This window comes from Aythya marila (genome assembly GCF_965140915.1).
Source record: "Aythya marila genome assembly, chromosome: Z".
NCBI lineage: Eukaryota > Metazoa > Chordata > Aves > Anseriformes > Anatidae > Aythya > Aythya marila.
This window is the reverse complement of record NC_139080.1, coordinates 39,452,256-39,519,816: the sequence shown is the minus strand read 5'-3', so window position 1 is coordinate 39,519,816 and position 67,561 is coordinate 39,452,256. Positions and strand designations below refer to the sequence as shown.

The window sequence follows — 67,561 nt, the reverse complement described above, 5'->3', positions numbered from 1 at the left end:
ATTTTTTTTTTTGGGGGTGGGGGGGGGAGAAATGTATGCCTCATTAGACTTCCAAATTTAAGCTTTTATTTATTACCTTCTCCCTTCCAACCCTTCTCTGTCCTGTGTCCCTCCCTCCCCGTTCCCCCCAAACTTTTCCCAGTCCCCAAAGGGATCCTATTTTATTTGATATATTTACAATGCCTTGTGAAGTACTATACAAATATATTCAGGCTGTCTTAATATCTGCCTTGGAAGGCCTGCAGCTCTACAATTAAGTTTCTCAATACAGACTGCATATCAGCTTAATGACAGAGATTGCTGACTGGTACAACAAAAGGCCTGAGATGTAAATGGCTCCTGTATGTCTCATTGGTGCTAATCCTGGAGATCATTAATCACATCTTAAAGGGAAATATTAGTGATTACTCCTGATTGGTTCCAGCAGGGGAAGGGGAGGAATAAATAAATAAATAAATAAATAAATAAATAATATGGCTGATATTTGGCTATCACTATTTGAAAGTACCATATTCCAACCCAGAATTGTAGTGGAGCAGTACCTTGTGATCTGAAATTGCTTGCCTGGAGAATGTGGCTGCCTTCTCCCTTCAACAGGATTTCACTTCCACCTTGATATACGTGATGTCTCTTGCACTCACCAAATTTTCCACTGTTTCCTCAATGAGAAGAAAAAAAAAAAAGCTACTTGAAACTTCACAGGAAGCCCATTTCTTTCTTTGGACTACTTCTGAGCTACAAACTGAATTACAGATGTATTTAAGATCTGAACAGTACAGTCATATGAAGGCCATTATTACTTCAGGGCCAAGTAATAAAAGGACCCTGGGGGGGGAAAAAAAAAAAAAAAAAAAAAAGGACAATGAAGGGGGTTTGCACAGGAATTGTAAGGAACAGCAGCTTAGGAGAAACTTCTTCATGGCTTAAGGCTCTTCTTAATATTTAGATAATGCTAGAATAGAAAAACATCTCAGTATGGACCTGGTAAATTTAAAGCATGAGAGGGCTACATTTAACGTTTGATTAACACTTAGTGATATGTTTGATACTTCAGTTGTAGTATTGAAATCTCTTCTAGATTACAAATATCCTAAAGTCAGAGAAGTCTCGGGATCACTGAGGCCAAAGCTGTGATCTTCCCTGCCGTGTAACCTAATACAACTCATCAGTTACGACCTCAGGCACCCGTCCTTGACCTCCAGGCCCCTAGAATGCAGAATGTCAGAAACGGTTGTGCAAGTAGGAACACATAAAGAGAAGTGCAAACTCAAGTGCATCTACTGGTGGAGTCAACTTCCATGCCTCTTTCATCAGCTTGAAGTTTCATTGTTTGCCTTTAAGACTCTAGACTCTCTATTCTCTCCAGAACACTATAGTTACACCAGAATCTATTTAGTTTTTCAAATAAGTATTTTTAGTGTGTGTTGCAGCTGGAGCTTAACAATATAACTTGAACATCCTTTGAAAGTTCAAAACCCAAGAGGTAAATCAGAAGTACTAGATTTGGAATAGTTTGTCTTGAGGGAGAGGGATAAACTCAGGACTTTTTGTGGTTCAACATATGTTTTTGATATACCGGATAGGGTTGGGCTTGAATTCACTAGCTCTTCCTTGTTGAAAAGGCCCATAAACATCCTCAGGGAAACAGATCTCTTATAAAACTTTACAGAATGCATTCTGTTGGAACTAAATTCCAGACATTATCTACACTCAGATCTATAGAAAACATTTTAAAAAAAAAGTCTAATTGATAATATCATTTCTATTTCACAATACAGCATTGTCTTCCTATCAATCTGCTTGCATCCTCTCACAAACAGTATAATCATTAAAGACTACTTAAAAGGTAGCAGATAGCTAACAGGATACAGACACTTTTATCTTTGAGTTGACTTCAACTGCTTCTCCAGCATCTGAAAAGAATGATGGATTTGTGTTTATAAAGTGAGTTAAAAACAAAGTGCAGAGGAATTGCTTGATGCCAGCATGGGGAAGCATACCGAAGATTGGCAATTTTCTTGTTCCAATACTATGAAAACCACTGTCTGTCTTGTAACAGTTACTGAGTTCATATTCTCAGCAGAAGGGTCAAGCTCAGGAAGATTTAACACAAATTTTGGGATTTACCAGTTCTGGTCCTCAAGTCATTAAAAGGGACAGTTAATATTGCTGATGAAGGCTGTCCAGAAAACACGTAAAATGAAGAGAAGTCAGGAAAAGGAAGAAAAAAAAAAAAAAAAGTCAGCCACACTGACCTAGGAGTACATACTTGAAACATAAGTATAAATTCATATAAAGAGAGTAGTATCATTTGCCAATTTTCCTGCTAGCATAGATAGATGTTCATATATTCCTACAGCATTCAAAGCCAGAGCCTTCCCATTGAACAGTATCAGCTAGACTATCTGTAATAAAGTTTTTTCATCCTAGCATGTTTAATGTATTAATATCTAGCAAGTAGGGCATATGTCAACAAAGGGCAAAACCAAAATTAGAATGCTTTTAACTGTAATCTCATCTAAAAATAACTTTAATAAATTCATTGTTTTAGCATGTTTGTATCTCACTGTCAATGTTTGCTGTTCATTAGTGCACAGAATTGCTGCTTCTAGGCATAATAAAATGTGTATCAGTAAAAAAATAAATGTAAACATTATTAAACAGAAATGAAGAAGTATTATTTAAACAATTCTCTGTCTGCTTACAGCTGTTACCTACCCATATCCTTTGTTATATGAATTTCCACAGGAAAGCACATGGAAAGATAACATAACGAAGGCAGGTGTTTTCAGACATACACTTCTCAAGAAAACACAGTATGATTTACCATTGAAGGTTTGAATTTCCCATTAATATGTTACATTAAACACATTAGAAATTTAAAACACAACACATGTAAACAAAGTTACCCTTGAAGCAGTTAAGTCTAATCTTATCTGGGCAACTGGAGCTTGATTGCAGGTCTGGTTCAAAGGGCTTACAAAACCCACTTTGATTTACAGCTCCTACTTTGTGAAGACTCTTCTAAGAATATAAAAGACCCAAAACAGATTAAAATTCTCAATGTCTTCAGCAAATACTTTCAGGTCTAATTAGTTGTAGCAAGACTGGAAACTTCAAAATCATGGCAACTGCCTTCAGAACAGTTTGTCTATGTTTTTGGAAAACTGTAATTTTGGTCCTTCTAGCTAATAAAAACAAAATAAGAACCTAGAAAATTCAAATATGGTCAGACTGAATGACCACATTATTTGTTTTTCTATTGTACTAAAAAGCTATATTAGGATCAGCTCCTGTGCAGGACTGCAAACACCCAGATTCCATTGCCATGAAGCACCAAGACAGCTCTGTACCTTGTGATATCACCAAGGCCACCAGAAATGTCAACAATAACTTTGCAGGGACCTCATTATAGAGCTTAAAACATTTTGTTACAGTGCTCTCCAAAGGTGTCCAAAGTAGTGGGGGAAGAGGTACATGCACGCTAGGGGGTGTGCAAGACAGTTCACTGTGGTATAGGAAGAATATGTTTTTGTACCATTAATAAATAAAACTAAATTTAAAATTGTGCATACACCATCTTCATTAGTCTTTTTAACTTGTGTCTATTTTTATAATGTACATAACATTCTAGTACAGCTGTGCATTTATGTAATTCATAGATTAATAGATACATGTATCAGGGGTGCCTGCTCAAAATGAAATGTTTTAGAGGTGCATGATCTAAGATGCTTGGAGACCACTGGTCTACTCATAGTACAGTAATGGTAACAATGAAAAAAAAAAGGAGGACTTGCTGTCATTAAAACTATTTTTTTTATTATTTTTTTTAAATCAGAATCAAGTACTCTCCCAAGGACATGTGACAATGCACAAGAACTGGGGGAAAAAAAAGTAGTAAATCTGTAGTGTTTATTCCCCTCCTCTCTTTTCTGCTGCTTTTTATTTTTCCATTTTCCTACTTCATCTCTGTTTACAGTTATATCTGGCACTTTTCTGTCCTGTACATTTTCCCTCCTATTTGGACTAGTTCAATCTAAAAAACCATTTTGTTATAAAAACATAGCTCATACGTCCTTTTGTCTTTTTATTTCCTTTCTATCATTTTGTCTAGTTCCGCCACACTTCGTATTCCCAACATCTCCCCTTTTTCTGTCTCATTCCCCTCTTTTCTTTCCCCTCCTTTTTTTCCCCATCCTTTGTTCCCCTCCTTTACCTAACCTCAAACCCCCTTTATCTTACTTGCAGAGCCATCGTTGGGCCTTCCCATTGTCCATTTCCCTCAACCTTAACCTTTTTTTTTTTCCCCGCTGGGACCTTACATTTTCCACATCCTCTCTTTCCTGTTATTTTCTTTTCCCATGACAGGAGGGAAGAGAAATACTTGGGAGTAGAGACATGCCTTTGTGGTGTTCTGTTTCCTCTAGCCTTCCGGCTACCCTTTCTCTTGGCAGCAAACCTTTTCCAGCCAGAGTAGCAATAGCTGACCACATGCTGCAGCAAGTCCCTTCCTGCCTGAGGTCCTCTGCACCACCAAAATATGCAATGCAGCATGCCACCAGTGAAGCCTTATCCACTCCTGGCAGCAGGTTGGGAGGTTTCTGGGAGGATGCCCTGGCTCGTGAAGCACTGAGACCAGCATGGGAACAGGCAAAGAGGACGAAGCAGGCAAAAAGAGGGAGCAAGTAACAATATGTGGTGAGAAACCAGGTATGTACCTGTGAGCTGCAGCTGAAGAACAAGACAATTCAAAGAAAGGCTTTCTATACTCACAGGTGGCAATTACATGCCAGGACGTATTATTTCAATTATAGTGTTACAGCAGGATTCATAACAATTAGCAGTCTGGCAACATGCAACTTAGTGGTCAAAAGTCACAGCATCTTGAAATCTGAAGTTATTCATGTAGTTGCTTCACCACTGCTGCCATTTTCAAAAAGACGTTACTCCAGGTGTTTCTACATACGAAATGTCATAAGAAATTATCAGCTATAATGCAATGTAAGCAATAAAATATTGATGTACATACTGAGGGAAAGATATATATATATATACACACATATACTTCTTAGAATAAATAAAGTTAAAATAAAGGGTTACTATATGAACTATATTTACACACACCTTTGGCTAAAAGATATCAAATTGCTACAGTATACACCAGATAACTTCACTATAAAATTAAAGATGAATATTTAAATTCAGCCTCAAAATATATGCAGACACATGGCTTTACTGCTTTAAAAAAGTGTTAAAAAAATCTAAGTGTTTTTTGAAGATAACCATTTCCTTTTTTGACGTTTCCTTCCTTTTTTTTTTTCTGAATTATTATACTGTAGAAACAGTATCAGCATTCTGTGTTACTTATTTTTCCTAATAACAACTAAAAATAAGTAAAAATGTCTATAGAAGTATTGATCTATATACACAATCGGTACTAAATGCTGTAGTTTATAAAGTTTGGCTCTTCTCTATCAGTTTATTTGAAAGTATGTGGCCACATATTCAATAACACAGTTTCTTTTTACAGTTCCCCTTACTGCTTCTCATACAGAACACAGCAGAGAATAACTACAGTGATTAAGGAGGCAGAGCACTTGTCTTACAAATAAAAATGGAGAGAAAGCTGCTGACAGGCAGTAAGATGGCTAAGATGATGGCAGAGTTGTTTACTAAATCCTGCAAACTAGAAATGAAGGACACTGAAACTTGTAAGACAGGGATTTAAACAGAGAAAATAAAGTAGTATTATTTTTTATTATTGTTATTATTTTACTGTACAGTGAGCATTGAAATTCTTGGATTTGTTTTCAATGAACAACAGCAGCAACAACTTTAAAAGGGGCATAAACATTCACAGACAAAACATAAGTAGATATTAAAAGACGCAAGTTTGAATGTACCCTTTAACATTTCTTGTTTGATAATTTAAGGTCTGCATGGCCTGCCTTCCTAAATAACATCTGTGACTATCACTATTGGAGACAGAATACTGGGACAGATGGACAACCGATCTGACTCACTACCGCATTTCTTATATTTTTAGAGAACTTACTGCAAGGAAGCATTTACAGTATATTAGCTGCTACTCTGCATTTTCAGACCCACACAGAAGCATGATACAATTAAAGGAAAGAAGGATGAGCAATCCTGCATTTATGGTAGGTAAGATCACAGGGTATTGCAGAACAACCAACAAAAGAAATCAATACATTTGTTTAAGGTAAAACATATTATGCACCTATGTCCTGACGCTTTACATGCAGTCTATGTAGTGCAAGAAGTTGCAATAATATAAAACTAAAGACCCCTGTGTTTCATGGAAGCCCCCATGAAGGGTGGATCAGCTCCCATCATCATAACTAAAATTGTTTCTTTAGTTAGATCTACATACTATATAACAGGGAAAACAAAACAAAAACAACTCTTTGAAACATAAAAGAAAAGCACAGAAAAGAAGTGCAGACTGTTAAATCATTTACTGTGAATAAGAATCAAATCCTTGGCTGCCATAAACATTCATGACTGACTCCAGTAAAACTGCACATATATAACACACGTATTTCTAACTTAGATTGTTCTATGAACTGACATTGACTTATGGAAACATGTAATTTCCTTATATTTTACCAAACACTTAAATAAACACACTGCACCTTGTAGTGTGTACATGCACTATACGCTAAAGTGGTTCCTGGTTACTACTTATTCCAATTATTTAGCCTACAGTTGAATTACAGTTCAGTAATGGTGTTACAGTTCAGATAGAAGAACAAAAGTACTATTAAACACATACATTCTCATAGATGGCCACATCCTCACAAACAACACACAGAAAAAGAAGACGACTCAGTCCAGAAGTTGTTGATCACTGACGAAGCAATAATAGGAAACAAGTCTGCATTTGGTTCATTTATGTAGTTGTACAAACAAGGGAGTTCATACAACAGCATAAAAGGAATTAACATGATTTTTAAAAATTTTATTCTTCGTCTATCCTTCTGTTCTGATTCCAAGTTCTGTGTTACATCATTAAAGCGGCCACAAAATCTCTGACAGGTAGCGGCTTTTATTCAAACTTGTTGCTAACTAAATATGTTACCACAACACAAGAAGAAATCTAGTAAGAAAACCACGCAATACTCTGCCTTCCTCTGTACAGCATGATACAAAAGAGTTGTCCATATACCATATAAAGGAGTAAACCGTATATTTAGCACTACCCACGTGCTGCCTTGTGTAGCAGAACGTTCTGAAAAACACAATGCCTCTTGTCAGCACTTAGGTTACATTGCTCATTTTTTTTCCTGGAAGTGCTTCTAATAAATGAAAACATGCCCATTAACAAAACATAATAGCATCATCTGGGAGGCCATTTCAGACCAGCGACCTCAGCAGAAAGCAGCATGGATCCTATTCTGAACAGTGCAGCATCTACCAAATGGGCCACAGGAACTCAATCAAGAACTGGGGCTAACTCACTGAGCACTGCATGTGCCTCCAAATCAGTAATCTGAAAAAGCTTCTGGTGGTGTGCATCCACATTCTCTTGCTCTCTCTGGGATGGCTTACAATTTCTTCACATTTAAAGCATATTTGGATTGTATGATCTTCAAAAGCAGATGACTTGCCCAACCAAGAAAAATGCTTTAAAAAGAGAGCTGAGAAAGACTTGTATTACTGTTGCATGCCTTTGAGGTACCACAAGAGTTATTAACCAAATTATACTAATCTTTTTATTTGTAATAAAATTTTAATACTGTTATAGCTTAAAACTCATTTGGATCATTGGCACAGCTTTTTCAGAACAGTATAGTAAATCCACCATTTATCTGACTCCAGATGAAAACTTAGGGCAAAAATGTTTGTGGCTTCATGGTTTTGGAAGAAAAAAAAAAAAAAATTCAACGTTGTTCCCAATAGGAGAGCCTGATTCCACGCTCATATGAATATGACCTATGCTCTTGTAGGACAAAGGGCACTGCGACCTACCTAACATAATATGCACAGCTTCCAGCACTATAGGAAGACAAATTGATGATCAGATTCTTAATAATCTCTTCAGTATCTTCTCTTCTGTGCTGATGGTTAAAAAACTTGCACTTTCAGTTCTAGCATAGTCCTTTTTGTGTGTCTGTGTATGCATACATATATTTACATGTGCGTACATAGACACCTGCATTATATTGGGTAATATTAAGGAACTTGAAATAGAAGTCTGAAAGCCAAAGATAAAATATTCAATTCTAAATAGCTCACAGTAGTCTTAGAACTCCCACAACTTTCAGTAAGAAAGAAACATTTGGAAACGGGACGCTGTAAAAATCATATAACCATTTGTATGATACCTAACTTACCAACCACAAAACCTCTTCTAGCCAGCAAAATCTTTTTGATGTTTTCTAATTATTTTGAAATAGATTATTAGGTTAAAATACCATGCTAACACCTCTAGAGAAAACCTGATGCTGAATACTTTTTAAGGTTGACGCCTTTCTCCCTGGCAAAGAAATAAATTTTTACACTACGTGGATTTTTACACCATCAATTTTTTAAAGCATTTTCATTGACAATTTATCAGAAATATTTTAGAATTTTACATCCTTCAACAGAAAGAAAGAGCAAAAAATCTTACCTGAAAACTGAAGACAAAAAATAGAGTGGATAATTTATCATCATCTTACAATGGTATTTCTTCAGAGGGAAACACTGTTTCTTTACAATTAATATTGTCTCAATGCAAACCTGTTCTACATGTCAAGAAGTCCTTTCATGCTGGAATGTCACTCTGATGCTATGTCAGCTCAATAGGTCTTCAGGATAACTTTTGATGAAGTGTCAAATATCCATACTATTTAAATGAAGAGCAAGCCTGATTCAGCTGGTAGCTCAAAGTTGCATGTGTTTTTTCCTCACCTCCAATGAGAACACAGATTTTTCACTTGCATCTTACAAACACTATTCAAGTGGATTAAACCAAACTTTACTAACCAATTTTATTTAAAAAACACTATCCCTGTTTGGGCTTATCTACTGCTTGCTAAACACAAAGGTCATAAGGGAACAGTTGTGGCAGCAATATTCCCACCTGAGAAGGTCCAGGACCTCTTTCAAAGGCAAAGACATTTGCCTTTTTCAGGATTGCCTGTTTATACTTTTCAACCTTCCTTTAGCAGTAGAGTAGCAATACAAGCTCTGATAACACTATCAATAGTACAAATTCTGGTATTAGAATCAGTCCCAACAGCAGCATATCAACCACCAGCAGCATATCAATCTCAGGATAAAAAAAAATACAGGGGCACTTCCTGTAGCAGTCTTCGATGCTTTTCTGCTGCTGAAAGTTGAAACATTTTAAGTGGGAGGCAGTCAATAAACATAATTCCTATCATCCTTATCATTCGAGTCTCTGATTCTGAGCTGGTGTACAATGATGTACAAATATGTATAGTGCCAATTATCTAAAGGATTTCCATACCATACTTCACAAAATCACAGCACAACTGAGGCTGAAAGATCTTGAGATTACCTAGTCCAACCCACATAGCTCAGAGAAGGGTCAACTTCAGCAGGTTGCCCTGAGCTGTGTTCCATAAACTGAGCTGAGAGTATCCCTAAAGATGGAAACTCCCCATCTTCTATTCGCAGCACTCCAGATGTCTCACCCCACACCCAGTAGAGAGGAAGGTTCACCTCTCTAAAACTGCTGGCAAGTCTCCTCCTAATGCAGCCCAGAGTGCTGATGGCCTTCTTTGCTGTGATAGTGCATTGCTGGCTCACAGTCAGCTTGTCCACCCCAAAGTCCTCCTCTGAAGAACTGCTTTCAAGGAGATCAGCCCCCTAGTTATGCAGGTTGCATTTTCCTCCTCTGATTCTCAAACACTACTTACCTTACTTCTTAATTAGTTTTGTCACTTTACCTTCTACTACCAACGCATACCATACACTGAGAAAAAAATGAATGTTCTGTAGTGAGGTACTGAGTAGCTAGCTCTGTAGCACAGTAACATTCAATTAAAAGAGCCCAATTTTTCATGTTCTTAAAAAAAGTAAATTAACTTGGAGATCCATTAGTAAGAATAGCTAACGGAACGTACACTTAGAGCATTTTGCTGCCACATGAGAACAGTAAACAGAAGTGAGATCATGGCGTTATTTCTTAAAATCTGTGGATGGGAGTGAGATAGCGTAGGCTCAAAACATGCCCCAAAAGACCACACCTTTAGTGAGTAATCATAATTTATAGAAATGGAGTTTTTTTAAAAGGTGATTTGCCAGGTTTACAGAACTAAGAAGAATTTGCTGTCAAATATCTGGCTAAACAAATAAAAAAAGACCACATGGTTCACAATGCTCTTTTCATTTTCCGTAAAATAAAGACATTGTGCTATTAATGAATGCTGAATCAACTCTTATGTACCATGAGACAATTGCTTTTATAACAAAACAACAGCTTATTGTCAATCTCACCAAAATGATGGTTTAAAGGCAAGACAACTGCCATGTCAACTGTTTTCCTCCAAGCTGCAACAGCTCAGAGTTGCTTTACATCAGTCACATGTTTGTTGTCATAATATAACTCTCAACACAAGCTAGGCTGTGCATAAAAGCTATTTTAATTCCTTCAGTAAACAACTCATCTGAAAAATCTAGGTGTAAAATACAAATTGGAACAAACTGGCAGTAATTAACAATGCATAAGTGGTCCCAAGAGACCAGAAGCTTTACTCACCACTGTAATCTGGCACAGCTGCATCTACTGAAGACAACACAGTGCTAGTCAGGCCTTTTGTTCAGCCTCAGCAAAACAGAAACAAGAGCAGCAAAGTGGCTAGGCCACCTATTCTGTCCTTTCAATTAGAGGGTGCCATAATATTTCTCAGCAGTCAGATCTTGTGATGACACTTGATCATTTGCCTGCAATCTGTAGTACTACCAGCCACTCTGTATCAGCATTCAGAGTTCTCCAATCTTTATTTGTGTGTACTTCTGAAAGAAGCTCTGTAGACACACTTTAGAATTAAAGCATTCAAACACTTAAGGGAAAGTATTTCGATCTAAATCACAGATAGTGTCTAAACAGCAGTAAGAAAATAAACTGTATATAAAGTATGATGTAATAGAGCTGATTTACATAACTATTTAAGAGCATTTCCAACTCAATATTGGATTGGGGTGAAAATCTACTCTAACATATCTGAGTACTAGTTTGAAGTTCAGAACATACTGATTCCTATTTGATCAGAAAGGCAAACAAAAGATAGCCGAGAACAAGCTTAAGTTGGTTTATATTCAAGACAGCACAAGAGAAGACACTGGAGATTTCAAAATTAAACTTAAATTCATTATAGAATAATGAATATGAAGAAGTCTGCACCAAGAAAGCTGTATGTTGAGCAGCTGACAGCAGAAAATAAGACAATGCACAGGAATAGGAAGGTGATCAGAACAGTAGATGATGATAAAAAATGTGCCAATATTATTAACAGTGGATTACTGTTTTACTTCTCAGATTTCTTGGAGTAAAGTGGAGATACTTATTTTATCACCAGCAACTATTGCTATTTCTTTAAAAAAAAAAAAAAAAAAAAAAAGAAATGAAGAACAGCAAGTGTGTGGAATATTGTTTACTGTTAATCAACAAAACCGAACCAAAGTTTTCACAATACTTGATGCTACATTTAATTATACAATAGTCTCAATCACAAAACAAGTAGAACAATTAAACTACATAAGGCCTTAAAATTAGAAGCACAGTGTGTATCGTCAGAATATTACTTTGTTTACAAATAGGCTACATGGCATTATTTTTTCATAGTTTTATTCAAGCAAAATGCATTCAAGGGAAAGGCAACTTACAGTTTATTTTACTACGAATTAATAGAAAAATGTCAACATTCTCTTCTTGTCCCTCCTCCCATCCTGTCCAGGACCAATTAGTAAGATTTCCATACAATACCCAAACAAAAAAAATATTACACTAAACATCCAAAAGTAAGTCTGAACAGACTATTCCAAAGTTGCAAATTATTTATTACAAAGTTGGATAAACTTCCAGGTTCTTTCTATTGAAATATTGCATCTCTAACCAATCAGCGTTTAAAACTACATTGCCCACAAAGCTTTCTAGGTTCTAAAAGCCTTAATGGTTTCAAAGTAGTACTTAGTGGCCTCAGTAGAAATCACGTGAATGACATTTATGTTGTTACAATGGTAACTTGTGATATTATTTTGGCAAGATTAGGACTGCTGAGAAGACGCATGGACAAATTTGTCCTTTTCAGGTTAAAAAAAAAAAAAAAAAAAGCACACAAAGAAAACAAAACAACTAAAATTTAACTAACCACAAAAGATATGAAATATATGCAAAAAGATTTTGATCTCTTTGAGAAGTATATGCAAAGAGATTTTGATCCCCTCCCTCCATAATATGGCACAGGTCATTTCCAGTGACTGTTTGTTCTTATTACGTACATGAGTAATTGCTCAAATTTCATGGCTATTGCATTTTTACAGGACAACTGCTTAGAAGTCTGGTTTTTAATTTACACCTGTGCAATAGAATAAGTCACAGTACGTTTTGAGATGTTTGAAAAGTATTTATAAACTTGTTTTTAATATGCTAAAGCATTTGGCAACACTTTTACAGCATTTGATTTTATATAATTAAAATTTCATACAGTACTCCTTGTGATTTTTTTGTACATCTGAAAAGAAAAACCTCACACAAAGTAATATGAACTGCCAAGCTTGACTGTATGATCGTGTAATTCCAGTTTATAATACTGGCATTAAAACCTTCATTAATTATGTTGACAAATCATTACCTGTGCATTTAATGAAGGCAACCAACACGATTTGAAAACACAACCTTCAGGTTTTATGTTATATATGTATCAAGGCGTGCAGTTCTGCAGTGAAATTAAAAAGCATGTAAATATACAAAGAAAATTACAAGTTCACCAGTTCCTGTGACACAAACTGTTTTAATCTTTCAAGGTACTGTCCATAGAGCTCCACATCGTTATGTCCCGCTCCTTCTACCCACAGTGGTTCTACAGGTCTCTGGCAACGTTCAAATAATGCTAGGCCATGTGAAAAGTCAATTACTTCATCTTCAGTCCCATGGATAATTAACACAGGAGACGTTATTTTAGAAATTTTGTCAATGCTGTAAGAAAAAGATTATATCTATGAACATAATCAGTTTTATTAAATCTTCAAGGACCAGAGACTCATATTCACTTTTTAATTACACATTGTAGTTTTGACTATTTAATGTTAAAGCTTTTTAAATTATCAGAAAATTAAAACTTATCAACACCCTGGAACACTTACATTAGCACAGGTAAAACTATGTCCTAGGAAGGAAAAATACTTGTGAAAACTATTACGATTGAAGAAAAGAGTAATCCATCTGAAAGTGGTATTCACTGACTTTTTAACATCAATAAAAGGTAGTCATTGAACTGATGAAAATACCACTTCAGAATTTTTCAATAAAAAGCATGCTTGCCAGAACAGAAAGAATTTTGGCTTCTAATGTTTAAATATGTGGGGAAAAAGTCTCAAGTTAAATGTTCAAAATTCAAGGTATTCCTTGAGCCAAGTATACCAGTCCATAATGGTCAACTAATGGCACAGTTCTGAAATAAACGACAGGAATTTTCTTCAGTTAAGGTCTACTTATTTTTTCCTGTATTTACTAATTATTGAAATACATGCAAAAGACTTTAGAGTAAGATTAACAACTCACTAGAAGAGAACTGCTTGTTAGTATTAGTGGTATTAGGAGTTACATACACAGGAAAACTAATCACTTCTTTTACAGATACCTGCTGCAATGATTGGAGATGAGAAAAACCTAGAAGACAAAGTTCTAGAAACACCTTCAAATCAAACATTTCTTATTATTGTTATTCACTCTGATTATTATTTTTTAAGCCTTTGAAAGAAAATTCTGAGAATGTCATAATACCTGTTTCCCTAGTATAAAACTTCTGTAATAGAAAAAAAACACATGCAGAAAAAAAAAAAAAATCTAACTACTTACTTTGGGAATGCATCAAAGCAATATGTCTTCTTTGTATCAGGAAAAGCTACTCGCATTCCTGAAGTCAGTGGAGAATGAAGAATTACAGCAGCACTTTCATACCTAGCAGCAAGATCCACAGATGGTACTGTTCCTATACTTTGGCCATATATGATCACATTTTCAGGGCGGATTCCGTACCTAAAAGACCAAAAGTATTAACAAAAATGGCATATAGAACGAAATAGCCAAAAACAATTACACAAATAAGCAAACAAACCATTGCTGTACACTACTTTCCTAAAAAGGATGAAACAGGTGCTAGTAGAAGAACAAGGAAGTACATTTTTGAACATTTCTGACCTTAAAAGACTTACTTTGCATTTAAAGCACATTTTTCGCCTTATGAATGCAGTTGCAAATTGTATGCTAGCTGAGTACCTTTATTGCTAGCTCCAGTCAAGCTACAACAGAAAACTGATTACAGCCATATTTATTCTATATCTTCAAGTAGATGACAGTCAAACCTGCAAAAATGTGTTGGGCTTTATCTGCTAAAAACTGCAAGCTAGTAAGAGTACTCAGCAATTTCATAGGAAATACATGACCATACAGACAACGGCCAAAATATTATACATTCTCTGTAACAGCTGAGATACTTTTCTCATCACAGTTTGACAGGCAGGTTAGCCAAAGGAAATACCTAAGCTAACTCACAATTAATACAATTCAACAAGCACTACAAAGTTAAAGTCAGGCTCCCCTCCTAGTAAGATGAAAACCTTTACTTCTTCTGTAAATGAGGTTGACCAAAGAGTTGTACAACATCTGGTTAGCACCCAGAAGTATGCACCAGGATACAAAGATGGTTTGATTGCCAAGTAACACCATGGTACTGGAAAGGTCTATAAGCAGATGGTTGTGCTGGCAAGGAAAGCATCCAAGGCAGAAATGAACTACTTATACATTGATACATAACAGCAGAGTCCTTTTAGTACAGATTCAGACTGGAGAAGAGTGTCTATCTAGATACCTTTGTTTAAATTTACTTAGGAAGATACTGAACTGCATTAAAAAAATGTAAAATAATCAAACATTGTTCTCACATATTATCAGAAGCCTGTTCAGCTGATTTACACTAGTCTAACAACATTATGGAATAGCATACAGTAAGTTATCTGCCAACTGACAAAATTCCTAAAAGGACTGACAACCTGTTGTTTTCAGTTAAAGTTAAGGAAGGTGCAACCATTACCTCGTCTACAATAAATGTATGCATCTTTTCTGCCAAAGCCAGGAGAGCTGTATCAGACAAGAAGACATACCTACAGAATTCTCAAACTGGTTTACTTGCATACACCCAGAAGAGAGAAAAATTGAAGTAAAGAAAAAATTCCAATATTTTATAAATATGGACATCTGGATAGTAACTATGCAGTACTACATAAAAAAGGTCTACAAGTCTCAAACCCACGAATATTAGAGAAAAAAGATGTTTCTCACACGTACCACAATATTCAAATTACCAAGAAAAAAAATCTGCTAGTACTTTTCAATAAGCCAGAAAACAAGCTCTGTATGTTACATCTGCAATACAGTCTGTTATGTATTACTACAGGCGGTAACACACTGACTTATAAACAGATAATCTAGAAAGATCAAGAAAAACAAGATTATATCTAAGCAACAATGTAAAAATCATTAGCACCCCAAAACTCATTAGGCACTCCACTAGTTTTCTAAGTTAAGGCTAAAACCCTCTCTACTCACAACTTAAAATTTAAATAAATAAAAGAATAGTTAGTGTTCTGCAAGAACAAAACATAAAAATTGTAAAAGTATCATCACAAACATCCATTGACTCAACCTATACCATGACTACTTAATTTGCTGATTACCCTAGGAACTCTTTCTAGGGAACACTGCTAATGATTAAGAGTTCTAAAACACTAAGACTCAATCGTCAGTCTGACATCAACAGCAAACCATCTGCTCAAAAAAGTTCTTGGAGCACACTAAAAATTCAGTCTGATTAATGAAGACTTTCTTAGAATTCCAACACATGCTACAAAACAACGAATTAATGCTTTGAAACCTAAACAAGATGCAGCTCTCACTATTTCTTTATCTCTTCTGATAACACCTGGGAACTGTTAAAACAGCTCTAATTCATCACTTTTGTGCACTCTGAAAATACAGTATTTCATACTGTATTTCAGCTCATACAATCAGAACTCAAATACATCGTTAGTATGTATGCAATCATGCATTGCAGCATTAGTATGACATTGAGTGTGTGATGACAGTTCTTAAAAAAAACCCTGCAAGTGATCACACATTTCCTCAAATACCAAATTTTAGAATATGAAGACCACTGCACAGAATTTTAAAGCAAAACGTAAAAGTACATTTTGAAGAATATATTCTCCAATGTCTTTATTCTTCCCTCTATTTTTACCTAACCTTAGGCTGAAGGATATAGATCCAAACAGTATCTACAAGAAGTAATCCATGAATAGGTTTACTTTAATGTAAACGCAATAAATGCTTTCTCCACCACAGCCAGACTGCCTTCACAGCACCCCTCAGAAACTATTTGTTTCACAGTCTGGAAACAAAGCCAGTGAAACCTATCATGGTAGAGGTAGTTCAAAGTTTTCAGACTTATGAATATTCCGAATGTAAATATAAATAAATAAATACATAATACAAATAATATGATAAATAATATAATAAAAATTGCAATGATACATATATTCAAAATAATCATATTTTGAATATAAACTTGTTTTTGATTACTAATTTAACTATTCCTAATTCAATAATTCTATGAGTACAATGAATTATGAATTGAAAGCTTTGCCTGGTTTCCCAAACTAGGAAATGTCAGATCAAGAAAAAGCGACAGTAGTGCTTCTCTTACACAGTGCCTAACAATTACCATTCATCCTTAGGAAGGGCAAAGTAATAGGCTGTAAACACCTGTTCAGGTGCCAAGAGCTCAAAGACATGCTGTGAAAGCTGTTGGCATCTTTGGAAGATTTTACATTGGTCAGATTAATCGTGACTCAAATCAATAACACTACTGATTGTTCACGTAATCTTAGAAAAATTCTGCCAGAACAGTCAGACCTTCAGTGTTTTGCTGTTGGCAGTGATATAGGGATTTTTAGCCATGATCACCTGAATGGTCCTTGGAACAAAAACCTGAAAGTAGCTGTGCCCAGATGCACATTCTCAGAGAAAGCAGTATTCGTCAGGGACAATTTACTCTAGACTGAATCTGGCATAGAATTTAGACATTTTCAGCAGTTTAAAGGCTGCCTATAACATTTTTCTCTTTCCCACAGTAACTGAAATTTCAATTCTTTTCAACATCTGATTTATCCTTTCTTTATGTTTACGCACCTAAGGGTTCCCTGCATGGAAAACATGTAAATACTGCTCTTCAAGTTAATGTAAAATGAAAAAGTAAACATACCTCTGCTGACAAAAGCTTGCTAGCATTCACACAGAGTCTAAGTACTCAAACTTCTGTGCACTCACCACATTAAAGGTACAGGTTAACGTCACTACTAAACTAAGATACTGCCAAAGAAGACAGTACCATTTTCCTATTTGTATCTTCAGCCACGTAGTGTGCCCACTGGGCTTCACCAGCTGATTTAGGAAACAATCCCTGAGTAGAGGACAGCTACTTTTTGGCTCCTTTGTGCCAACTGTCTTTAGGGTCAGACAAGAAGTGATATGACACAGGAGGGGTAGAAGGAAGAATGCCACCATAACTGCACCATCACACCACTCCCAAGTACTAGAACCCAAGCTGACACAGGGCCACTGATAAAGCCTGTGATTTCTCCTGGGAGCCTACATATGCTGATCAGATATTGATGGGGTCTTGTAATAGAGGCAACTCTGAACATTCCTTCCTGATCTTTTCACCTTCTGGCAGGGAAAGAAGAACTAGTGTTCTTCTCTTGTACTAAAATATTTAGTACAAGAGAAAGCACAAATATTTCTTTTTCCTCCTTTGTGACTACTTTCACAATGTGCTGTAGCAGAAACTCCTTTTCCATTCCCTTTACATTTTTGTCTCTGTAAATAAGACCTTTTCTACTTCTTAAGCAACAAGCCATATTACACTTACTATTTTCCTTTTATTGAATATAAATATTACCATTACATGCGAACAGCAAAAGTCACACCTGGCTGTAGTGATTTTTTGTATGTGTATTTATTTTTGTGTGTGTGTGTTTTTGTTATTAGTTTGTTTCGTTTTTGTTTTTAAGACTTTAGTTGCCTTTAACAATCCGAACCCAGCTGAAATTACCATAGTATGGTTTGTGGGCCCTCAGAGTGCCTGCCATTTTGCATCTGATACATCTGATGGAGACAGAAAGCAGTTTATCTTATTACCTCAAACTATTTATCTAGATAAACAAACTGTTTATCTGGAAGACTTGCTCCCTTTACAGTATAAAATAAGGTGTCACTACAATCTCCCTTAAAAGGGTAGATCTTCGATAGTATCTCTCAGATTCATACTACTAAAGAGGTGCAATAGATGCTCTAAAGAAGCTACTGTTGTGGAGCTATTGCAACACACAGTTTTAACCAACTAACAGAAGTGCTTGGGGCACAGGGAATAAAGAGGAACATCCTGAGGGAGTTTTAAATGCACATTTCAGAACCTTTTGTCATCATTCATATAACACATGAAATTACAGCTGCAAATTGTAGAACATGAAGGATAAACATCTTCCACACCTTTAACTATCACATGAATTTCATTCATGGCGTGGAATGTTGCTTATAGTTCTTCCTCAACTCAGGTGCACCCTTCTGTGTATACAACATGCAACACTGTCAGAAAGGAAGAAGGTATGTTTTAAGAGGGGCACATCCACTAACCATGCATGTAGTAATCAACAAGCCACAAATCCTTTGCCTCTTCCATGATGGTTTGGACTTTCTTAAACCTTACAATGCTGCTAGTACATTTGTTTTATTGGCAAGATTTCTTTTCACAATAAGTTAAGGCTACATTTCCCTACCAATTTAAATAAAAACTCAATCTCTCTCCAAATATTGAAAGTTTAGGCACCAGAAAGCAATACCCCATCTCCTAGCATAAAAGAAAACTACTTTTGAATGAACAATGTCATCTGTGAACTCTTAAAAGAACACTTTTCAGCCAACACCAAAATAGACTAAAATTACGTTCATACTGTAGATGTTCTGTCACTTTGACACATCAGCCTGACAGTGAGATCCTGCAGTTTTTCAAACATTGTGCAGCCCATGGTAAGCAACAATGCCAAGGCTGCTTGGCTTCTCAAAGTTGAATCTGGTCATGAGACTACTCTGGCAACTCTTCAGATTTCTGAATGAACGCCACTTGCCCTGCATTTGCCTGAGGCTTGTTAAACCTTTCCACCCTTCCTACAGTGTCATCAAAGGCCTTCAGAGTCCAGGGCAGCATAAAATAGGCGTATCCCAGAATGACTACTGGAATTTCAACACTTTGTAGCTATGACAGTCAGAAAAAGAATGTCCTCACTTGAAGCTTTTACATAGTGCCATGCATATGAATATGTAACAGCATGCATCTTTCCCAAACACGATGCCAATGAATCACCTTGCCATCTTCCACAGTCAGCAGTCACAGGCATAGCTACTGAGTCCTATTAAAATACTAAAAGCGGGTAAGGAATAAGGACAATTCAGAATCTGCATCTACTGTTTTTCTCTTCAGATATGCTACCAAAATAGCTCTCTATATTCACCTAGAAGAACGATAATGTTGACATTCCCTTACAGCAACCACTTTTAAGAAAACAATTTTGTGGTAATCTCAGTATCACCCTGAATATTACTTCTAAGACCATTTCCAGCTTATGTCCAATCACCACAGGGAAGTTGTGCCGATTTGCAGGAAGGACAATCAGGATTGTTATTCCAAGATATAACTTAACACTAACGTGTCTCTACCACAAGCGTCTGCATTAACTGTAGAAATGACAGCCACGTGAACATTTCAATAAGCCCAGAAACACCTTTCAATGCTGGGTTCTGTGACTCCATTTCTCAAAAAAGATAACAGAGGGAGCTGTGGGTGGCTGTGATCAACCTCCAGCAGACACAAATTCTTCATTCCATTTTTTGTCATACCACATGATCTGTGAGACACTGTTTGTAAGTCCAGGATCCCTTCCTCTCTCTTCCTATCAACATGACTTTCAAAGGAATTACAGCTATACTTACATCTATCCGACAAACAATCCATAGAGTAATTTGTTTTTAAAGAACATGAACTTTATAAAACATTAAAGACTGTGCCAGTGCAACGCTGACAAAACCGGCTACACTAGAAAAGTAAATCAATGCTGCAGCAAATGCTCAAAGGTCTCTGGTCCAGATATTTATCAAGTATTTTAGTGCAGCTGAGCACCATCTCAGGGCTTAAAAGAATATCATGGAAAGGTAACCATCCTCTATGAGACAGTATGTCCAGAGTCGTGTGCTGAACTTTGTCCTGCTCCATTCAAATACAAAAGCAAGACCAGGACTGCCAGTTGGAAAGTTGTTGAAAGCAGCACAGTGGAAACAAGTAATACCAACCACTTTTTAATGAATGGAAATTAGCTAGACCAACCCAAGCTTTAAACACCCTACATATTTCTACAGGGGGGTTAGTACAAGAAGTTTAGACATAGGAAAAAAAAAACAAAAAAACACACAGGCAGCAAATAAGCTTGAGGTGAGGTCATTTCCAAATAGCAGATGGAAAAGCAAATAGAACATGTATTTAGAGACATATACCCCCTCAATGTCTGTTCAGCAAAGGATGTATTCAGATGGGATATTATTATGAACCTTAATCTTATTTGGTTAGAGAAGATATACCATAGGTTAAGGATGGAGGGAAGAATTCAACTTGCTATCACGTTTCATCTTAGGTTTTCATGAAGAAATTATTAGGGGACGAAGTGGTGAGAATGCAGATGGAGATGATCATTACCAATTAGAAAAAAAAAAAAGACCTTAGAAACTTCAAAGCAAATGATTAAGTTTCATCATCTAGGTCTCCATTCTTCCAATATGATTGAACAATTCAGACCTTCTTCAGCATTGTCCACAGACCACATTATATTTTGGTCATTGCTACTGGGTATTTCATCAAGTGGCTGTCTTCCAGATCACCCATCAACTACAGAACAGTCACCAGAGCACCTGTTGCAGCTCTTGGCTTACCAAGCAGATGTCTAGTTAAGTCTCAACATTCCTCTATAATAAAAAGAAATGCCAAAAAGAAATATGATAACACAATACAGATGTTTTAGAATACAAGGCTGAATAGCCATCCTATCCGTTTGTACATGTATGAGGCTCATGGTAAGTGTTCCTTCTTTAATCTATGAATGAAATACACTTTAACAGGACAAATAACATTAAAATTACCTTTCATAACGTAAAAGAAATGCAAGAGAAAATAACTACTTAGAACTCTGAAAAAGGATAAAACCCTCCAAAATAATAGGGAAACAGTTATTATTAAATTGAGTTTTAAATTCACCACGACAATACCAATTCACAGGATTTACAGAATCTACACTTGCCTAATTTATATCCCTGATATTTTATTATTAAACAGCATAGTCAGGTTATGATGATTGAACTATAATAGGCTGCACTATATTGAATTCAGTTTTTCCACAGCTCTCTGGTATATTACATACACAATATAATGGGATTCTTTTTGGTGAACATTACAAAGTATTTTCAAATATATTTTTGTCACCTGGGTACTCGTAACTCAGTAAGAGTTTTGCTTTAAACTGAACAAGCCATGATTAGAAAATGCTCTCAAATTTAAGCAGCAGACATTCAGTGCTGCACATACTTGATACCTGGGACTCCTAACTATAATCAGAGAATACATCCACAGTATTTTGTCTTACTACTTTACCCACCCCCAAAAACAGAGGCATAAAACACAGAAACTTTGGAAATGACATCCTTCTAGCTCAGATTTTTTTTTTTTTGAATTTATTTGAGCTAACAGCACTGATGAACTTCTTGTTTTTTTTTGTTCCCACTATAAAGGTATTTATGCAGATCAATTACAAACTCTCTCAGACATCATATTTTGCTAGGGTAGCTTAATATCTTTTGGAAAGGCTGTAGCTGCTAGTCTGAATTCTGAAACAAATGGGGTCTGAACACCATGAAGACTTTTAAGTATCAGAAAAAGAAACTTGCATTTTCTATCACCCACATCATACCAGTGGTTCTGTTACTGGGAAGATTATGATAGGTTTTTCTTCTCTTCTAAGATTTCCAGCTAAGGAGATCCCAAGCTATGATAATAAATGCTATCTTCTTATTATTCAAGTAAGGCTGAATGATATCTTATTAAATTTCATCCCACTTCACTCTCTGTAGTGTATCAGCACCATACACCAATCCTGCTCAATACTGGCAAAGACTTTGGTAGACGCCACCAATCAGCTTTGATATAAATACATTAAAGCAGATTAAGTACAACCATTTAGAAAGAGTGCTAGAAAATAAACATGGCAACTAGTGTCTTACCTTGTCCTAAGAGCCACCCAAGCAGCATCAATGTCAGCATACAGATTCTTCTCTGTTGGCTTCCCAGAACTTGCACCATATCCAGAATAATCATATGAAAATATGTTGCAATTAATCCGTGAACCCAGTCCTATATAAAAGCTGCTCATCTGACCTAAGTCAACAGCATTTCCATGAGAGAAGAGCAAAGTATACTTGGCGTTAGGCGAGCAACGCACAAACATACAGGCAATCCTGTTACCCTTACTTGTTCTAGTCATGAAACACTCAATGGCATCTTTTTCTCTTGAAGAATATTGCCAGTCTGCTCGCTCAGAGAGATGCAAAGTCCAGCGACTACCACTTTCATCACACATCAGTGTGTACGTGGGATCAGGAGGTAAGAATGCCAGTTTGGAGGCGATTTTCCCTGGGCATGGCGGACAACAGAAGAGGCAACACAGTTCACTAAAGGAAAGATTATTCATCTTCTAGTCTGAAACAGGAAGAGAGAATTGTATCAGTTTCTAGTTATAATCCTGTATAAAAAGAAAAAAAAAAATGGAAAATGTAAACTTAACCTCTAATGAAAATAACACATAATTTTAGTGGAAACATTTAAACACAGCACAGATTTAAATATGTAAGCAAATTTCTACACAATAGCTTATTTGATAATATTAGCTAGTTTAGGATGAGCATATTATTAAAGAAGAATGGTAACTCTAAACCCCAGCCAGATATTAAAGCTAAGATATGACTACCCAGAGCAAGAACATGCATGAGTTTTAGATTTTCTTTTGAGGAAATGAAGTCCCTCACCTTCAGGCAATAACAGAAGAATTCATCCCCTTGACAAATATATGTTAGAAAGAGTAATTAAAATACGTTGCAGTGTTTGCAGAATACGAAGACCATGCAGGTCTCTATAGCCAAGAATTGCTACCACATTGTCCAAATACTGGGAATACACTGTCATGATGAGTTATGGGCTCCTGCAGGTGGTATCAGCAGTAGAAAAGGTGTGTGAAGGCCAAAACTTCAGGAGGCAAAATTAGATGCTTCTACCCGCATAGTAAGCACTCAGACTTTCAGTCCACTAAAATCCAACCTAGCTCTGTGCTGGCTGACACCAATGTTTCCACACTGTTCAAATAAATTTTTGGCTTAGTTTTCCCTTCTTGCACATTTTTGTGATTTGGAATTGGGATTATATTATCCACCTGAATAATACAACTGCTTTTATTCTATGCTTTAGCAAAAACATTTTAAACCAAATGCTCTAACATGGATACTTGGCAAATCTACATAGTCTATACTAACAATTTAAAGCACTGATTAACTGAGTAGGAAGGGGAGAGGAGGGAGGTTGAAAAAGACCAAAAAAGTAAACACACAGACCTAAAGCAAGGTAGTTAAAGACACAGCTGCTCTGAAAAACAAGCACTGAGTTTACAACAGGGAGAAGGAAGAGGAAAAGAATCCTTGGTTGTGACAGTACTTTTTCCTCAGAGGTAAGAGGGGTGATGTAATCTGCCAGTAACCATGCTGGACACCAGCACACCTATGATAAGTATTTACTTTCCTAGCGTGAAGGCATCTGATGTTTCATATGAACTTGAAAAGAAAAACAAAAACTTTTGCATCCCAACTCTACCACGTCTCATGCTCAGTTCCTACTAGGTCATGCAAACAGGAACACTCTTACAGTTTCGTGTACCAGTTTCAACTGCTAGATCCAAACATAAAAACAGGAACAACAACAACAAAAACTAGCTTCTGATGTCCACGTTCCTACACAGTTTCAGAAATACTTGTGGAAACCAACAATAAAATAAAAGAAAATCTCTTTCTGCTAACTACAGTATCTGGCAATATTAAAATCACATTTCAAAGTTTGTTCTCTGACTTCTATACAAGCATAGTCTTCATGCCTGTATGTTTCTCTTTTGAAAAGCTTCACAGAGCACTACTGTAAGAACTTTTCAATATAGATCACTGAGCAATTAGCCTTATTTTGGATGCGTCTATTCCATTTGGTATAGATTGACTGTATACTGCTGCTTAAATGCCACATAAAATATACTTTTATAGTAGTAAGCAAGCAACAGCAATACAGTATAATATGCAACACGAGCATTCTTGGAATGCTATTGCACTTTGTAAAGCATAAAAAAGTTTATTTGCCAGAACTGATACAGTCAAGTGCTTTCATTCCCAGTCTCTAGTTTTCTGCAAAACAGAAGGAAATCAGATTTAGACATGGGTGACCAACACTACCAATTTAGAGGAGACAGCAGAAAGGGGCCACTGCCTCCCATAAAAAGGCAGATTGTCTCTCAAGTAACAAATCCCGAGTAAATGACTTGCCAGCTAAAGAAACAACAGCCTCATGTATTTATGCAATCTGCAAGAGTAGTCACTCAAACTTGTAATAGCTCATCTGTTCCCTTTCAAGTGAGATTACCTGGACATTAATTTCAATCTGCAAGACACGACAAGTGGAAGAGATCTACTGAAGAGGTCCAGGGATTCGCAAAAGGCTTAGATCGTCTTATGCAAAAGAGCAGCCCAAGTTTTTTCCTGCTTTATGTCTGTTACAGCTGTAAGCACCAAAGGAGACACGTTTTTCACCTCTAATCAGAAGGTTCATGTCCACATGAGAACACGCTGTAGAGAAACAAGTTAGAGAAACTGCTGTAACACCTCAACAGGATTTATTTTTTTTCCAAGTACCATCCATAGTCCAGTATTTAATTACACTTCTATTTCTACCAAAATCTATTGATTGAGTAAATTTTCCCATCTTTTCAGAGAAGCTGAAGGCCAAAGCTAGAAAATACAGTTTCTAAAGTGGGGAAAAAGAAAAAAGAAAAAAAAAAAAAAGCCTTTTGTGCCCAGGACAGTTGGTCTTGGAGGTTTTTTCCAACCTAAAGAATTATAATTCTATTCTAGCATAAAATAACAGACACAAAATTTCTTACTAGCTTCCCAATTGACTTGTCAGAAAGAATTAAAACAGGCGTTTACATTATTTATAACTATAAACAGCCCAGCAACACGACAAATATGATTTCACTCAGAAAATATTTGCTATTTGTCACAGTCATTTCAAGAGACTGGAAGCTGGCCTGTGGAATTCACATTACTGCAGTAACTGCAGTTAATCAGCTGAGGTGGTACTGTGCCCCAAGATAGCTTAAATGTGCTAAAAATGGGCTGCTGCCACATATGGCAAATGACTTATACTGAACAATATGGCTTAAGTATTACTTCTCTCCTGTACTAGACAGCAGTGTAGACTTCACGTAACAACCATTTAATCCAATGGGAACTATCTTTACTGAAACTAGAGATTCTTATTCCCGTTATTTTCCACCTAAGCCATGGCTAGCAACAACCTTTTCTTTAAAAGAACTACTTGCTGTTTTTCTCCACTTCGAAGACCTAAAAAAGCAGGAGATCCCTAGCATCACTAACCGAACAAATCTGTCACAAAACACCTACTGAACTTCCTCAGGAGGATACCTTCAGCTAAATGCAAACAATGTTTTCATTATACTGGAACTGGTTTGTCATTCATTGTATTCACATGAGTGTGTTCTTAACGTCCGGATCTGGAATGGAACCAGGATGTGAGAGTCCCCAGGGTGCATAGTGTAATTCTGATATCACTGTTTAGAAGTACAACTGAATCAGCATTTCAGCCTAGTAGTTATGCACAAGATGTCATAATTTCACTTCAATTAGAACAGGCACTGTCTTTTCTCAAAAGGTATACCGCTGAGATACTTCAGGGAAGGGATTAAACCTAAAGTTTGGAGTTTTCTTTTTTTTTTTTTTTTCCATTTTTTTTTTTTTTTTTTTAATTGAAAGGCTGGGAAAACACATAACTCGATTTTCTGGTGACTTACCCAACCAGAAATTAAGATAAAATTTTAAAAAGTCATAAGTAAATCATTAATTAGCATTGCTAAGCCTTGGTAAAAGCAGTTCAGATTTCCCACTTGGGGATCAAGAGTCTTATTGTATAGTTCAGTCTAAAATGTCTATTTTAAGTGTAAAACAAAATTTATGGAATGTGAACAAAGTGTCATAGGTGATACCGATTAAAAAGCAGTCTAATAACAAACAGGCTTGACGTATGCTTTATCTGCACTGTTACTAAAACTGGGGCAAAAACAACGCCCACCACAAATTACCTCAAGCATACAGTTCCACAAATACAGATGAGTAATTTTAATGGGGCTCTAAGATACGTAGTGAATACCTAGGTTATAATCTAACACCTTTTAAGCTTGTATGATGTAAAACTCTGCCCTTATTACAGTAGAATATCCAAAGCAAAGATCAACACATCCTAACAACATAACAATTTCACCTTCTGTTTGTTATTTCAGTAATAAAGATGTCAGTGCTGCTCTTCAAATGCAGTCCCTTATAAGATTACTAACAACAAAAAGAATATAGTATGAGAAATGTATATACCCTTCAGAACCATACAGAATTTTGTTTTACTTTATATAAGTAGGAAAAAAAAATGAGGGGAAAAAAAACAAAACAAATCTGTAATGCATTAACTTTTACTATTGCTTCAAGACAAAGGAATAAAGGTAACTCAGGCGGCATCACCCACCCTTTATGAGAGAGCATTTAAAAGAAAGAGATCATTTTATCAAATTTATCTAACTCTCTCATGAATAAAAAAGTAACATACAAAATGGCAAATTTAAAATTGCCTACAGGCAGTAGTTTTAATCCATTCTTCAGCAATTAACCTTATGATTAAGGCTGACAGAAGACAGGGGAAAATTCATCCAACGTGATGAACACCTCAAATACTTATATTTATATTGTGATTCCTAGGATAACACAGACATAGTTCTTTCTTATAAGCAATTATTCCTGTCCTCCGCCCTCTGCAAATCATAACAACAGAGTGACTTCTATTATTCACATCTCTAAGTACTTCACTACATATTAGTAGCTTAGCCTTGAAAGCCCAACCCTTGCAAACACTTATCTAGAAATCTTGTATTTACATTAAATATAAATTATTCCAATCATGTATTTAAATTAAATTACTTATTTCATAAGAACTATTCAAAAGAACAAAGTCAAACTTGTAAATACTGCTGCCAGTTTGTAAATCTTAGTGTTGTTCTAACTGTCTAACAGGCAAGATATTCATGTTGTGGGGTTTTGTTTTTATAAATAATAATTTTTCATTATACACCGCTGAAATAAGAAACTTTAATGTAGTTTCCCCTCGCATGTTCACTGAGCACAATGCAGTGAGATCCTGAGGTCAAACCGCTACTGAAACTCTAATATTTGTTTCAACATCTGCATTGTGTTGTCATGGGACAGGGTTATCTGCTGAAGGAACAAAGTATTTAGTATAAAGTAAGTAAGTATCCGAGTAAGTACTATGTAAAACCATTAAAGTCATAGAATCATTACGAAAGTACGCGTGGTGGGTCCGGAAAAGAGCACAGAGGAAGTCTATCCAGTAATAGGAGGAAAGAAACACCAGAAATACACGGAGGTAGCGCTTTAAGCCCCCAAATACATCTCGGAGCAAATTACAACCTGCACCAAATCGGGGCAGCCTGACAGGACCAAGGCTTCGCTCTGGAGCTGCCCTGGCTTCGAAGGCTGAACGGACGAAGACCCAGAAGCGGCGGCGCTCCCGCAGGGCGGCAGGCAGGCGGGCAGGGGCGGCAGCCCAGGCACTTTCTGCCCCTCTCCCGCTGCGCACCTCAAGTGCCCGTGCTCGGGGAGAGCAGCGGGACCGGGGCGGGTTACATAACGCCGCGGCGCTGCCCTGACACCGCCGCGGAGCCGGTGCTGGGCGGGTTGGGGTGGGCAGCACCGAGACCCCCCCCCCCCCCCCCCCCCCGGCCCCGCCGCGCCGCGCCTCAGCCCCGACACCCCTCAGCGTACCTGCGGCGGGCCCTCAGCCCTCAGCCCCCGTCCGGCGGCCCCCAACCGCCGCCGGGAGGAGGATGAGGAGGATGGGGGGGGGTGGAGGGGGTGTCGGTTGGTGCCGGGTAACGGCTCGGCGGCCGGCTCAACCGTCACAACCGTCAGCGGCGCGGTGCCGGCGGAGGCCCCTGCCCCGGTGGCGGCGCGGCCTAAGGGAGCGGCGCCGCCGTCGCCCCGCCGAGCTCAGCGGCTGCACCACTGAGGGGGCGGCGGGCGGGGGAGGGGGCGGGGCCGGCCGCGCCGGCAGCCAATGGGAGCGCCACTCGCCGCGCGGCCCCCCGCCGCCGCCGCCCCGCCCGCGCGGGGGTGGGCGGGGAGCGCGGGGCGGGCGGCGAATCGGCGCGGGCGAGCGGGTGGAACAGACAGGAGGGCTGGCCAATGGGAGAGGCCGTAGGGGGAGGGGGAGGAGAGGGAGGGGCGGGAGGAGGAGGAGGAGGAGGAGCGGTTCCGGGTCGGTTGCCGTGGGGATGAGCTCGCAGCGGGGCAACGCGGTGCGCAGGCGGCCGCAGCGCCACCAGAACACCTGGGCCTTCAGCAACCGGCGGCACGACGCCAGCAGCCGCCGCAAGGTCGGGCAGCGCGGGGGGACGGGCACGCAACCGGGACGGGCCGGGCCGGGCCGCGCCGCCGAGCTCCCTGAGGAGGCCGCGAGGGAGGCCCCGGGCCGCGAGGAGGCTCCCGGCAGCCCCGCGGCCTGGGCCCGCCCTCGGCTCTGAGGCGCTGCGAGGGGCGGCTCCGCGGCCTCGTTGCCTTAGCGTCGCTTTCGTCGCTTCCTTACGCCTTCCCTTACAGCTCTTCGGTTGGTTTCGCACCAAGATCATCGTTACGTTATTATTGTGTTTCCTAAGTCAGGAAGGCAGCGGTTTACAATATGTCCCTGGAGCCTGCGTGTGGCCGTGGTAGCGCGGCCGGGGGTGGAGGCCAGGCAGTGCCCGAGCAGGAGCACCGCGGACTGGGATGCGCCGCCCTCGGAGGCGATTCAAACCACACATGGGATGAGAGCTCTGCAGGAGCGCTGTCACTGCTGTGCCCATGGCTCCTTAAGTGACCTGGCCAGGCGGTCAGGCCGGGGGAGAAACTAGTAAGTCAGAGTAATGGCACCAGAGAGAGAGGTGTGTTGGTGGTTTTTTTTTTTTTAGACCTTTTTTTTTTTTTTTTAGATGATTGTAGAACTGGTTCTGCAAGTTGAACAGGCTGCTTTCCTGGTGCTCCAAGTGGCACCGGTATTATTCATTGTTTGAGTCACTGTACAATCGCTGATAGTATAGATAAGTGTATTTTGCTGTCTGCGACACCCCCCATCCCCAAATATCCTAAAGAGCTGTTCTATCAGAAGAATCTTTGAAGACAAACTGAGTTCTGACATCAGTTTTGTAACTGAAATAATCAGTTTAATATGCAGATTGGTGTTTTTTATTTTAATTTTTCCCAGTATTTGATATCACATAGAAGTCGCTATACAGTACCATGCACTTAAACAGACACATTAAAACACACACACATACATCTTTTGAACATAGCTTTCCCTTCTGTACATGCCTCTTGGAGACTGCAAAATACAGGAAAGAAGATTCTTGAAGAAGGTGCTTCCTATTACAGTGTGCTGAATAATTTACTTTCCTTTTGGTGTACTTTAATATATAATTCAAAATTTTGGTCTCTACTGGTGAGGCATCAACAGAAGCCATTGCAATGATGACTAGGCCTGATTCTGCTGTTTAAGAACTGTGAAGAGTTGGACTAGCAAAGTTTAAGTGTCATAGTATAGATACAGAATATGCTTAATGATTACACTGAGCGTTGCTTCTCTGTCTCATCACTTCTATGTATTTGTGTCGCCCGGAGTGATCAGGTGTACCACAGGTACTCAAGCTGTGATGAGGCAAAGGAACAAATAGTGGAAGTTTGATCAGAAGGGCTGGTGTGGGACTGGGACATTCCTCCTTTCTAGCTCTTACTGGCTGAATAAATTTGAATACTTAGGGTTGCTGAAAGAGGGTGGGTCACCTGCAAATCACTAATATTTTTGGGGGTCAAGGGGGTCTAGTGTTGGCCCATCCTTGACTATTGTTGTACACTGTCCAACTTAATAGCATCTAGAGAGGCTGGAGAGTGTTGTTTAGCTTAGAAATTTATATCCTTCTACATTTGTACAATGCTTTAGCAATGTTGAGTATCAAGTACAGTCACTTCAGGTTGTACTGTGGGTGGAGTTGAGGAAGTTATTTGCAGTGTTATTGCTGCTCCCCAGTGAAGGAGTTGCTGCAGAGGAAATTGATCTATTAATCTTTTGACTTTTCCTTGCTGGTAGTTATTATCCAGGTTATTTTTGGTTTTGGTTGTTTGGATGTGTGTTTTTTTTGTTTGTTTGTTTGTTTTTGTTTTTTTTAATGGTTTTGAGCTTTCTGTCTGACATTGACCTTGGCACCCATTTTCTGATCTTAAAGACTGTAGTTCAGATTATTTGCAGAACATACTGAAAGATCCATTTATGTTTCCTCTCATGATCAGGCTCTACTGCAGCATTACTCTGGGATAGCCCAGTTGAGATGAAGCAACACACACTGCCTCTCTACTACGTTTCGTTAGATGCCTACACTGGGAAAGCACTGCTAGGATGAACTGAAAGGAAGAGCCAGACAGAGTAAGACACACTGTGTTGTTAATTATTGAAACAGGGAATTTGTTTATGGGTGATTGCTTCATGTAGTATATTCTGGTACAGCTGTTTGTGACACTGAGCTGAGGAATATACATTATGTTGTATGAATATACATTTTATATAAAGTATATTGCATAAGTCAATATGGAAACTGGAAATGAAGGTAGTTCTAGAGATGAAAGCAAATAGCATTCAACAGGAGCATTTAGAAGTCCATTGTAATAAGACGGTAAACCACAAAGTGATTCATATTTACACCCAAATGACTGATCTGTTTCTCCATTTCTTCCTCTCATTAAATAAACCCCAGATGATAATCCAGATTTTCCTAAATTTCAGACGTTATTAACTCTGAACCTCAGCTTTACCATAATGCTGATGTCAGCTACTTCTTCAGCTAGCTACGCAGATAAATAATCTGTTTTAATGGAGACACTGGTCAAGACTGTGGGAAGGCACAGGGAAGAGAGCAGGCTTAAATGCTGAGTCAGTGAATGTGACTTGAAGCTCAGAAGGGAAGATACAGGTAAACTGGTAGCCAACTGGAATTGGAAGGTAACTGTACTGGAGTTTGGATAGTTTGAGTTCTTAACACAAAGGCATCTTGAAGTCTAAAGTCTGCTCTCTAGCCACCCCTCCTATACTGAGTTTGAGAGTGAATTCACGCCTAGCTTTAGCCTTTCAAGTAGGCAGATGAGGGGCAAACCAAACATATATTTTGGACTAAGTCTTTAGTGAAAACATGAGCACGTGTATGCGCAAACATACATACATTCATTTCTTTATGGGGGTTGACTGTCAGTCCTTCCAAGTATGCACACTCTTACACATCCCAAGATCTGTAGGAGAATCGAGTTGTTGTAGAGCTATTCACTGATGTGGGAAAAGCTAAAGGTCTATCTGGAGCTGGGCTTAAAGAAAGGTTTTGGTTTCCTGTGTTCTAAAGGCCACGATGCAATATGTGAGCAAGTGAAGTTCTCTGGAGTATTTGGTTTCAGTCTGAAAAGTGTGTGGTATAGCCCTGAGACACTGGCATTTTATATCACAGAGTTTCAGGTTTGTTAGTTAGCGCTGTTTTTTTTCTAACTGCTTTGTAGTCATACACTAGAGTTTGTATAGAGTTTTGTTTTTTTGAGAAGTGCAGTTATTCAGAAATGCTGCCTTCAGCCTTGTTCATTGAAGTAGTATCATCTGTGCTTCCGACAAGGAAGTTTGTGGATAGCGTTGACTTTGTGTTCATTTACAGCAGAATAAACCACTCGTGTGCTTGGTGGTAGAAGTCTGCTGTCAATACAGTAAATCAAAATACACATGCACGCACATGTAATTAGTAACTTCCAAACAGACAGCAAGGCTTCTTTGAAACTTCATTATTACATCTTCCTTGTGATTGCTTTAATGCTAGCATAAGCTAGGGATTATTTTGTATGCCAAGTTAGTAGGTGTAGGTGCATGTGTTTACTTTAATACATTCTGAACTGCTTTTGGCAGGTTGTTAAATGATTTAATACTGGGTTACTTAAGCATAGAGAGGATGCTGTTTTATTGATGCAGTTGACCTGACTGTGTGTATATAATATATATGCACATGGAATATTTTGTGACTATATACTTTAAAATGTTTATATAAGTCTGCACTGCATACTTGCCATTTCTTAGGATAATAGATAGCAATACTGTAAACATTGGATGAGTTGCCCTTGTTCCTGGAGGAAGTACGGCAAAGGGAAAAGGAAAGAGGTATCGAATAAAACAGAAATGAGCGTAAAACATGTCGAGAAACTGCTGTACTAGAAAAAGAATCTAGTCTGTTAGAGTAGTTTTCACACCAAGAAAAACATTCCAGGCCATAAGCATTACCATGTATTTGTGCATGATAGCTAAATACCTGGGTGAAAACTAGGTTAAAGAAAAAAAAAAAAAAAAAAGATTGAACAGAATAATGAAGTTGGCAATCCTTGTTTGGGTCTTTGTGGGGGTTGTGTTATGTTGGTCTTGGTTTTTGTTTGTTTATTTTAAAGGAAAGCAAGCTATTAAATGGGTGAAGATTAAAGTGTTTAAAATGCATACTAAGGCAAATATTATTAGGAAAAATAAGCAGCAGAGAAATTTATTTAACTAATAATTGCTCCATTCTGACTGGGAAGTGAGATTGCAGGAAAGTTTCTCTTCCTGTTTTTTAGGAGAACTTATTCTTACATGTTTTTCAGTGAATTAAAAAAAAATGAGAAAAAGAATCATCCAAATATTTAATTATGGACAACTCTCTTTGTTTCTTCAAGCCTGCTTTGTTTTTGAAAGTGAAATAGTTTTGTTTTGTCAAAGGAAATGGTGAATTTAGCATAGAAAACCACGGTGAATTATACTTGAGTTTGTTTTTGTGATATTAACATTTTAAAATGGGGTACTATTTCCGAGCAAGGTAAACTTAGAAGACAAACACAATCATAGAATCACAATCATAGAATATCCCAAGTTGGAAGGGACCCACGGGGATCATTGGGTCCAGCTCCTGGCTCCACACAGGACCACCCAAAAAACAGACCCATGTGCCTGAGAGCATAGCTCATAGCCTGTGAACACTGCCCTGGGGAACCTGTTCCAGTACCCAACCACCCTCTCAGTGAAGAAAGTTTTCCTAACATCCAGCTGAGGTTAAATCAGGGTAAAACCAGGTAAATCTGCCTTCTTGCTTGCTTTTACATCAATCCATCCATCTTTATTAACTTTCTAAATCAGCCATATGGTAGAGAAGGATGGTAGAATCTTAGTCTCTCTCATATTTGGATATGCTGAGCCACCCATACCTGAAGTGCCAACTCTGAGCTAAAAAATATATGAAATTGCTAAAGGGGGGGGAGGGAAGGGAGAGACTGTGCTGTATGGGTTCCTATTAGGAGGAACTTAAAATTTAAAAGCTGTTGTCTTCACTCCAGTTGTTCCCTTCTGAGCAGATACCATGTTGTTTCCTCAAGGTCCTTTGTAAGATCTGTGGTCTTACACGTGACTGTTAAGTCCAGGTATCTTTAGGCCTGAACAAGGACTTAAATTATACATAAATATGATCTTTGTATCTACACTCTAATTTGTTGTCCTGTTCTTTTACTAGTAATACCATAGCATTTATGGCATGCTTCTATTACAAATGAACATGTGAGATTTAATAAGGTATTTTATTAAACATGCTTAAGACTGTTTTCTGTCAAAATTCCTTCTTCCTGGAAAATACTTTAAATAACTGGAATTACCTGTGTTGTATACTCAGACATTCTATTTTATGCTTAGAAGATCTGGCTTTTACTGCTGTGACGTTTTTTCTTTCACTCTGTGTTTCCCTGAGTCTGGATTTTAGGTAATATTCTTTGTATTTGTTACTTATTTTAAAACTCATTAAAAGAATTCTTTTTATCTGCTACCCTTGTTAATTTTGAAGAAGGACTGCTAGCAGTGTGACTGAGAGCTCTAATACAAAGCAGTATGTATTTGCAAAATTAGTGGGGGGTAGGAAGGTTTGGGAACTGCTGTTCCTTTTGCTACTGATCTGAAAAATTAACTGAATTTTGAGTTTCTTTTTTTTTTTCTTTAGTCTTATCTTTAGTCTCATTTCTGCTCTTTGATTAAATTTCTTCTTTGAGTCATGCACAAAAGTGGTATGTGAGATGGTGGCACAGCATCAAAAAGCAGGAGCAACCTTGCATACTTCCCGTAACAGTGTCTCTGTAATGGCTGATAAGCACCCCTATCTTTATATGTGGAATTAATTTGGCCTTTCAGCTCTCCTGGCTTGGTGTATTTACCGGTGTGCTGTGACTCAAAAATCTGCCAGTGCACAAGCCACCTTCATTCTCATAGCACAGCCCTCTTTACTTAAATTACATTTTTCTGCATTTCCTCTAGGGAGTCTCCAGTTTCATTGCCTCCCTCACTGAAACTTTTTTTAGTCAAGCTAGCTTGATTTAAAAATGGCATCTAACACCTCAAAATATGATTGTCTTTTAGTGACTTAGTGTGATACATAAAACTTAAGACTTGGTACCTCTGAATTTCTTTGTCTTCCTGACTTTTGAGTCTAAACTGATAGCTCACAGTGTTTTGGATAATGTCCGTAATCCTTGGCTTTGCACTGAATAGTGAAAGTGTGACTGATTAAACCAGAACAGTTGAAACATGGCAGAGTAGAAACAACTTAACTGCACAGACCAGCTCTGATAGAGATTGATTGACTTTATGTAGATAATATGCTTGTCACTGTGAAACTGAATTACTTCACTTTCTGTTAGAGCCTCTTGTGTGTTACTGATGTTTTATTACAGCCCTTTTTCAGTGGTGAAACAAGGTGTTAAGGACTGTAGAACAAGAACTAGTCTTTGGGACGAGGACATCAGTTAAGACTTGGGACTTTGTTCTTCAAAGTAAAGGTGAAGATCCAGTCACATAACCTCTGTGCACGTGACTGGTCTCTTGGCCTTGCTGTAAGGTGCTATGTTCAAGCAAAGACCTGTTCTATGAGTAATAGGAAAAAGCATTTTCAGAATTTGGCATGACCTGAATTTTACCTTTATAAAAAATATAGTTAAAAATCAGTGACTGTGAGACTGTTGTATATTCAGGAGCCACACGGTAAGTGTCTCTGGGGAAAAAGCAGCTCTGGTAATAATAGGTCTACCTATTTTCCTGTTCCATAACAAATGTTCAGTCGAATTTGTAGTAGGCTGACAGTTTTACAAACTGAATTTCCTTCAAATGAGAGGTGAAAGTAATTCCAATCTTACTCTTCTGCATTGTTTATGCCACAATCAGTTAGGAGCGTTGCCTCTGGAATTCCAAGTGTGTTACACATTACGGAGCCAGTACCTGCATCATGCAGTACCAGGGCTCCCGTCCCCAGCCCCGATGGCATGACGGGTTATTGGAAACTACGTGGTTATCAGCAAGGAATCTAACTCCCCTTTGAAAGACAAACAGCTGTCTTCAGCGTGAGTGACTGTAGTCTTTTGAAGTTTTTTGGGCTCTGCCTTAAAAATACTAAAAATAGTTGATCACAGTAAAGCACGCTTGTGAATGCAAATTACAGTGTGTGTGTGTTTCTCCCCTCCTGCATTACTAATTAATGCAAATTAGGAGAGTTGCAGGGAGAACTGGGAAGTTCAGGCTAATTTGCAGGTTGTTAGAAACTTACTAAGGCTATGCTACTTAAAATCTTAGAGCAGGTGAAGCACTGAAAAGGTTTATCTTCACATTGCCTGAATTTTTAAAGGATGGGCACAGTCAGTGCTGACAGCAGGTTGAACTGCCAGCTTTTTAACAGGTGCCCACTGAGGACTTACCACTGATTTTCTTCTCTCAAAGTTACCATGTTAGCCAAATCATTGTGTTTTCTGACAAATTTCATTGATAATATGTTGCTGAATACAGAGCTTTCTGTATTCAAGCATTTTGCAGAAACTGTGAGTGGTTTTTGTTGTTGTTGTTTTGTTTGTTTGTTTTGGTTCTTCTGTTTGTTTTAAACATAATAAGTCAATATTAAATCATTTGGAAAAAATAAAAAATCCTGCCTTTACCTGAACCAGACAAGGAGTACCACAGCTTCAGGTAACTACAGCATGGGAAAACTCATACTTTGTTTTTAAGTTGAAGTTTAGTGAAAATGGAAACATTGGAAAGCAACTCTCATAGCAGTGAGAGCTCATAAGTAGTATTTCCTCTGCCACATACCCTTTGAGGAATGGAGTAAGATACCGTGTGTTTAAAACTAGGCTTATTCTTTCATTTACTGTATTGAAGTAGACTTCTGTGGATTAGTGAGAAGCTCTTGTCGGTCATGAAAACAGGAAATCACTTCGGAAACTATTGTATGCATAGATGAACTTACAAACTTATTTCTAAAAGGATAATGTAAAATCTGATCCCAGCCAATGTAGGATCTACATTGTCCATCCCAATGGACTTTGGGGTATTTTAAGCAATAAATATGTTTTAGACCATTGTTACCATCTCACAATTTTTTTCTACAGATGTCATTTTTAAGCTCTCTTAAAATAGGCATTATATATATATATATCTGTATTTGTGGAGAAATTACTGTTTTTATAGTTCTGAATGTGCACACAACCATAGAATAATTGTAATTACTGCTGGCACTTTTGGTTAGAGAAGAAATAAGCATGGTTTTCTACTGTTTCCAATCTCAAAATAACTTTTCTTGTGCAAATCATACTGGCCAGCTCACGGTTTGTATTGTCCAGCAAACTATTGAGCATTATCTTGGAAATATACTGTAGCTTAAGTGACTGTTTTGAGGATTTTTATCTTAGATACTTGAGAGCAAAAATGTATTACTTATAAGGGAATCTTGTTTCAAAAGAAACATGGGAGTGGTTTGACAGTAAGTGATATGTCAATTCTATTTTATTCTGCTCTGGAAAAAAAATATCTTAGACTACTCTCTTCAAATGTGTAGTATAACAGTGGCTTGAGCAATAATAAACTAAATGTTAAGTCTTTTGAACTGTCTTCTTTAAATAAAGAAATAAAGAAAGCATATTTCAGGGCTCAGGTTTACTCAATCTTGTTTAGTAGTACCTCTGGAGATGGAATAACAACAAGAAAATGATAATATATTGTAAACAATATAAGAACATATATAATGCTATTAACTATATTAATATTATTATAGTAATAACAGGCTGCCTTAAAGTAGAAGATGACCTCACCACTCTGTCTGCTGAAGAAAATTACTAGTAGTAAATTATTAAATGCTTATATTAATATCAAATAATTTTCTAAATATATTATGAATCACACAATGGGTGGAAATGTTTTCTAAGCAAAATTATAAAATTTACATAAAAGTAGAAAACCTTCTCTTATTTTATCTTTTTTTTTTTTTTTTTAGAAAATAAATGCTAAGCTTCATGATGGAGTATGTCAGCATTGTAAAGATATTTTGGAGTGGCGGGTAAAATTTAACAAGTACAAACTGCTATCAAAACCTAAAAAATGGTGAGTTAAGATTTTTTATGTTAACCATTATTTGTATATATACATATATTTTGTGATTTTTTTATTATATATAATATAATTGTGAATTGTATAAATGTGAATATTTTATTATATATACATATAATTTGTGAATTTTTTGGAAATTAGTCTGCGTTTGGAAACCTGTAGGTGGTAACTGCTGTTATGTTACATTCTTCAGTCTGGAGTCTGCAACAGTAATAAAAATGCGGTGTTAATTTTGAATTTCATTAATCTTTTTATGTTAAACTTTAGAAAAGAAAATACAGTCAAAGAATAACTGCTTCCCTCCTCTCTGTTAGAGTATTTGAATAATCTAAGTGGTTACTTTGGACCTGTAAATATTCAAAAATGTATCAGTATGTCCTCCCAATGGAAGAGTCAAACCAGAACCAGTTATAACTTGATTTTCTCAGGCCTTGTAGCAATTCAGTAAGTATTGGAGGAATCTGCACACCTCTGTCTTTCTTTTTTTTTTTTCTGTTCACAAAGACCATCTGGCAGAGAAATCATGAGAGAAGAAAGCTTTATTAATTTTTGTCACATTAAACAAAACTGATTGGCAATACTGCTCTCAGTGTTACAAAACATAACATTCATACAAAATGTTTTCAGTATTTGTATTTCTTTACCTCTTAGTATGTTCTCTTCATATATGAAACTATAATCCTACATATGAAATGCTTAGCATTGTATGCAAACAGAACTGTATTGAGTGGTTTTGGATAAGAACGTAACAAAGGTGTTAAATACCTTAAAATAGTTTATAGTCTTGTGATAGGCTAATCTTCTGAGATGGGTACTCTGCTTCCTTATACCTGCTCATCTGCAGATGTCCTTATGTCAATGACTCCAGACACAGCCAATATCTCAACAATGAGACATGGAACTCAAGGAAACTACATCTGGGATGCAGTGCACAACATAACCAGATTTGTCACACTTGTTCCTTCTGCATTTGTGTGGTACTGTGTTACATACTTTTGAAATACATGCTCCTGAACCACTTGAAGAGGTTCTGTAAGCACATGTGCAGTTCCTTGAATGAATATATACTTCATTTTGGTTTTCATGAGGTTGAAAAGGAAGGAAGGAATGTCTGTTCATACTATATCTATCACTTGTGAGATGTTTTACTTTCTAATATGAAAATATATGCAATAAATATTTCGGTTTTAGTAAACGATTTCGCCCTTTCATGTTAACAAAAAAATTCTGATTAGGCAGCAGTCTCTCTAGTTCTCAAAGTAAGCATACTCAGTTGTATGCACCATTGACGAGGTTGAGAATTTTTGTAACTCTTTCTCAAATAACTACATAGACTGCGTTTAAAAGTAATGAGCTGGAGCTGGTTATTTTACGTCCTCTCTACTCAGCCCCAAAGGAAAAAAAAGCAGGCAAAAACATGTAAATCAGGGAAGCGTGGGAAATAAAATAAAAAAGGTGACATTGTGGTACAGTTGCTTCTGACAAAATATGTGATGTTTTCCATCATATTTTTGAATAAGTAAGCTAGATTTCATATCTTTCTAACTCTACAGACTGTGATTTCTATCCTTGCCTACAGCACTTGGATACCATGCTTTCTGAGTGGGCCAGTGTTCTGAAAGAATTTCAACGGGTGAAACATCTCGATAAAGTAAAACAGTACAAGCATAAGAAATTCATTATTTCACGATGAGAAACTGAATTCTGTACACAGAGGATGGAAACAGAGGACTTTCGTGCACCTTAATTTTATTTTTGTGCACCTTAATATTTTAACTCTTTAAAATTAAGATTTTTATTACATCTACAACTTAGTCCAAGTAATTAAGTAGCACAGATTAATTTTTGTTTTGTTTTTGTTTTATAAAAAAAAAAGTCTGTCCGGCTTGAATTGATAACGTCCCTGTTTGGTGAGACATGGCTGAGAACTGTAGATATTAACAGTATTGCAGCTGACCATAGAAGAAGTTTAAAAATATAATAATAATAATAAAACAACTAAGTAGGTATTTTCAGTGATATCTGACTGAAGGTTTTTTCCTTGTAGGAGAGGGAAGACTAGGCAGTTCAGACTCTGCTTTTGTCAAGTGTATCCTACAACAATTCTTGTGAATTTATAGTTTCTTAAGGAATTGTGTATTGTAATAATGAAAGTTCAGTTTGCACTTGATGCAAACAGTAAGAAAAACTTGATCCTGCTTAGGAATGGGATTTGAGAAAGGAAGTAAAAATTTTGTCTCACTGGATGCTAGCTAGTGCATCTTTCCTTACAAGGCGTGCAAAAACACTTAATGTTTGCCTTCGGCCTGCTTTAGCCACGTCTGCAAAGACCCTGTTCAGAACTGTGTGCTAGAGCTTTCCTGACAGCCTTTGAGTACCTGAGGAACCAAGAAATGGTGACTTTTAGGACAGCTGCATAACAAGGGTTCTGTTCACTAAAAATACAAGGTTTTAGAAATGTCAGATGTTTGTTAAGCCATAGCATTTCAGAAGTTAAGTTACAGAGTTTCACCATATCTTTAAAAAGAGTAGCTAAAAACATACACAGAATTATGAATGTTTTGTTCGGAATAGAGTTCTAGTGTTTGTAGAAAGCAAAGTCCAGCACAGACTTTGTTTATATTCTGAGAAGTTCAAGAGGAAGACGTATTGTTTGGATTGAAATGTTTTAATTGTAAAAGTCCACTCACCTTTTTACACTATATTCTTATTTATTTTTTTTATCAGTAAGCCAGGTGAATTAATTTATGCAGCTTTAAAAGCAAAACAACTTACTGAACTGAATGGAAATATTTATTTTGTCACTTTAAATATAGAAATTCTTACTTTCATGTTTTTTTTTTCTAGTTTTAGCAAAACTTTCTGAAAAAGTTAAAGGAGAGGAAAAAAGGCAATGATCTTGATAATGATGCTTGTTGAAAAAACAGATGTTTCATATGAAACTGGCCTTTAACAGTGCTTCTTTTGAAGGTTGTGTCTTTGAACACAGAATGTTTAATAAGTGTACACAAATATTTTTTTAATCATGTTTTCTTTCTCTTCACAGTGTGAAGTGCCTCCAGAAGGCTGTAAAAGATCCTTACCATATTATTTGTCGACCATGTGCTTGTAAGCTGGAAATTTGTGCCAAATGTGGAAAGGAAGAAGAGATTGTAATTCCGTAAGTAGCTGATAGATTATACAGTTTCAGCACTGCACTTCATTCTTCCTCTTTATTAAAAGCTTGTTTGGAAACTGCCAAGAAGCTGTTGTACTTTATGCCATATTCTGAATAATCATGACAGGAATCAGTAGGAGTCATCAGCTTCATTTTCTTTTGCTGAAACCAGGATGGAATGCTTATTGATGTTAGTAGGGCTGGGCCAAATAATTCTTACTTGGATAAGACACTTGATTTTAATACCAAAGGATAAATGGCATCTCTTCTTTAGGAACAAAGTACTTCAAAATGGATTTAAGTATAGAGCACCATAAAATATGTGTGAGACAGTTTACTGTTTGCATTTTGTGTGTCATTTGATGATTCAGTTACCAGTAAACAAAAATAAGCTAAAGAAGGACAGATACTGAGTACAGTTACTGCAATGTGTTTAGCGGGCTTCTTTATTATTATTATTCTTTTACCAGCACAGTCTCTTTTCTGAACATTCTATATTAATTTGCTAGCATGTGACAACTGGCCAGCAGTTGATTATTTAGTCAGACAATTTATGTATGAATACATATCTCTATATATTCTTTTTTATTCATAGACTCTTTTCCTTTACTGTCTCTTCTATTCAACATGAAAGTAATTTGCGGTTATTTTCCCTCCACCTCCTTTCTTCTCCATCCTCTTCCATCCCAGGTAGAATACTCAGTGCTCTACCCTCTTCTTGTTTAAGAGAGAAATTCCAAGAGTAGCTGGTGATAACTTATTCTTGATTTCTGCAGGATTGATAAAGGACAAGACAGATCTGAGAGTAAGAACACTGAAAATGGCCAAGAGAGTGGATCAGAGGACGAACCTGATTTTGACACAAACTTCAGTAGTACAGACAATGAAGAAGATGCTGATGTGCTTGAAGAAAGATTAAAAAATATGAATTTTAAAAGGACAGAGGTCTAAAAAGTTGAGCTTCTGTAAGAGACAGTATGCAATCAATTGTGATAGACTGTGTTTGCCTTAAACTTCTGCTCTGACAACTTGACCTGACATGTAAGGTCTTCACATATAAATGCTGGTACAGTGTATTTTGACAGTTGTTGGGGGAGTTGTACAAATAAATATTTTCTTGTATTAAAGGCAGAATTTCTTGTGAAATGACTCAGAATGTGAATATTTTAAGTACAGTTATTTTTTCTTATATGTAACAACTTCCTCTCGTGAATAAACCCTCGGTGTAATTGTTCTAAATTCAGTATTACATGCCTGGTGCATTGCCATTTAGAAGGCTACATGGATGTTTGTAGTACGAATAAAGAGCACTGTCATAAAAAGGAAAAGCTAAGTAATTTTAATATATTTCTAAGGAAAGAACTTTCATTTTCGGTCAATAAGTTTCCAGACAGGGTCATTACCCTAGAACATACCAAGTGGCCGTTACTCTTACACCTGCTATTTCTTTTCTGTGGAAAGAAAAGAGTGCCTAAATGCCATCACTAGGTGTGCATTACATATTTGTGATCTTATTACCAATGTTTGGAAATGAAAAAAGCTCAAGACTTTTTGGAGTTTCTCATACAAGTTTCACACTTTCTCTTCTTTTAAATGTAGGTCTAAGTAGTTTGCTCTGATACAAAAACACTTGGGTGTCATGTCATGATTCTGGTATAGAACTACATTTATCTCACTACTACAGGTGTTTTAACATTATGCAGCAAGGTATTTTATTACAGTCTTCCCAGTTTTCAGTTCTTTCTAGGGGTTATTTCAATGTAGACTAAGCTCTAAGGACTTAACTGAAATTAACTTTTACTGCATTCAGGGTGATTTAATTTCTTCTTTATTATCTGCTACATCTATAAATAAAGCAGAAGAAATACTTCCTGGTGATTACATGGTTTGACCTATGAACAGATGACGATATACTATGGAGTTTTTACTGACCACGTAACAGCTATCCAGCTTATTTGGTGTTCTGTCTGCTTTGCAGGCATAACAAAAATTTGATTCCCAAACTGGCCTCTTCAAATGAGTTATGAGGGACTTGGATTCTAGAGTGAGTTTTTGTTGTTGGTGGTTTTCCTCCCCATAAAATGAGGGAAATCCTTAAATCTGTTTCTTTTGGGTGGAGATAGCCACCCTGTGGCTGCTTTAGTTACCCTTAACTGAGAAGAAAGTCTACCTACCAAGACTTACCAAGATGTGGAGTGCTAAGACATACAACAGTCAGTATTCTAGAGTCTGTTGCGGTTGAAATGACAGTATTTAGTATTGGCATTGGTACACAACAGCAAAATTCTTGTAATTGGTTGTGGAGCATAGAGCTCGTACTGTTTATTAATAACTGCTTATATGCTTGTTGCTACAGATAAGGTCTTAAGCATAAGCCTTTTCTTATCTTGTAATTAGGTTTGTCTTTCATGTTTATATTCTTCAATGACACATTAAAACATCCCATTTACCTTTTCTATACTATTTGTAAGTTTGTATATTGATATCTAAAGTATACTTTTCAAATTATCTCTAAGGTCTAGTAATCATGTGTGTTTTTTTCTTGTTCTGCTTTTTTTTTTTTTTTTTTTAATTGCTGTTCCTTTTCTGTGCTGTCCTTCTGCTTTTGTAGAATTTGATTATCTAAGATTAATTTTTCTGTTCCATGTGCATTTTTTGCATAGGTAGATTTTTGCAAAGTATTTTGTGATAACCATGAACAGTAAACTATTGAAAAACATGGTCTTTTCAATTCCTGTGATGCATCGTGACTTTTATGGCTCCTTACTGAGACAAAGTCTAAAGTTTACTAAGTATTTCAGTGGTATTCTATGCCTGTCCTTCTGGAGTTGTTTATTACATAGTTGTCTGCAGTCTTAAAGGACTAGGGCTTATAACTGAAACTGCCCATCTCCTTCTTTCCCCACTATAAATATCTTGTTATATGTTGTATAAGCTAAACAAATAGCTTAGTGATCAAACACAGATTCTTTCACTCAATTTAAGCTAATTAATCACCTTAACGTTTTTATAAAGGTGATGGCTTGGCCTGGAAGAGTCAGGTAGCAAAGGAAGTAGTAAGGTATGCTTAGAAGAGACTGGAAACTGGCCTGGAGGTCACGTTACATTGACAGATACGTCCTCCCACCGTACAGCAGTGACGTCTGACTTTATGTGACACTGTCTGTTGTCTTGCCAGCTGACGTTGGTAAAGTTAGAGTAAACATGGAATATCCCAAACAGACGCTGCAAATGACTGCTGGTGGTGGGTTGTAGTTAATAAGTAATCCAGAGGCAGTTTCAGAGGGGCTAGTTGAAGCCATGGGTTTCATAAAAAGTGAACGTGGCTTTTGAAAGTGATATACATAGAGGAAACGTTCTTCCTTCCACATGGAAAAAAATGGTAATGGTCTAGCCCTTTGTCCAAACGTGAAAGGAAATCCTGAAATGATAGGAAAACGTGTTGTGTAGCTGGCAATAGCTGTATGGGAAAGTAAGGGGAAGGGCTGCCCTGTCAAAGTGGTGACCTGACCTGCCAGTGCAAGGGAAGAGCAATGCACCCAGATGAACAACAAAACCCACGGAAGTTAGAAAACATCTGAAATTAACATCTTTGTGTGACGTAAGTAATCCTCCGCTCAGAGTTGACTGGGGCAGTGATCAGTTCAACAGATGTTGAAACTGAGATGTTGTGACTGAGCACAGCTACAGTGGTGGCTGTCTCTGAAGACAGGCCTTGATTTTGGCAAGAGTTCTGTCTTTGGTCTTACCTGTGCTTAAAACATGCGCTGCTAGAAACAATTGCTGCAACTAAAACCACATACAATGGTGGTTGTGAGCTCACAGAACTCCGAACGAGAGTTTGCATGCATTTGCTATGACAGGAATAAAGAAGTGTCTTTTACTGAATATACTTCTAGCAGGGCAATAAAAGGAAAAATCTTAGCTTTTTTTGTTGTTGTTGTTGTTTGTTTTGTTTTGTTTTGTTTTTGTTGGAACATCTTTGGAATATCACTAAGATTATTTTTATAAGACTTAAGTAACAGTTCTGAATTTCATTTTTTTACTTTTATTTTTTTTCGTGAAGCACTTAACTGAACAGGATTTTTTAGGGGCAGAACCTCCTTTAAGTACTGACCTTTGATAAAATATTTTAATGAGAAAATCAAAGGAAAGATCAAAAGTCACAAGAGATTTCTGAAACAATCTTTAGGGTAGATACACAACAGAAATAATATTTAGATTAAAAAAAGAGATTTTATATTTTGAAAGATTTCTACTTCTTCTTTTACCAACAAAAAAAAAAAAAAGTAATCTTTGAAAGACGGGAAATAATATCACCATTAGTGCAGTATATTGAGATGTAGTTTAAGTGATCTGATGACTGGGGGATTTCAGGATTTTAACTGAACCTTGTGGGTGCTTACCTAATGCATTACTGAAGAAGAGAACGATGGATGTTAATAATTAGTAATCTGACAAATAAAGGAAATGCAGTGATGCTGCTGACACAGTTGGATTCCTGTTAACTGATTGTGCTTATGAGTGTTATCAATTCTCATTTAGTGTGACTTAGCGCTGACAGTAATTAATTAGATAATGGACTGTCAGCCTGTCTAAGTAATGCATGCAAGATGATTCTCACTTCACAAGAGGAAATGCTTATCATAGGCTTGAGCTGTCAGAATTTGTCATTGTTGACTTCATCAGGTTTTGGGAAAACAAAATTCCCATATATAAAGATTTCTTAGGACAATCTGAATTCATTGCAGCATAAGAGTCCAGTATGGACACAGTGCTGCTTCCTATCACAATTCCCTAACTATCTTCTTTGTCAAAGTTTGCAGGTATCTCAGACACATACTATATTCAAATCTTTTAAAGTATAAACTGATGCAAAAATCATTGCCAATGATTTACTTCTAGCTATGCGTGGGACTGGGCTGTTCCTTTTTCGTTTTGGCTGCTGACTAATCTGTATTCCTCTGGAGTATATAATACCAGCCTCTGTAGGCTTATAGGACTACTGGTTAATTAAGAAAAGGATGGGTAGTTTTCTCCCTATAATGGGCATGTACTTGTATGCCGAGATGCAAATCATAGCATTAGCAAGGAAAATAGAGGAAAAAAGTAGCAGGTAGTCAAATATGAGCCACCTAGCAACCCTCTAGCCCTTCAATTATATGTCTTCTTTGTTCAGGAGTTCTCACAAATAAATGGACTCTGGTAGAAAATGCAAAGCTACCTCTGCTTACAGGAAGCATCTGGCTGACTTACACAGCTAATGAGGAGGTATTTGTAAGTAGCATGAGGAGACATTCTTAATAATGAGACATTTAGGGAGCTGGTCATGCACACTGTCAGCATCTGTTTCACTTCATTCCTCTGCCTGCCTTTTATTTGAAAGGTATAAAGATCAAAAAGCTATGTATGAAAAAGAAAGTACATGTTCTGCATACAGAACTGCTGTATATGTTCTGCTCTCATCAGATAGAGCGAGTATGGATGTATGGGTCTTGCCCTCAAAACAGTTGAAAACACTCCAGTATTTGAAGTGAGGTTGACCTGTCCAGGGACTGATAATGTATTCTCAGACAAACCACCTGTAGTAGGCTAGAAATGAAATACTTGCCATATTTCAGGTTCCATATTTTGTTGCTGGAACTTCTAAAACAGTTAGGATGATAGGTGTTTGTTTGTTTGTTTGTTTGTTTGTTTGTTCCTACAGAAGTCAGTGAGAAAACTACTTTGTAAGTTGAACTCAAAATTCAGTTATTGATAAAAAGTTTGTATTTGAAGACTTGAAAAGAGGGACTGAAGACCATATCCAGCATATTAGGATTTGACCTGAATTTCAGATACATAGCATCTGTACTTTCATTTACCTTTGGCATGGATCTAGAAACCCAAGTTAGAAGGGTCTGGTATAGTCACATAACTAAAAGTGCTTTAAAAGAAGTACCAAATTGTTTTATTATTTATTTATATATTTTTACAACTGCAACACGGGCCATGTTTTTGTACAAAATCATATTAACCCATATGGGTTATGTATGCTGTGAATAGTAGCACTCACTTTAAGCCTCTCTTTTTAGGACAGATTGCATTTCTGAGACTCCAGTTCATCACACCTATGTTTCTATCCCTTGGCTTTCTCTTTCCTAAATACTATGTGAACAAGTGTGGCATAATGTATGAAAAGAGTCCATGAAGAGCAGATACAGTTTACATGTTAATGTACATAGCAATAGTGAAACTTCTAGCATTTATTAAAGCAATAACTGCAAGCTACAAGATAGTTTGAATTGCTTTTTCTCATAAATCTTATGAGTCTCCTGACTATTTTTTCCTTTATCCCACAGTCTGGTTCTGCACTGTGGAAGTTGCTAGTTTGAGTGACATCTGATACAGCCTTTGACTGAGAATAACAATACATTTACTCCAGATTACTCACAGTAACAGCAACAGAGTTGATGCTAGAACCATAAAGCAAACTGCTTCCTTCAAAATAGTGATACTTGTGAGATGTATGTGAAGTGAAATGAAGTCACAGGTCTTGCAAAGGAAATAAAAGGACTTACAATGCTCTGTGTGATAGTAGAGAAATGCAGAATAACCCTAAACCTTTCATTTCCCAGGAAAAATAAACCCCATAAAAGAAGACAATATCTGTTCTTTCACCAACAGCAGATTTACTCTTACTTACATGACAATTTTTTTTTTTAAGTCTTTCTCTGGGAATAACATAACTCATGCTCAAAGGTTAATAACTCTTCATCAGTGGCTCAGTCTTCCTTACAATCTAGTGATGAATCCTCCCAGAATGGAACAAGCTTGTACATGCATTATTTGGAGAAAAGACACAATATATCCTTTATGTTATAAAACTGTAACCCTATGCCCTGAAAAGACCAAACCAATGAGGAATTTGGCATAAATATCTAGAATTATCAAGACCTCATACCATTATGCCAAAATGTTCCTCCTTTGGGAAAATGTAACAGGAATGATTAAGTCATCTCAAAGTTATGCAGTGAATAGAAACTTGAAGATACGCTTTTTAATGTGTTTCAGGGAAAAATAAAAATAAAATCTTACACTCTACAGTCTTTATATTAGCTTGGGTTGCATTGGGGTATAATTAGTAGTGACATTACGATCTCTCAACAGCAAGACAATTTCGTATTGGATTGCCACATTCAGCTAGCTGTTCAATTCGCATACTCATTGCTCAGCTTTTCTCTAAGGTCTGTGGAAGCCAAACAACAGTGATGGCTGTCTATGTACGTTACTTCAGAAAATCCCATTAGCAGCAGACTGGCTGTGACTCAAAAAGGGCTGCAGTGCTCACCCAGACAATTTCAGAAATGTGTCCCATTGGGCATTCTTGTCTCCTGCCACTCCAAGCATGCAGCAGCCCAGACCTCTCTCTTCTATAGAGGTTAGAATTAAAAGTGTGTATTGTTCCCTCTCTGAGTGGGGAAGTTTGGCTTGCCATTAATGAGAATGCAGTGCGTGAATCAAAAGAAAGGATAATGTATATGCCTCTAACATGTAAATGGAGAAAAGGGTCTCCATCAAAAATCTGAAGGTGTCAGGCAGGGTGCCCAAGCCAGGTCTGTCCAAGAGCCATTTAGAGGCCAGAGAGAGAGAGAGAGAGAGGGGACACTAACTGAAATATGCACAGCACCAAGCTCGTGAGTATGGAAAAAAACAGAGGTTCACACAGCCTGCAACTGCCTCTCTTCAGCTTTAAAGACTCCAGCTGTCATTGTAATGTGCATGGAAATTAATCTAAATAACAAACCTACCTCTTTAGCATAATTAGTCTGACAACAAGTTAGTGTTTATTGCCCCCTAGCATGCTTAATGAGATTTGCAAGCAGGCTCCAAGGAATGAAATACCTTGTTGCTCTTTGAATTCTTTATTTTAGGTGAAAATGAAAGCACATTTGTAATGGACAGAAACTATTCTGTAATGTAGCTGTTCTCCTGGGGTTTAAGTGGAAATTACCTAGCGGTAATAATTCAGATTAAGAATCCAGTTCCTGAAGTTGAAACTATGAATTTACAGTGACAAAATATAGAGTTATCGCTGTAATTTGATGCCTTTTTTTTTTTCATTACTTTCCCCTTTCCCTCTCTCTCCCCTGCCCTCATTGAAGCTATCATTAATGTTATTTACACTATTGAGCAAAGTTCTGTTGATCTGCTGTGTTTGCTTCATAAACAATCCCACTAAGCCATGTTATTTTCCAGCTGGGATTGTCTTGTCCCTTCCTAAAGGTAAGTTGTGTGACAAGAGAGCTTGATTTACTGATTTTTAATAGACAATATTGTTGGTTAAAAATATCTTTCCTAATGAATTTAGCATCAAGTTACCAGGCCTTTCTCTTGCTTTCACATTTCTTTCTTGAGGAATCATAGAACCACAGAATGGGGCTGAAATCCACCTTCAGGGATGGGGCATCCACAGCTTCTCTGGGCAACCTGCCCCCCTGCCCTCATAGTGAAGAACTTCTGCCTTACATCTAATCTAAATCTCTAATCTAAATCTATCATTTTTTAGTTTAAAGCCATTACCCCTTGTCCTATCACTACACTCCCTGACAAAGTCCGTCCCCACCTTTCCTGTAGGCACCCTTGGGAACTAATAAGGTCTCCTTGAAGCTTTCATTCTCCAGGCTGAACAACCCCTGCTCCCTCAGCCTGTAGCTTAAGGAGAGGTGCTTCAGTACTCTGAGCAACTTCTTGGCAGAAACTCTCTTACAACACTAGGTGTCACTATAACAAAGTGAAAAAGTCGGCTTGGAAGCTTAATTCACATCATGCGATGATACGAGCTTTTAAAGCCACTGGGGACCTCAGGGCTCCAGGCTATGTGTCCTGAAAGTGCTTTGTTTTCACATGCTGGAGCTCGTTGACCACATTTTGCCTCACAAGGATACATCTCTCCCTGATCTGTGCAACAGGTTAAGGTTATTCTGCACTTCTAGTGAGTGCTTACAGCTGCTTAGGTGAGGGCTGCTGACGCTTAAACTAGGGAATTCTGCTTTTAGTTTTGAATTTGCTTTAAGGGAAAGCTTAAAATGCCATTCCTCCCAGCCTGGCCTCCACACTGGTATCTGCAATATTGCACATAAGCAAATAGAGAATTTTCAAAAGGCAGGGTTAAAGTCCTTATGTAGTACTCTGGCCTGCTGTCATGTGAATTAAAATAAATAAATAAAGATATCAGTCCACAAACCACCTAAAAATCACACCTAGAAAAAAGGACTAGACATTGTTGTTAACCTCAGCTTATGATTTTTTTCAGTAGTCTTAGAAAACTGGCAGAGAGTGGTTGAGAACCTGAAAATGAAGTCTGAAAACGTGAGAATGAAAAGTGTTTCTACCAAACAACATTTGACTGGGAGTATGTATTTTCAGCAGCAGCTTTTCAGGATTACTTTCAAGCTGCTAGTAGGCAGGGCCTAAAGCATGTGTGTGTCAGGACAAAAAAAATAAATATATATATATATATATACAAAAAAAAAAAAAAAGTTCCTCTGACAGCCAAGAACAAGACCATATGAAAAAAGTGAGGCTGACTTCCCATGCTAAACTTTACCTAAATAAGTACTTGCCTATTTATCATGGTGGGTCTGCCTTGGCTAACAGCTGAATGCCCACACAGCTGCTTGTTTCATTTCCCCTCCTGCAGGATGGGAAGAAAGTAGAAGGAAGTGGAGAAGACCTGTGGATTGAGATAAGAAAAGCTTAACAGGGAAAGCAAAAGCTTCACGTGAAAGCTGAGGAAAATGATGAATTAATTTGCTTCTTCTCATTGGCAGACAGGTGTTTAGCAAGTCCTTGGAAAGCCAGGCTCAATCAAGCATTCTAGTTGCTTGAGAAGACAAACATCTTCAAACATCCCCCTCTTCCCTCTCATTTCCTTGAGCTTTTGCTGAGCTTTGTGTCATACGGTGTGGGATATCCCTTTGGTTCATTTGGGTCAGCTGTGTCCCCTCCCACCCCCTTGCCCATCCCCAGCCTATTTCTTGAAGGGTGACAGAATAGGAAAGAAAGCAGGCCTTGTTGCTGTGCAATTACTGTCCAAAACATCACCGTGTTATCAATACTGTGTGGTCACAAATCCAAAGCACAGCAATATATGGGCTGCTATGAAGACAATTAATACCATCCCAGCCAGACTCAGTATATTTATATGCCATTTCTTTTCTGAATGGTCTCTAAGTTACACCAATCTCAGTTCTGACTACCAAAAACATAAATATTTATAACATTGTTAATATGTAATTTTTAGGGTATCCACATATATCAAACAGGTGAAATGTTTTTCTTTCACTATAAGTTAGTTGATATATTCATTAAAAGGTAAAATGCATGATAAGCAAATCCTTTCCTGAAAGAAAGATCTTAAAAAGAGCAACAAGAACAACAACAACAACAAAAAATCACACATTAGTTAGGTGTTTGAAGGCTCTAGAAAAATAATTATCCATAAAGTGCTGCATGCTTATGATTTTAATATTTGAAATCAAAGGATGACATTTGAGTTTGCAGAGGAGAGATGGTTTGTATTTTCTTCATTTCATGGAAATCTGTCTTCTAGAGAAATCTGAACACAACAATGGTCATGAGCAGGACAAGTTAGAACCATAAATCCTTGGGGCTAGAAATCTATGAATCTATGATGAATAGAAACTATTCATCAGCCATTCCTGAAAACTAAGTTCTTTTTATATTCCTTTCACAATTAATTTTGTACTCTGATCAGTAATCTCTAAAAGTTAGCCGTATGTGTAAGAGCATCCACATCCACACTTATGTGTTGTTTTAATTAGTATTAAAGATCTGTATGGTACTTCATAGAGCAGCACAGCATATTTTTTGTTCTGGGAAGTACTGATGTGTTTTCTGAGAATGACATAATCATTCGTTTACCTTTGGGCATGTCCAGACTATGTAAAAATCAACATGAGTTTGCCTACTAAATCTAATGGTCTGTGGAGCTTGCATTTTCAAATTTGTATTGTGCTAGTGATTATTGCTGCAGAAGTCTGAACACTCAGAAAGAGTAGATTTTTGTGTAAATCTCTTTCCCACCCAACAAATTGATATAACTGCTACTCACTTCTGAAACAAATTCTCTGAGCCAAATCACAGGAGCTGAAGGACATGTCTTCTGATTGTGAAAGACCTGGGAGCAGAGTGGAGTTGGGTGTTTCTGCTTTTTTAGCCATGTTTTTTTTTTTTTTTTTCCTTCTATCATTTTCTCAGGGTGTGGCAGCCACAAAGATTTCCAAGAGGGAGGATGTCTCTCTTGTTGCTGACTGGACTTCCACCCCACCCCTGCATGCAGTCCAGTGGCCAAAGTCTGTACAACTTCCCATTGTCCTGACAATCTCTACTTCCCCTTTTTGTGTGGTTTTAATTCAAGGAGGCTTGACTATTTTCCTGCTGAGAGTATCTCATACACTGAAAGCAATTTAGATTAAATTTAACAGCATCAGTTAAATTTCCTCTTAATTCCCCAATAATTTTTTTTTTTTTTTTTTTTTTTTTTTTTGTTGTTGTGAACTTAAACCATCTCTATGGTAACTGCAGAACAGTATTTCTATATTTGTAACATCACACTGGGGGTGGGCATCAGTGCTCTTCTCTGTTGAAAGGTGTTTTAAATTGAACCTTTATAGTTATAGTCTAAGACTTGCTTAAAACAAAAGATAGGCTTTTTTTTGTTGTTGTTGTTTTGTTTTGTTTTCCAGAGGAGATGCAGGAGACAAAAAAAAAATAATTTTTGTTCACAGTTTCACTCATGAATCACTTGCCTTAACTGTAATTAATGTAGTGACTGGGTTAGCTACACCAGCAATGATTTAGCTGTCAAAAACTCTTCCTTTATATAGTCAAAAGCATAAAAGTATGACAATCAAATGTCTGGTCGAAATCATAACTGATGATGTCATCATGTTTGTGCCATGAATTATGATGCAAGCAAACATTTATAATTAAGGAACAAACTAAAAGCATGAAATGAAAGTGTGTGTGAAACCTAAAACATTCACAATGCAGTTTTCTTTTAGTGCTGATATTAATATCAAATATACATTTTAATATATATATTACAATTAAGTAAAATTAACATCTGTTATCACAGAATAAATCTGATGATTATATTCTTTGTGTATATTTTATGTGCTTTTTAAAATCGTTTCCCTCAGGAAGTTCTTCCTGGTTTACATAAAATAACATGTCACAAGAAGACTCCTTTTGCTTTTCAAATAACAAACATTTGTATTTGTCAATTTCTAAATTTTTTAAATAAAAGATAATATATCCCTCTATAGACCTAGACATATTTTAGCCTTGAATCCTGTTGCCACTAGTGCAAAATGTATTGCCTACATATTTCCAATGTAGTCTCACAGAAAATGGTTTATCTGATATAACTGATCAGGCAGGAAATAGTAAAAGAAAACTGTGTTCTCCTTTGTCAATTGTTTCTTTATTAAGTAAGAAAACATATAGCAAGGCGATTATGTTATTTAGTACTATATTTCAGAAGTTTATAACAGCAAGGTATTGAAAAAGCATGCAAATAAACTAATGATGCAATTGCAATATGGAGTTATTGCTACTTGCATTAGTTGGTTCAAACTTTCAGTGAAGAGTTAATTTTTGGACAAGTATTTCTCAGTCAATTAAGCACCTATTAATGAATTGAAGTCAAGGAATTTCTTAAATTCAAGTAGAATAAAGATGGAAAAAACTTCCTTTCCAAGAATCACCAGCTCTTTTTCATCCTAATTAGGAGTGTGTTGATGAATTTGAGAAAGTGACAATAAATAAATAAATAAAAATAAAAATAAAAATAAAAATAAAAATAAAAATAAAAATAAAAATAAAAATAAAAATAAAAATAAAAATAAAAATAAAAATAAAAATAAAAATAAAAATAGTACTTCCTTTGGCTGGTAAATATAAATAAAAAGAAATATTGTTTTCATGGACACTCTCTTAATCATAATTTTCAGACCTTAATTTCTCTCCTAGAATATTTTTTCTGACATGGAAGGCAGCTACAAGAAGAAGCTGCCTCAATATCAATGCAGAAGGCCTAGAAAACATCCCATGCAGAATAAGCTACTCATTTTTCAAGCTTAAATAATCCTCTTGGCCTTGTGTAGAAAGTCTGATGGAATCATTTCACCTTATGAAAAAGAAATCTTATAAATCCATTGTCAACTTAAAAAAACAAACAAACAAACAAACAAACAAACCTTGACCTGGTTGTTTCATTTTCTTTTGCTTATGTTATCAGTTCCTTCCTTTGGCATTTGTTGTTTTCCAGACTTCAGGAGCACTCTGATTAATTTCTATGTTTTATCACATCTAAAGCAGTTGAATTCATTTGAACAATTTTACTGAGTTGGGGCTAACCCCAAATATAACATAGTTTCAATGGGGTGGGCCACTTTCAGGAAAAAAAGAAAAAAAGAAAAAAGAAAAAACAGCAAAACAAATGGGAAAAAAAAAAAAAAAAGTATGTTCCCTCCCTGTTTCTGGTTTAGAGGTTTAGAGGTAAGTAACCATGGTGACAGCAAAAGCTTAACTTCTGCACAAACCCTGTGATTGCCATCATTCACAGCTTTGCTCCCACCTTAACACCACCCCTAAACAACCACCTTGCTGAAATAATTCCATTGCTTTGTAACCTGATGCTGACTGCAAAGCTTGTTATAATTTATCCTTGTTATAATTTATTCTTAAACTGCAGCTATTGTACCATGCAGCAGATTATCTCTAATCTCATATCTATATGGCAATTCTTCTGTTAAACTGAAAAAAGCTGACCAAACAAGTCCAAAGAACATTCTCCACAGGCAAGATAAGATGTTGAAAACACTTAAATGACTAGTGAGTCCATACTCCTTTCCCAGGCTGTACTGGTGCCTCCACATAAGAAGTTCACTGGTATGACCCTTCAGGTTGCCAATTCACTTTTGATGGGAGTCTGGGGTTTGTGGGTGCTCAGATGTGTGTACCTGCTGAGAAATGTTACATGAGAAATGTCTCTGCTGTGCTGGGAGGCCCCATGTGTAAAGGCCAGGAGGAAGGTGATGCCCAGATTATTGCTGGATGGGGACATAGGGGCAGCAGAAGGAGCCCACCACTTCTCAGCCCTGCCAGCTCTTTGGATGCACAGTGCAGCCACCACCTTCAACAAGGGAACCACCTTCAACAAGGGACACCAGCATGCTGCATGCGTTTGGAGATGCATATTGGTTCTTCTTGTCCAGCGAGGAATAAAGCCTAACACTGACAATTAATCCCCCCAAAGTTGTTTTTCTGTCCTCCAAATCTTTATAATATCTGTGTTGACACAAACACGTTTTGCATGGTGGCTTAAGTGTACCATGCATATTCACTCTATGGAAGATCAGATAGATTTCCACGTATTGTCCCCGTTAGTAGGAGTACAAAGAGTGGGTTATCTGATCTACAAATGACCTTTAGAATCTTTAATGCATATCTCTATAAATGGACCTTACAATAAAGGGAGGCCTACCTGTAAAATGTTCTGCTTACAAAAAGTGCACCCAGATGTATCAGATTATGTGGCTCCAGCAAAACCAGAGCGGCAACCGTTCACCTGGTTGGCTGGTCTAGCATTATTATGATGGCTGAGATCAGATTCTGGGAAAATATCTTCTTTTGTTTTTTGTTTTGTTTTTTTTTTTTTTTGCTCCAGTGGTTTGTATACCTCTTGGAAGAGTTAAAACAAAAACAAAAACAAAAAACAAAACAAAACAAAAAAAAAAAAAAAAAAGAACAAACAAACAAACAAAAACACATAAGAACAGGATTAGAATAAAGGTTCCCTAGTGATTTTGTTGTATATTTGTGCACAACACATTTTTGTCAAACAATTTCAGTACAGTGTTTTTTTAAAAGGACAGAAATTCACCCCAGACTAAACTTCATTGAGCAAAGTCTAAGACAAGCATGAGCTTGCATTTAAACATGCGTTGAACTGAAAAGAGGAAACTGAGGCCTCTTGTTGTTGAAAACCAGCTTTCATTTTAACAGTGAAAGAGTTCATCTCTGTAGGGATGTGACTGCATTAACACCAGCAGCAGAGTGCCACATTACTAGATTTTGGTGCAAGATGACAAATGAACAAAGGATTCTGATAGCTACAATAGTTTTTCCTAAAGCAGCTATAAACCCCACACAGTGCATGCAGACTTCCAGACATTATCTGGAGCATTGATAAAATTGTATTTTACTTTTCTAAGTAACAGGAACACAGTATACTATCCTTCCTTCATTACTGGAAATTACGTTTTGTGGCTGTGGAAGAAAGGTCAGTGTGGCTTTGGGAGCCTAAGAAGGCTTTTTGGGGTCCTGTCTGGATAAAGAGAAAGATTCTCCCTGCTTCCCCATGTGTGTTGTGAACACAGTGCTGGCTGGGCTGGGGACAGCTGAGCAGGAGCGTGGGCAGGGAGCAGGAAGAGGTCAGACTAGGTGATCACTTCCCTTTGCCTATGCTCAAAACCACTGTGGAGTAAAACTGGAGATGCATGTGTGATGATAAAAATAGGGGATATAAATTGAGCTCTCATTCTTTTGGGAGTATGCCAAACCCTACCAGCTGAAGATAATCTCTCCAAATACTTTCTGCTGCCTGATGGTTCTTTTCTTAACTTCAGCTAAGCCTTCTCCTGCAGCACTTGTCACTGAGCTTTAACACAATTTAAATTACCAGGTGAGAAAGGCCATCTGTCTGGAAAGCCAGTTCCTTGTTTAGTTTCTAATGCAAGGACTGCTTTGGAGATGACAATGTTGTTTTATTTCTTGCATTTCACAAGCACACTGTAATAGAAAACATACATGTCATCGAGCATTTCTGTTGTATGCTCTCTGTCAAAAACATCTAAACCATTTTTTTTAATTTAGAAAGATGTTAAAGTGCTTGACATTTTAAATCCCCTAGCCTGTATGTGTACCAGTCATTTAGTGTAGAAAACAAATACGTGTTTGATCCAAGTATACTGAAGTAATTTTTGAGAAGTAGAAAAAAAAATTCTAAGCTGTGAAAACTGTATTTTTTACTACACTTCCTGAGTAACAAAGAAGAAAAATGGTATCTTAAAAAGAAGGAAGGAAGGAAGGAAGGAAGGAAGGAAGGAAGGAAGGAAGGAAGGAAGGAAGGAAGGAAGGAAGGAAGGAAGGAAGGAAGGAAGGAAGGAAGGAAGGAAGGAAGGAAGGAAAAATGTACCAGTCTTTGAATTAATTAGGGTATTTTATTCTCCACAAAACATGCATGGCTGGTTGATGCAGAGACTTAAAAGGAGGAGTCAGAGAAAAAAAGATGTGAACACAGAAAATCTGTGCTAAATTCTGAGTGTACTCTGTATGTTCCTGTTCCACTTACCACTTCATCTAGCCCTTCTGAAATTAGGGTGTGGAAGATTTCTGGGGGGAAGTGTTTTTGTGGGAGGGAGGGCTTTTATTCTTTCCTTTTCTGTGGAATATTGATCAGCAAGTAAACTTCAGATTAGAGCCTTACTTTTTCTCAGGTCGGATCTGGACTGATTTGAAATTATTTCTAGTCTGTCTTACTTCAGCACAGCAGAAGCATCTACATGGCTCAACATGCTTTATTAATGAAATGAAACACTATTCTCACTTGTAGCATCTGGACCTGTTAGTGACTTTGATCTGTTTGCCTCGCAGGCAGACATACCACAAGACTGAGTGATGCAAGGCAAGCAGTGATGGATTTTGTAATATTTGTTTGTTAGTTGCATAAAAACAGTAGAACTAAGACAAGGACATTCATTGCATGACTGTTAGAGGAATTCAGAAAACTGATGCCTAATTTGTCCTTCTGGCAAACCAATAACACACACATTCCACATGGTGGAAGAGACACAATGGACTGCTTTTCATCTCTATAAATAAATAGATAAATAAATAAACAAATAAATAAAGGGGGGGGGGGGTGAGAGAGAGGGAGGATTTCTTTTCAGATCAAAACAACCAAATTTGCTTATTTTTTTCATCAAAGAGGTCTTGAGCTGGGCCATCTTGATCTCAAGAGACATAAAGCAAGCAAAGACTGTGAACACCAAAGCCAGTAAAGAAGCACGTGGCATGGCATTTGTAAGAATTGACAAGCATATTTGATTAGTGCTTGATTTTCCTCTGTTAACAGCTCTCTTAATAGCTGAACATTAGCAAAAGCATAGAAGAAGTTTTGAGGTTTGTCTGATCCCATCATGTCAATCCACTCCCACCTAATATTATCAGTTGCATGTACTGGGTTTAGTAGTGCGGGGACTGCAGGGACAGCCTCTGTAAGCAGAGCCCAGCAGTTGCCCCATGTCAGGTCAGAGGCAGCTCCAGCTGGCTCCCAGTGGACCTGCTGCTGGCCAGAGCTGAGCCAAAAAACCTGCTGCACAACAACAGCAGGGAAAGTGAGGGGTGAAAAGCCGCCAGGCAACCCCCAAGGTGAGTGCAGCAGGAGGTGCTCCAGGCAGGCAGCAGCAGTTCCCCTGCAAGCTGTGCAGGGAGAGGCCCCCGGTGGAGCAGGCTGTCCCCCTGCAGCCCATGGGTCCCACATGGAGCAGATCTCCACGCTGCAGCCCCCCCATGGGTGGAGGAGCCCCCAGTGGAGCAGGTGGATGTGGCCTGGAGGAGGCTGTGGCCCATGGAGAGCCCCCGCAGGAGCAGGCCCCGGGCCAGAGCTGCAGCTCGTGGAGAGGAGCCCATGCAGGAGCAGGGGTCTGCGGGGAGCTGCCGCCCACCCGTGGGGGACCCGTGCTGGAGCAGTTTGCTCCTGGGGGATGGATGGACACCATGGTATGGAGCCGTGTGGGAGCAGTGCTTGAGGAGCTGCTGCCTGTGGGCAGCCCCCGCAGGATCAAATTGGGAAGGATGGCATCCTGTGGGAGGGAACCCACGTGGAGCAGAGTGACCATGAAGGAGCAGCAGAGATGAAGCGTCAGGGACTGACCACAGTCCCCATTTCCCTGTTCCCCTTCACAAACCAGGGGGAGGAGGTAGAAGAGGGTGAGTAGGGGAAAGGTGTTTTTAGTTTGCTTTTAGTTTCTCAGTGTGCTGCTCAGCTAGTGATAGGTATTAAATTATATTAATCTCCCTATGCTGTTTTACCCATGACAATAATTGTTGAGTGATCTCCCTGTCCTTATCTCAGTCCTTGAGCCCTTCCCGTTGCATTTTCTCACTTTTTTTTTCTTGCAGGAGGAGGAGTGAGAGCAGTTGTGGTGGAGTTCAGCTGTGTAGCAGGGTGAAACCACCATGTTGCAACACCACCAAAATGCACACTGTATGGTGGTTACTGTATAGTGGTTAACCACTGTATCTGCCTGTTGTTTATGTCCCTACAATGTTCTTTACGCTTTAATACAGCAGGGACCTGAGATAAATATTACCACAGGGAATATCTGAGGAACAAATGCTCCTCCCACAAATAATGTCTTTTAAAGTTGGTTTTATCAATCCTCGCATATTTATTTTCCAGTGTTATGCACACTAATATTCAAATCTTTCATAGAATTAACGGAATATAATCATTATCATGATTACTATGGTTACATTATTATTACAATTTAACCTTGCAGATGGCTTTTGAAAATGTTGGCATCAGAAGTGCTGCTAATCAGCCCAAGTGGTCTAACTGTAGCTTTTTCTAAATAATAAAACTATGCTTACAGTTCACTCTTGTACAGCAAGACTACAAATCTTCTGATTTATTGGGACTACATTTCTCTTACTGTGTTTCCAAAAACCAAAAAATAAGTCAAAAGTTACCTTATGGAGCCTGCAGGCTGCTGATGTGGGATGACCTGGCATCCCAGCCCATTTGCTAGAGACCTCATCATACACCACATCATCATCATCATGGCACAGCTCTTAACAAAGACCCTTCATCCTGCTGCACCCCTACTGTGACCAACCTCGTGGCCCTCTAAGATGTGGCCTTGGAACCAGTGGGACATTATGCTCAGCCTCATTTATGGGCAAGGAGGAATCTTATCTCATACAGGTAATGCCTAAATATACTTGTTAGGCTGATGAAAATCTTAGCAGTCTAATTCAAAATTGTTAGTCTTCTAGATCTAGTTATTACAGAAAAGGAAACGATAATATCACAGTTAGAAACTTCTGCATTGAACATTCTCAGTAATAATACAATTGAAATTTTAACACACACTTAGTAGCTACTATTATACTGGGTGTGGTGGGGATGGAGTTAACTTTCCCTGCAGTGGCCCATATAGTGCTGTGCTCTGCACTTGTAGCTAGAACACCACTGGTATCACACCAGAGTTTTGTCTTTTGCTGAGCACTGCTGGCACAGCATCAAGATCCCCTCCAACCTCCCCAAAGCCAGTAGGCTGGGGGTGGGTGAGAGGTGGGGAGGGGACATCATCAGAACAGCTGACCCAAACCTACCAAAGGGATATTCCATACCATGTGGTGTGACACTCAGCAATAAAAGGTGGGAAAGAAGGAGAAGGGGAGGTCATGTTATGAAGATGTCTGTCCTCCTATATAACTGCCACGTGTATTAAAGCCCAGCTTCCCAGGACATGGCTGAACATTACTTGTTAATGGGAACTAGAGAATAATTATGTTTTTCTCTCTCTATGCTTCTCTGCAGCCTATGGTTGTTTTTTCCCTCTTCCTTTTCTCTTTAATCAAATTATCTCAACCTGTGAGCCTTTGAGCCCTGGAGAGAACAATACCAGCAGCTGTTAGCCTCCAGAGTCCTTTTGGGAAGAAAATGACGTCTATGTTGCTCATTGCTTCTTTCTCTCCACTTGAGGTCATTTGCGTATTTGCTAATGTGTTTTAACATCTATCTCCAGTGGTCTGTAGCACCATGCTACATCCAAATTTATCACTTATGATGCTTTTTGCTTATGCTTTTACTATTTCTTTGTTCTCTTTTTTATCCCTAAAGCCACTTCTGGCAGTCTCTGGTCTGTACTTCTTTAACTGATCATGGGTGAGCTTTTCATAGCTTTAGGGTCTCCAGTGCCAAGCCTGTGCCCTATCACTTATCATCCCATGCCTGTACTCCTCTGAACTACATCCTGTGCCTCACTTCTCAAAGCTTCTGCTGACATGCCAGGCCTGATTTACTCTTTGCTGTGCCATTGTGTTAGAGCTGAAAATATCTCATTCTACATGGAAAAACAGCTTGTTACTTCTACCTGTACAAAGCTATGGTTGTACTGTGCAAAAGTAAAACAAATTAATTATTGACATTTGGTCAGTTAAAGAAATTGCTTCTGTGGTCAGGTAAAACAAAGCTGTAGGTCATGAAAATATCAGACAATGTAAGCCTGACAAGCCTCAGCCATGAGGCTTCCAAAGTCAGTACAAAGCGTGAGGCCTGTGACCAGCAAAATCAAGGCTGCATCATAGGGCTGCATGTTCTGACAACTCCTGTGACCATGTCTGATGTCTCTGTTTGCTCTCTCCTGGACACTGTGTTAATGCTGACTTTTAAGACATCTTCTGGACAGGTGACAGCTGAAGCTGCTTAACAGTCCCCGGATGACAACCAAGTACAGACAAAAAAGGGACAAAATCACAGCTTTTGAAGTGAAGACATTTAGCTTAGTCTCAAGAAGCAACAATGGTATATATCTATATACATGCCAGGTCTGCATCAAGGAAAAGAAACAGAACCTGAGATAATAGAATTGATCTTTGGCACATACAACTTCATGATTACAAGTATAAAACAAGCTCTGTGAATGGCTATGCAACATTTTCCTTTGGGGAAGAAAAAAAAATAAATAATAATAATAATAAATATATATATATATATATTATAATTCTCAGCCTTGTCCTGTCTAAAGTTTTCAGTGTGATTCCAAATTAACTTTAGAAAATGCTCATGTGATAAAGGAGTGTTCCTGTTTTACATTAAGTCATGCTCAGTAAAGAAATAGGAAAAACAGGAAAACAATATTTTTAAGATGAGTGTCTTTTTCCAATACTATAAATCTAGTGAACTCTATGTGGCTGTGCAACTCCTGACATGTACATACAAATGAACAAATAGAAATAGCAAGTGGCTCAGTGATTTTGCTTTACGTTTATATGTTCAGGATTAAAATAGAAAACACAACCCTCTATTGTGTTAAAATAAAACGAGGGAGGAAAATGTCAAGCTGACAAATTGTGTGTGTTCAATGTGTCTTATTCAGTTCTGGTAAATTAGTATTATCTAAGCAGTGGCTATATCACTTCAAACCTTCTAGAAAGCGTGAAGCACAGATTTATTTCCTAGACAAACTTAGTTGAGATAATAGTAGAAAATTAGTTGGTTGGCTGTTTCACAGAAATTTCTTGTGGAGGAAAAATGCATGTGCTTATATTTTCCAGTTTGATTTTAGGTAGTGATTGTGCTTAATGCTCTGTATAACCCTTTTTCACACTGCAAATTGGACAGATTTTATAAGGGGGGAGGAGGAGGGGAGGAGGAAGAGGGCAGAAAGAACAAACAAAATAATTATTAAGAAACAAAGTGTGTTCTCCTTTTTTTCCAGGAACTGAAAATTGCAAAGCTAAGTACTTTGAAGACAGCATTCTTTTGGCATTTTGGCATTATAACTGGTCGAGCTCTTAAATAGTGCTCAAATGCCTGTCTGACATTAATAGCACTTTTTTTCCCATATGCATGAAGGTAAACAGCCGGGCACAGACCTTGGGCATCAAGCACAAAAACGTTGCTTTATTTAGGGAACTTGTATGTAGGATCCTATAGGAGACAGCTTTGAAGGATAAAGGAGCCCAGAAATGCTGGTTGGCCCTTCCGGACTGCATACTCCAAGTGCAAGAATGGTCCATCCTCAAGAGAACAAGATGTCTCAGCAGGCCAGCTTGGCTAAGAAAGAAAGTCACAGTACAGTTCCAATGCAAAAAGGCATCATACAAGATGGGAAGCAAGGAGAGGCTACAAAAGTGAAGTAAAGAAACACAGCAAGAAAATACAGGCATATAGGGACAGTGTCAGGGAACCCAAAATTCAGCAGGATCTGCAAGAAATGAACTTTTGCTGCTACATTAGTCATAAAAAGCTGATCAAAAAAAAAAAAAAAAAAAAAAAATAATGGGGTGCATTGCAGGGTGTAATTTAATGTGAGAAGACAGATAAGGCACAGGTTCTCACTATCTTCTTTGTCATCACCAGCAAAGTCTGCCAGGCTTCAGTACTTTGTGACAAGCTCAAGGAAGAGAGGAGCTTGCAGTTGTTGGTCAAGCCAGGGATTGCTTTGGACCGCTGAATCCACACACATGTCCCTGGGACCCATTGGGCTGCACCCCAGGGTGCTGATGGAGATGGCTGATGCCCTTGTACAGCTGCTCTCCATCACCTCTGAAAGGATCATGGAGATAGCTGGAACTCCAGGCCGGCTGGCCTCCCTTCAGTCCTGGGTGAGATCATGGAGTGAGTCCTCCTAGAGCCCATGTCTGGGCACATGAGGGAGAAGGCAGTGACCAGGAGCAGTCAGTGAGAGCTCACCAAGGATAAATCATGCCTGTCCCACCTGACTGCCCTCTGTGGGTTAAACCCTGGGGATGAGAGGAGAGCCGGGGATGCCATTTACATCACTCCAGCTGGGCACCAGGCACAGCTCCCCAGTGCCTTGTGTCTGGGCTGGGATGCTGCAGTCCAAGGGGAGGACACCCACAAACAGGCAGGAGGGAGGGGAGGCACCAAGGCGGTGGTGCTGGAGGCCTTGCCCTGCATGGTGAGGCTGCGAAGTGGGGCCGGTTCAGCCAGGAGAAGGGGCAGATGGAGGGGACGGAGGAGACACAGCTCGGCTCTGCCCAGCGGTGCCTGGCAGGAAGGTGGAAGGCAGAGCATGGGATGAGGCTCAAGCTCATGATGGAGACAAGGAATAGCTTTTTCCCCACCAGGACAGCCCAGCCATGGAGCTGGGGCCCAGGCAGGTCTGATAAAGTCTGATCTTGTTCCTGTCCCTGCTTTGAACAGGAGGTTGGACACGAGAACTGAGGCCTCTTCCATTTGAATCTTCCAAGATCCTGTCATCCTGTGTTGTGTGCAGATTCTGTGTTCGGAGAAATGCCCCCTCCAATGGTTAATATTTTAACTGCTGTGTTAACACAAAAGCCCCAAACATGAGTCTGCAGTCCTTCCCACAAAAGCAACAAAAGCAAAAGCACATAGTCTTGCAAGGAAGACTTCCCTATTTTCTTTTTTTTTTTTTTTTCTTTTTTTTTTTTTTTTCCATTCTTTCAAATGCGTTCTGTCACACAGTGCTTTCAGCACATTCAGTTTCATACAACCAGTACAATAGTTAAAAATCCTTGAGAAGAAACTTGGGAGTACTTGTTTGGGTAGGACCTTGCCAGGGCCTGGTGGACACCTGGATCACAATGAGCACAGGCACGGGTCAGCTAAAGCAGACAGCAGTGCTAAAAATCATTGTTCTACATCTGAGCAATCAGGTAATTTCAAGGCCGGTAATGCAGGCTGAACTGTTTATTTCAGGAAAAACTAGATAGCATGCTGGGCATTTACAAAACTGGGCTATCATTGCAGTGACAGCAGGGGCAGATTTTGACATTGGTCTGACGCTGCAGATGGCTCACACTGTGCACAACTGTTCTCCAGAAGGTATGAGACTCAGACTTCTGTGGAAATCATAGTAGCTGGGGCAATATGGAAGATATCCCAGTGGAGAAATCGTGGGAGAAAACAGTCTGTACTGATTAACATGAGCACGACCATTTATAAATATGATTTCAACTCCATTTTGTCCATTATCTCCTTTCTCAGCCCCATAACCACTTCTTATCATTCAAGCATCCCTTTACTATGATGGATAAATAAGAATGATAAACTGTGAAAAAGTTTGCCACAGACTGACAAGCATCACTATACATCAACAAAAGGGAATTACTGTTGTGAACCTGAAGGTTATTAAGTGCCCAGTCAGACCCCTGAGCAACTCTTCAGACCACAAACTGTGTTTGAACTGCCTGTATCCAAGAAGGTAGATCTGTGCACATCAAGAAAATGGAACTCTTTGGGGAACATTAGTAATTTTTCCTTAGACAATTATTTAGATATGTCCTTGTGAGAACTATTTCTTTAAATCTGACTGGTTTACCTCGGGTTTTATTCATTTTTTATCACCATGGAAACCCACACTGCTGATCAAACAAAATGCCTCTATGTCTATTCAGCTTCTATGTTTGTTTATTATGTTAGCAGTTGTAACTATTTGTCCTTCTAGCTATTAAACAAATGAAAAGAAGACCTGTTTTTGTGCCTTCAGCCTTAATACAAGTCAGAAGGAGAAAACAGATGGAAAGTCTGTCGCATATCTGCAACCACAGAACTGCACTTCTAAGGGCAGCAGCATAAAACAGTGCAGTCTCTGAAGGCACGATCTGATAGTATGCTCTTTTCATGCTAACAGGCCTTACTAGTTTTCATCTAGCCTCTAAGTTTCAGTATGTAAGAAACTTAGGAAAAAAAAAAAAAAAAAGAAAAACAAACAAACAAACAAACAAAAAACAGTGAACAATTTTCTCCCCCTTCTTTCCAGCAAGTAGAACTCATCTACTCCACAAAATTTTAAGAAAATATGGATGGCTGTGGTGGTTTTACTCAAGTGGGCAGCTGAGCTCCACCACAACTGCTCTCTCACTCCCCCTCTCCTCAAAGAGGAAAGGGAAGAAAATACAACACAGAGAACTCAATGTTTGAGATGAGAAAGGTTTAATAAAAGGGAAAGGTAATGGGGAGAAAAAGAAACAAAAGAAACAATAAGTCCGCATGGAAGCACAGAGAGAAGGAAAAAAAATTATTCTCTACTTTCCATTAACGAGCGATGTTCGGCCACATCCTGGGAAGCAGGGCCTCAAAATGTGTAGTGGTTGTTCAGAAGGAACAGCCCCCTCCCCCACGAGAGCCCCCCTTTTTATTGCTGAGTGTGACATCAGGTGTTATGGAATATCCCTTTGATTGGTTTAGGTCAGCTGCCCTGGAGATGTCCCCTCCCCATCACTTGCCCACCCCCAGCCTGCTGGCTCTTGGGGGCTTGGAAGGAGTCCTGATGCTGTGCCGGCACTACACAGCAATAGACACAACACTGAAGTGATATCAGTGCTGTTCCAGCTACGAGTGCAGAACACAGCACTGTGTGGGCTGCTGCGGGGAAAGGTGACTGCATCCCAGACAGACCCAACACAATGGCTTACCGACAAAATCTAAGATGAATAAATATATAGTACATATAGGCAGAGCCGAACTGGCACTGTTCTTTCACAGTCCACAAATCTCCTACTATTTCTTGACCAGTAGCAGGAGAAGTTCATCTACACAGCCTTTTACTGCAGCCTCTTGAGTGGTGACATTATATAGCATCTGTAATCATGGAGACTGAGCTCTAAAATTCCCATTCGACCCTGCACTATGCTTTTTTCTGTGAGTGCTCTTAAGAGCCTAGTACTGAGTTACAGAGGCTCTGTGTCCTCGTACCATGTTTTGGGAACATTTAGATCTATGTTACTCTTTCCTTTGTAATAACTAAAGAAAATAAAATTGTGTGAATTTTGATAGAAATGTCTAAATTTGGAAATGTATAAAAAGCAAATATCAATGCAGTAATAATAGCTGAGACACCTAACTACAGTTTTTGTGTTGCATGAATTGAAAAAAACAGACAAGCAAAACAAAAGAACAAAACAAACCCACAACAGAGAAATATAAATCAAATATTTTAATTAAATGTTAACAGAAATTATTGAGATTTCAAACCTGTTAGTGCATGGAAAGATTTGTATATGAAATATATTCTGTATATGAAGAATTTTACTTAATTCATAAACTAAGAGACTTTGCTCACTTGACCTAAGAGATGTCTTTGAATACATTTGGGCTAGAAATCAGAAGAATCCTTTCCCTTGGAGAAATAAGGTCTTGGGACATCTGCCACTTCACAGGAGTCAGGACAGAAATCCTACCTAGTTTTAAGATGGAAATTGATATTGCAGGGATTTATTGGACTTCATGAGGTGGTATCTGGTGGCTGATCTCAGTGATTGAGGATGTCCTTCCTACTGCTATGTT

The 67,561-nt window shown here is 38.1% G+C and overlaps 2 protein-coding genes and 1 long non-coding RNA gene across 6 annotated transcripts; 2 read left to right on the top strand and 1 right to left on the bottom strand.

Annotated features, from left to right (window-relative positions):
• Nucleotides 1-11,429: 11,429 nt before the first annotated feature.
• On the bottom strand, nt 11,430-28,796 carry ABHD17B (abhydrolase domain containing 17B, depalmitoylase). 4 transcript variants are annotated; one of them, XM_082783874.1, is made up of 6 exons: nt 28,553-28,796; nt 25,074-25,276; nt 22,875-23,102; nt 22,628-22,781; nt 14,054-14,233; nt 11,430-13,171 (listed from the first exon to the last, which is right to left on the bottom strand). In XM_082783874.1, the coding sequence occupies exons 3-6, from the start codon at nt 23,092-23,094 to the stop codon at nt 12,952-12,954; spliced, it is 774 nt and encodes a 257-aa protein (XP_082640000.1). In that variant the 5' UTR covers nt 23,095-23,102; nt 25,074-25,276; nt 28,553-28,796; the 3' UTR covers nt 11,430-12,951. The 4 variants fall into 4 exon arrangements, with proteins under 4 accessions (XP_082640000.1, XP_082639997.1, XP_082639998.1 ...); XM_082783871.1 differs by having other exon boundaries at nt 22,628-23,102; XM_082783872.1 differs by lacking the exon at nt 28,553-28,796 and adding an exon at nt 28,199-28,484 and having other exon boundaries at nt 22,628-23,102.
• A 265-nt stretch (nt 28,797-29,061) lies between these two features.
• On the top strand, nt 29,062-44,293 carry LOC309889923 (uncharacterized protein C9orf85 homolog; the record flags this gene model as incomplete). The annotated part of the gene is made up of 4 exons (XM_082783160.1): nt 29,062-29,163; nt 38,152-38,258; nt 41,311-41,424; nt 42,198-44,293. 4 exons carry the CDS (start codon nt 29,062-29,064, stop codon nt 42,370-42,372), a joined length of 498 nt encoding a protein of 165 aa, XP_082639286.1. The 3' UTR covers nt 42,373-44,293.
• Nucleotides 29,189-31,238, top strand: LOC309889924. Its single transcript, XR_014319346.1, has 2 exons — nt 29,189-29,675; nt 31,106-31,238. It is a non-coding gene; the product is annotated as an uncharacterized lncRNA (long non-coding RNA).
• Nucleotides 44,294-67,561: the final 23,268 nt, after the last annotated feature.

What these genes read in the sequence shown, in the direction of transcription:
- ABHD17B (XM_082783871.1), bottom strand. Translation starts at nt 23,094, where the DNA reads ATGAATAATCTTTCCTTTAGTGAACTGTGTTGCCTCTTCTGTTGTCCG. An exon ending in TGGGTGGCTCTTAGGACAAG is followed by an intron (nt 14,234 to 22,627) that starts GTAAGACACTAG and finishes TTGGTCTTTTAG; the next exon opens with GTACGGAATCCGCCCTGAAA. An exon ending in TGCTTTGATGCATTCCCAAA is followed by an intron (nt 13,172 to 14,053) that starts GTAAGTAGTTAG and finishes TTTTTCTTACAG; the next exon opens with CATTGACAAAATTTCTAAAA.